Source organism: Amia ocellicauda, unplaced genomic scaffold (assembly GCF_036373705.1).
Source record: "Amia ocellicauda isolate fAmiCal2 unplaced genomic scaffold, fAmiCal2.hap1 HAP1_SCAFFOLD_55, whole genome shotgun sequence".
Lineage (NCBI taxonomy): Eukaryota > Metazoa > Chordata > Actinopteri > Amiiformes > Amiidae > Amia > Amia ocellicauda.
Window position 1 is genome coordinate 14,831 of NW_027102985.1, and position 67,135 is coordinate 81,965.

Consider the following 67,135-nt stretch of genomic DNA (forward strand, 5'->3'; position numbering starts at 1 on the left):
TATATACATACATCTACACGGAAAATAAATAATAGAATTATGAATCACAATAAGATGTAATGAAGTACAGAAAATGAAAATGTAAAAAAATGTGATCTGTAATACATACAAATAAAGAAAATAGGTTTACTATTTCCAGATTCCTTTTTTGAAATACAATGACATGCATAACAAACAAGTATTTACATTATATTTACAGCCGGTGCTCGTGTGTCACTGTGTCCCTCAGGCTGTGGTAGGCGCTGACATATTGGGCAGCCAGGGTGGCTGTGTGTCCCTCCCCCAGGAGGACTGGCGTTTTTCTTTTTTCTCAGTTTTGTCACAGGTTGGGTGGGCATCCATTATGTTGTTACAGAATTTGTCCCTTATTTTGGGCTAAAGCTTTCCGTGGAGGGGAACGTGGATCAGTTTGTACCATTTTTGGGAGAATCTGCCTTGTTGGGGCGGAGCTGTGACCAGGTGAACAGCAGATCGGGCATAGGTGGGCATGTGGGCAGAGGAGTTGGAAGGCCGGTCAAGCAAATAAGCTTGCTAAGGTACGCAGCAGCAGCAAGCATCCCCCACATCCAGCCAGCCAGCCAGTCTGGCTGGCAGTGACTGAGTGGTTGTCAGACGGCAAGCAACGGAATGTACGTGCTCTGTGATGTCATAGCAGTCAGCTGAGAGAGGCTCGTGATGTCATCGCTGAGCTGGCTGGCTGGCTGGCTCTGTGTGTGTGTGTGTATGTCTGTGTGTGTGTGTGTGTGTGTCTGTTTGTCTGTTTTTCAGTCTGTCTGTCTCTCTCTCTCTCTCTCTCTCTCTCTCTCTCCCTCTCAATTCAATTCATTTGTATTGTCAAAGCAATTGGACATACATACATTCATACATACATATATATATATATACATACATACATGCATACATGCTAGAAAGTCATTACTATGTTATCTTAAAGGCTAACTAAGCAGAACATATATCATTATAGAACAGAGTCCATAGGTCTACACATGGTTTTTTTGGAACAGGCACGTAGGTCATTCCGTTTGACATTGTTTCCAAGGTTCTCATCGTAAATAACAAACAGAAATCAAACTAGCTTCTGGCCTGACCTTCTAGCTTGACTCTATCTTTCCGCCTTATATACTTGGTGAATAATTGAGGAAGTAGCACCAAGTGACCACATTAGGCTGCCTGAGGGTTTCTGGGGAGTGTAGTTGTCTAGGGTCGGTTTTCTTCCCTAGAGTGCAGACCTTGCAGCAGACCTGGCCTGACATGTCTGCCATGTATGACCCTGCCCCTTGGTTTGTCCCACATCCTCCCCCCCAGCTGCGACCCCATAGGTCGAGCGACAGCCGCAAAAAAGCATGCACCCGGGACAGCCCATCAACATTCCCCATGGCCTTCCCTGGCCTGTGCTGCAGGGTGAAATGAAAATGTTGGAGACTCAAAAACCACCTCATCACACGGGCATTCCTGTCTTTCGAACGATGCATCCAAGTGAGGGGGGCATGGTCAGTGATCAGGGTGAAGTGCCTGCCCAACCTATAGTATCGAAGACTGTCCAAAGCCCACTTCACTGCCAAACATTCTTCTTCAACTACCAAATAATTTATTTCATTGGATTCCAACTTTCTGCTAAGGAACAACACCGGGTGTTCGTGATCACCCATTCTTTGGGACAAAACCACTCCGATCCCCACCTCAGAGGCGTCCGTCTGGACTATAAATTCTTTCTGAAAGTCTGGTACCATTAAAACGGGGTTGCGGCAGAGCGCCTCCTGTAGGCTCCGGAAAGCCCGGTTTGCTGTATCACCCCATCTAACCATATTGGGTTCTGTAGCCTTAGTCATATCAGTCAGAGGGGCCGCTAAGGTAGCATAGTTGGGAATAAACCTCCGGTAATACCCAGTTAACCCTAAAAATGCCCTAACCTGCTTTTTATTGACAGGCCTAGGCCAAGAGTTTATGGCTTCAACCTTGGATATTTGGGGTTTCACCATACCCCTCCCTACTGTATAGCCCAAGTATTTGGCCTCTTCCAACCCCAAATTGCATTTGGTTGGATTAGCCATCAGGCCTGCTGCATGTATTGAATCCAATACCGCTTGGAGCTGAGACAAATGTGATTCCCAATCTGGACTGTGAATGACCACATCATCTAAATATGCTGCCGCATACGTCCTGTGTGGTCTAAGTATGTGGTCCATCAACCTTTGAAAGGTGGCAGGAGCACCATGCAGGCCAAAGGGCATCACTGTGTAGTGAAACAGACCATCTGGGGTTGCAAAGGCTGTTTTTTCTTTGGCACCCGGGGTCAAGGGAATCTGCCAGTAGCCCTTGGCTAAGTCAATAGTTGAAATATAGTGAGCATTCCCAATATTCTCTAACAATTCATCTACTCAGGGCATTGGGTATGCATCAAACTTTGAAATTTCATTAACCTTTCTAAAATCATTACAGAATCTCCAGGAGCCATCAGGTTTGGAAACCATGACTATAGGGCTGGACCACTCACTGTGGGATTCTTCAATAACCCCTGCCTCCAGCATTTCCTTAACCTCATTTCTAATAGTGTTCCTGCGAGCTTCTGGTACCCTGTAAGGCCTCATATTTACCTTCTTTCCTGGGAGAGACACAATGTTGTGAGAGACTAAATGGGTACGCCCCGGTATGCCTGAGAAAACTTCCCTATTACGTATTATCAAGTCGTTCACCTCCTTCAACTGGTCAGGTGACAAGGCAGCTGCAATATTCACCTTCGGTGTCCCTAGTGGCTGAGGGGGGTAAGTCAACATCAACACTTCCCTGTCCTTCCAGGCTTTTATTAAGTTGACATGATATATTTGTTCTGGGGGTCGGCGGCCGGGTTGCTGAACCTTATAGTTCACTTCCCGTATTCGCTCTATAATCTCATAAGGTCCCATCCACGTAGCCAGAAATTTACATTCTACAGTGGGAACCAACACCAACACCCTATCACCAGGCTGGAACACCCTCAGTGTAGCCTGACGATTATAGGCGAATTGTTGGTGTTCCTGTGCCTGCCTTAGGTGCTCTCTCACAATGGGAGTGACTGTGGCTATTCTCTCTTGCATAGCATTGATGTGCTCGACTACACTCCGGAAAGGAGTGGACTCGTGTTCCCACGTTTCACGGGCTATGTCTAATATCCCCCTGGGGTGCCTCCCATATAACAGTTCAAAAGGCGAAAAGCCCAGGGAAGCCTGTGGGACTTCCCTAATGGCAGACATCAAGTAGGGCAGCATGAATTCCCAATTTTTCCCATCCTTATCGATTACCTTTCTTAGCATGGACTTCAGGGTCCTATTAAATCTCTCAACCAACCCATCTGTTTGTGGGTGGTAGACTGATGTTCTCAACTGCTTAACCTGCAACAATTTACACAGATCGGTCATAACCTTAGACATAAAGGGTGTGCCCTGATCTGTTAATATCTCCCTCGGTATCCCCACCCTACTACACATCAACATTAGCTCTTTTGCAATACCTTTTGAAGCCATGGTCCGCAGTGGAATGGCTTCTGGGTACCTGGTGGCATAATCCAAAATAACCAGTATATACTGATGCCCTCTGGCTGATTTCGGGAGAGGTCCCACCACATCCATAGCTATCCTAGCAAAGGGGGTCTCTATGATGGGCAAAGGGACCAGTGGGCTTCTGAAGGCTGGTTTAGGAGCATGTAGTTGACATTCAGGACATGAGCTACAATGTTCTGTCACGTCTGCATGTACGCCTGGCCAGTAAAACCTCCTCAGGAGTCTATCCTTGGTTTTGTCCATCCCCAGATGTCCCCCCAGGATATGCCCATGTGCCAGATTGAGAACTGTTCGTCTGAATGGGGTGGGAACTAGCAATTGCTCCACAATGTCCACCCCTATCTTATTTACACGGTACAATAGGTCATTTTTTACCATAAAATAAGGATAAGCTGTTGGCGGGTCTGCAGTAGTCATAGGGGTCCCATTTACTACCTTCACATTTTCTTTAGCATAGTGTAGAGTGAGATCTCGCACCTGTGCGCTGCCAAAATCAGTGGGGAGTCCCTCTAACACTGACACTTCTACATTGTCAGCTTCAGGGGTCTCTATGAATGGATTCTCACCCACCCTGCTAGTGCTGGGTTCCTCACCCTCCATAGGGTCATCTACGTCACTACATTCCACCCCTATGTTTTCAGTTTAATTTTCCCCAACCAAAACCTTCACTGTCGACTCAACTGGAACCAGGTCTACTTTTAGCTCTAGTTGTGGGATCGAGGCAACTTCTGGCTTACAGTTTTCAGTGTGCATTTCCAATTTACTATGTTTTCTATCTAGTTTTCCAAAATTAGGAAAATATCGTCCCAGTATCACATCATATGGCATGTTGGGAACCACACCGACTTCGTAATCTAGTTTCCCGGCCTCTGTCTGTATGTTTACAAGGGCTGTGGGATAGGGTCGTGTGTAACCATGTGTGCATGTGATACTGAGCTCCTGATGTCTATCCAGCTTGTTGGTCGCTACTAATTTTTCTGTGACCAGTGTAACCATACTGCCAGAGTCGAGTAGAGCAGCCACTTCTTTCTCATCGACTATCACTGTACACATGTGTTTTGGATTAGGTACTCCGCCTATGAAAACATCCGTCCCAACAGGGCAGGCATAAAATACCGGTTTCTCTTTCCCCATATCACACACATTACATTGCATTGGTTCCTCTCTACCTGGGCAGTGGGCCGCAATATGTCCTACTTTGTCACAATTGTAGCAGACAATTGGTTGTGATGGTGACCCCCTATAACCCTTAGTCTCGGCTTTAGGCCCCACCTTTGCCCCCCCCAGTCTTGCTCTTTTCTTCCAACCCAGCGCGTCATGTTTCCCAGAGTACTTTGGAACCATCTTACCCGGTCCGCTGGTTCGTCATGGCCTGGGGAACGAGTTTTTAACCTCCGGTACATGCTCTGCTGCTCCGGCTGTATAGAACCGCTCTACAATGGCCACCAAGGTGTCAGCGGACAGCACCTCATTCTGGCCAACCCAGCGTCGAACGTCCTTGGGCAAACAGCGTTGGTAGTTGTCAAGGACTATGGCCTCCACCACCTCGGCTGATGAATGGACCTCTGGCTGTAGCCATTTCCTGGCCAGATGGATCAGATCAAACATCTGCGTTCGGATTGGTTGTCCTGGTTGGTAGGCCCACTGCTGAAACCGATGTGCCCTCACTGCGGTGGTCACGCCCAATCGGGTCATTATCTCCGCTTTCAATTTATCATAGTCCTGGGCGTCCTTCAGCTCCAGATCAAAGTACGCTTTCTGTGCATCCCCTGCCAGATAAGGTGCCACAAGCCCTGCCCAGGAATCTTTTGGCCATCCCTCTCTCTGCTGTCCTCTCAAAGGTCATAAGGAAGGCCTCAACATCGTCCTGTTTTGTCATTTTCTGCAGAAAGTGATTGGTGCGGGGAGTGGAATGGGTTGCAGCCCCCTGTGGCCCAATCCTGGTTGCAAGTGCTTCAACACTCTCTTTCAGCTCTTTAGTCACCTTTTCCTGCTCTTCTCTAAACATTTTATTTGTATCATGCTGGACCTGCAGTGCTTCCTGATGCATCCGCATAGCATCCTGGTGAGCCACCTGCTGCACCCTGGTCGCTTCCTGTTGGGCTATTACAGCCTGTAGTTTTTTTTTTTTTGGATAAAAAAATTCACTCAGCCAGTCTGGGTTTCATGAGGTGCTGCCCGCATTCTACACCAAATGTGACAAAACGCCTTGGCTGTACACATGTGCGGGTCTTCTCTGTGATCTTCTTAGGAGTAAAAACCAGTCATGACCCAGGGAGGAGGTTGCAAATACAGGGCTGTGCCTGTATGTTTACTTCAAACAAAACAAATCTGAAAACAAAACCTAACTCACACTGGAGTTGTAACTAATCTTACATAATCATTCTATTTTAAACAAAGTCTGGAATAAATAAGTCTTGGCTTTCTCCTTATGAGCTACCTCTGTTTTCCAGATAACTCACCCTATTGTCTCTCACTTCTCTCTCTCTCAGGCCCGCCTTATATACCTGGTGAATAATTGAGGAAGTAACACCAAGTGACCACATTAGGTGCTAGAATGGCTGCCTGAGGGTTTCTGGGGAGTGTAGTTGCCTAGGGTCGGTATTCTACCCTAGAGTACACACCTTGCAGCAGACCTGGCCTGACATATCTGCCATGTATGACCCTGCCCCTTGGTTTGTCACAATACATACATACATACATATACACGGAAAATAAATAATAGAATTATGAATCACAATAAGATGTAATGAAGTACAGAAAAAGAAAATGTAATAAAATGTGATCTTTAATACATACAAATAAAGAAAATAGGTATACCATTTCCAGATTCCTTTTTTGAAATACAATGACATGCATTACAAACGAGTATTTACATTATATTTACAGCCGGTGCTCGTGTGTCACTGTGTCCCTCAGGCTGTGGTTGGCGCTGACATATTGGGCAGAATGTGTCCCTTATTTTGGGCTAAAGCTTTCTGTGGAGGGGAACGTGGATCAGTTTGTACCATTTTTGGGAGGATCTGCCTTGTTGGGGCGGAGCTGTGATCCAGGTGAACAGCAGATCGGGCATAGGTGGGCATGTGGGCAGAGGAGTAGGAAGGCCGGTCAAGCAAATAAGCTTGCTAAGGTACACAGCAGCAGCAAGCAGCCCCCCCATCCAGCCAGCCAGCCAGTCTGGCTGGCAGTGACTGAGTGGTTGACAGACGGCAAGCAACGGAATGTTCATGCTCTGTGATGTCATAGCAGTCAGCTGAGAGAGGCTTGTGATGTCATCGCTGAGCTGGCTGGCTGGCTGGCTGGCTGGCTGTGTGTGTGTCTGTGTGTGTGTGTGTGTGTCTGTTTGTGTTTGTCAGTCTGTCTGTCTGTCTGTCTCTCTCTCTCTCTCTCTCTCTCTCTCTCTCTCTCCCTCTCAATTCAATTCATTTGTATTGTCAAAGCAATTGGACATACATACATACATACATACATGCTAGAAAATCATTACTATGTTATCTTAAAGGCTAACTAAGCAGAACATATTTCATTATAGAACAGAGTTCATAGATCTACACATGGTTTTAAGGAACAGGCACGTAGGTCATACCGTTTGACATTGTCTCCAAGGTTCTCATTGTAAATAACAAACAGAAATCAAACTACCTTATGGCCTCCTGACCTTCTAGCTTGACCTTATCTTTCTTAAGTATACAAGAGAGAAAAACAGGTTTGAGAAAATAATTTCTAACTTTCCTTCCATACAATAATACATACATACATACATACGGAAAATAAATAATAGAATTATGAATCTCAATATAATGTAATGAAGTACAGAAAAAGAAAATGTAATAAAATGTGATCTTTAATACATTCAAATAAAGAAAATAGGTTTACTATTTCCAGATTCCTTTTTGAAATACAATGACATGCATTACAAACGAGTATTTACATTATATTTACAGCCGGTGCTCGTGTGTCACTGTGTCCCTCAGGCTGTGGTAGGCGCTGACATATTGGGCAGCCAGGGTGGCTGTGTGTCCCTCCACCAGGAGGACTGAGCGTTTTTCTTTTTTCTCAGTTTTGTCACAGGTTGGGTGGGCATTCGTTATGTTGTTACAGAATGTGTCCCTTATTTTGGGCTAAAGCTTTCCGTGGAGGGGAACGTGGATCAGTTTGTACCATTTTTGGGAGGATCTGCCTTGTTGGGGCGGAGCTGTGATCCAGGTGAACAGCAGATCGGGCTTAGGTGGGCATTTGGGCATAGGAGTAGGAAGGCCGGTCAGGCAAATTAGCTTGCTAAGATACGCAGCAGCAGCAAGCAGCCCCCCCATCCAGCCAGCCAGCCAGTCTGGCTGGCAGTGACTGAGTGGTTGACAGACGGCAAGCAACGGAATGTACGTGCTCTGTGATGTCATAGCTGTCAGCTGAGAGAGGCTCGTGATGTCATGGCTGAGCTGGCTGGCTGTCTGGCTGGCAGGCTCTGTGTGTGTGTGTGTGTGTGTGTGTGTGTGTGTGCGTGTGTCTGTCTGTCTGTCAATTCATTTCAATTCAATTCAAAGGTGCTTTATTGGCATGATCTATCACAATATTGCCAAAGCAGATACAAATGTTCTATCAATCAAGACAAAACATTGCAATACAAGATTCAGTGGAACAAATATAGTACACATTGAAATAAAATTAAGTAGGATATAAACCATATTTGTTGTTTGTATCAAAATTTGTGTCATGACATCAGAAAAATCACTGTTTTTATTTTGTTTTGCAAATGGAGTGCCACAGGCTGGTGTCTACACACTGTCTCGCAGGCTGTGGCAGGTGGATACATATTGCGCTGCTAAGAAGGCAGTGCGCTCCTCCTCTCCCAGCAGGACGGGGAGTTTGCAGCAATCGGGGTTCATGCTGAACTCAGGGATATGCATTTTTAATATTTTAAAGTATGTCTCCCTGATTTTTGTGTATTTAGGGCAGGACAGCAGGAAATGCGCCTGTGTTTCGACCTCCCCTAGGTCACACTGGCTGCACAGCCGCTCTTCTCTGGCAACCCAGAATTTTCTGTAGCGGCCTTTTTCAATGGCGAGGCTGTGGTCACTGAGCCTGTATTTAGTTAGATTTTGTCTCTCTTTTATATTTTGGATTTTTAAGTATTCAGCCAATGTAATGTTTCTATTCAGGGCCCGGTAGCATTCCAATTTGTTTTGTAATTCTAATTCGTGTCTCTAATCTTTTGTGTATTTGCTTTTCAGGTACATGTCAATTTTCCCAATTGTTGTTGTTTTGGTCATTGTGTGTTCGGGCTCTGTGAGCCTCAGAGCCGTGGGGGCGTTTCTGTGTACGTGTAAGATGTTTTTATTAAATTCTAGGTGGAATATTTCCATGGGGCTTTTGTCCCAATTGTTGTTATTGAGGTTCATGAGGGGACCCCACACTTCGCTCCCATATAGCAGGATTGGTTGGATGATGGAGTTTAATATTTTAATCCAAATAGTTATTGGTATTGTTGTTTTCCCAAATTGTGTCTTTATGGCATAAAATGCCCAGCGTGCCTTGTCTTTTAATGCGTTTATAGCCAGGCTGAAGCTCCCTGACGCACTGATGGTCAGGCCAAGGTAGTTGTATCTGGTGCAGTGCTCTAATCCAGTGCTGCCCAGAGTGAAGCGGTACCTGTTTCCCTGAGATGGGGCTTTTTTCTGGAAAACCATAACTCTGGTCTTGTCCAGATTGACTGCCAGGGCCCATTTCTGACAGTACTGCTCTAGCAGCGCCAGGTTCTGCTGAAGCCCCTGCTCTGTGGGCGACAGCAGCACCAGGTCGTCTGCATAGAGCAGGAACTTGATCTCTGTGTCATGGAGAGTTAGGCTGCGGGCGTCAGACTGCTCCAACACTGTGGCCAACTCGATGATGTAGATGTTGAACAGTGTTGGACTCAGACTGCAGCCCTGTCTCACTCCCCGCCCCTGAGTGAAGAACTCTGTTCTTGAGTTGCCAATTTGAACTCCGCATTTGTTTTCAGAATACATTGATTTAATGATGTCATAAACTTTACCCCCTACACCACTCTGTAGAAGTTTATAAAATAATCCCTTGTGCCAGATTGAGTCAAATGCCTTTCTAAAGTCTACAAAACAGGCAAATATTTGTCCTTTATTGTTTTGGGTATATTTATTTATGAGGGTGTGTAGAGTGTAAATATGATCGGTTGTGCTGTGTTTTGGTAGGAAGCCAATCTGACTCTTATTCAGGACACTGTGCTTGGTAAGGAAGGCCAGTATCTGGGCGTTGATGATACTGCAGAACACCTTCCCCAGGTTACTGCTCACACAGCTGCCCCAGTAGTTATTGGGGTCTAATTTGTCTCCACTTTTAAAAATCGGGGTGATCAATCCTTGATTCCCGACCTCAGGGAAACACCCGGCTCTCAGCACCAGGTTAAAGAGTTTGAGCAGAGCCTCCTGCAGCTGCGGGCTGCTGTGCTTCAGCATCTCAGGGCTGATGCTGTCGGGGCCGCTGGCTTTCCTGGGTTTGAGGATTTTGAGTTGATGTTTTAGTTCCTGTATTGTAAATGGGTTATCTAAGGGATTTTGGTTATTCTTAATGATTTCTTCCAATTTATTTAGGTTTTTTAATATTTTAACCTGTTCTGGCTTTGGATTGTTTTCAACATTTTGGTAAAGTTTTTCAAAGTGTGTTTTCCAGATTTCTCCATTTTGAATTGGTATTTCATTTTTTGTTTTTGGGGTATTTATTCTGCCCATATAGTGGTCTTTTTTCTTACTGAGGAGTTGCTTGTAGTGCCGCAGGGCCTGGCAGTAGGCGAGCCTCCTGGTTGTCGGGCTCTCTGTGTTTAGTGTTGGAGAGATGTCTCAGGTGTTTCCTAGAAGTTTCACACTCCTGGTCACACCACTGTTCTTTTTTTCTTTTAGACGATTTCATATTTTGGTTTTTAATTGTTTTAATGTTTGATTTTAAAGCCAGTCTCTCAAATATTTCATTCAGTGTTTTGGTGGCTGAGTTTATTCCGTTTTGGTTTATTTGATAGTGTGAGGATTGATATCTGTCTAACATGTTTTCAATCTCATCACTATTCAGGGCTCTTGTGTAGTTCTCTGTGCTGGGCTCTGACCATCTCTAACTGGGTGGCAGGGAGACCAGTTTTGTGGGAAGTTTGGCTCTGACTTGTGGCTGCGCTGATCTTTTTAGGTAAAGTGTTATTTGGCTGTGGTCTGATAGTGGAGATTGTTGTCTGACTATAAACGCATTGTTGGCTTGTGGGTCCAGGTCAGTTATGGCGTAGTCCACCACACTGCTGCCCAGAGCCGAGCAGTATGTGAATCTCCCCAGAGAGTACCCCCTGGTCCTGCCATTGATGATATATAGACCCAGGCTTTTACATAGGCGCACTACCTGCTTCCTGCTCTTGTTTACCACGCTGTCGTGGCTGTGTCAGTGTGGAGGTGTGTGTGTGGCACAGCGGGGAGTCTCCGAACAGGTGTGTGTTCCCCTCTGTATTGATGTAGTCCATCTCTCTGCCAGTCCTGGCATTGAGATCGCCACACAGCAGTACAGAGCCCAGGGTCTGGAAGTGGCAGATTTCGTTTTGAAGCTCATGAAAGCCTTCCTCATTATAGTAGGGGGAGTCTGCGGGTGGCATATAAATTGCACATAGGTATATATCTGTGTTATTTTGTAGGGTGTCTTTTCTGATTTTCATCCACAGGTGTGTGTCTCCTCTCTGTACTGGGCATAGGGCTGCTCGGAGCTCCTCCCTGTACCACACGATAATCCCCCACGAGGCCCTGCCACACCTGACTTTGGGTTTTTTATAGGAGGGCACAATCAGCTCCCTGTATCCATTGTATCCATCCAGTGTATAGACATATCTGCACAGCACCAAGTCTCTACAAGAATGAAAACATCTGAACTATTTACAGTGTTGATCAGTTCAGGGCCTGTGCTCTTCATTCCAAAAGTTGAGGAGCGTAAACCCTGCATATTCCAACTGCTTATTTTAAAGGACATGTTAATATATTTTATTATACTTGTCTCTTCTACATAAGAAAGTTTAATTTGTGGTCTACAACTGATATTATATTACTATTAATAATTATATATGGATATACATAATAATCACTCAAAGATTTTATCTTTGCATCAAAATATCAGAATAATTAAATCACATTTTTTCTTACTCTCCATCTCCACAACCATATATATGTGTGTTGAGGCTCAGTTAACTCAGCAGTGTGGTACAGATGACACTGAGGAGTTGCCTTATCTGGGCCAGCTGGGCAGCATCGGGCCTCCAGGCTCTGGAAGCCGCTGCTGCGTGGCTGTGTGGCTGTGCTGGTCCCCGGCTGTCCGCTCTGCTGTGCTGGACGGGCCCTCTGGGGATGGGGGGGTGGGGAATGGGGCCGCGGGGTCTCAGGGGCTGGGGCTGGGGTGGAGCCGGTGGCTGGGGATGTGGCCGGGGGCTGGGGGGTTTGCTCCTGGTCTCGAGGTGGGGGTGTGTGGGGTTTCGGCCCAGGGTTGTGTCCTTGAGGACCTTTGAGATGATCCTCACACCCGTCTTGTTGAGGTGGACGTGGTCATACAGGTGATGTGGCTGGATGTCTCAGTGGTGTGCCAGGTGGACGTTGGGGAGGAGGGCACATCTTCGGGACACTTCTGCGTTGATGGCCTGGATGATGTGCAGGGGCACGTCTGTGCGGGGCAGCAGTGTGGAGATGGAAATTTTGGCAGTTGGGAATTCCTCTGTGGCTTTCGTTGCTACCTGTCTCAGGGCTGAGGCCACATCGCCCCTGCGGGCACTCAGGTCGTTAGTGCCGGTGTGGATGAGGATGTGTTTGACTTGGCAAAGCCTCCTCTTGGAGAGCAGCTCCAGGGCTCTCTGTGCTGTGGAGCACCAAAGCTTTTTCACTTTTCGCCCAGGGAAGAGGCGCCTCTCAACCAGGAACTTCCCATTGGATTCGCTCAGAATGACCACCTCTGCATTGACCTGCCACTCCGGGTTTGTGTCGGGAGTGGTGGGGGCAGCGGGTGTGTTTTGGGGGAGTGGCGTTTCAGGGGGTTGTGTATTAGTGGCAGGTCTGGTGATAGTGGGTGTGTCAGGAGTGGTGGGGAGTGTGGGTGGATCAGTGGGTGCGTCAGGGGTTGGAGGTGTTGTGGGGTCAGTGCAGTGCAGTCTCTGTGCTCCAGTGATGTGTAGCTCCTCTCTTAGCTCCTCCAGCTGGCTCTGCAGGCTCCTCAGCTAGCTGTGCTGGGGTGTCCAGGTCAGCTCCTCCCTCGCTCTGCGCAGCTCCGTCCTCAGGGTTTGGCTCTGCTCCTCCAGGTCTCTCACTGCTGCTCTCAGCTCATGGATCTCAGCCTTGTGCTGCATCTTTAGTCTGTGCATCTCATCCCGGAGCTGATCACACAAGGAGGTCTGGGCCAGGGTGCTCAAGGTCTGCTCCCTGAACTCCGCAAACTCCAGCTCCAGCACTGATAGGCATTCCTTTAGTGTTTTAATGTTGCTGGAGAGTTTTGGGGAGACAGGGGGGCAGTCTGTGGGAGATGGGGCACTGTCTGGCTCCGTGTGGCTGGGGGCAGACTGCAGGGTGGCCGGCTCTGGCTCTTGTTTCTCTACCTCAGTCTGCTGCTTTGAGGTGTGGAAGCCGAGAGCTAATTGGTCCAGGCTGCTCTCGCTGCCCTGCACCATGATGGTCCCGTTGTGGTATACATTAAAAGTGAGCATCACACTGTCTGTGTCTTTCTCTACCAGCACTGAGATCTGCCTGCCTCTGCTAATGCCCCTCTTGTTGTTATTGGGGTATGTCTGGCACAGGGTTTTGTGAAAGGCGGTGTAGAACAGTAGATTGTTCTTGACCCTGTTTTCTCCTTTACCGGTGTAGTCTAGGATGAGGGTCTCAGGAGATGCTCTCATCACAGCTTGTTTGTAGTCCTTCTTAGCCTGTGCAGAGCGAATGTCTTCAGGGTATCGGATTTCAAAAGGCAGCTCTGCAGTCAGACTGCTGTTCGATAGATTTCTATCAGTCTCAGTGGCAGTTGGGCTCTCTCCTACTGTCACTCTATTCAAATCGGAGCTCTGCATTTTCATTGGCTGAGTCAACTACTGAGAATGCTTATTTATTTTATTAATACATATTTTTTTGTTTAATTATTTGTCTCTTACCTCCAATTCTTGTCTTCAGCTTTTCTTTTCTGACTTTTCTTCCTGAACTGTCTCTCTGCTTTCTTCTTTTTGTGTTTCTCTTAAAATTATTATTTTTTGAATACTTTTTCTTCTGAATTTCTATTCCATGTCTTCTGTGTATGTTTATAGTGCTATATATTCATTTGTAAATCACAAATTAAATCCGCTTATGTATAAAAACAAATGTTTTTTAGGAGCTCATATTCCTCTCTTTCTCTCTCTCTCTCTCTCTCTCTCTCTCTCTCTCTCTCTCTCTCTCTCTCTCTCAATTCATTTCATTTGTATTGTCAAAGCAACTGGACATACATACACATACATACATATACACTCACCTAAAGGATTATTAGGAACACCTGTTCGATTTCTCATTAATGCAATTATCTAATCAACCAATCACATGGCAGTTGCTTCAATGCATTTAGGGGTGTGGCCCTGGTCAAGACAATCTCCTGAACTCCAAACTGAATGTCTGAATGGGAATGAAAGGTGATTTAAGCAATTTTGAGCGTGGCATGGTTGTTGGTGCCAGACGGGCCGGTCTGAGTATTTCACAATCTGCTCAGTTACTGGGATTTTCACGCACAACCATTTCTAGGGTTTACAAAGAATGGTGTGAAAAGGGAAAAACATCCAGTATGCGGCAGTTCTGTGGGCGAAAATGCCTTGTTGATGCTAGAGGTCAGAGGAGAATGGGCCGACTGATTCAAGCTGATAGAAGAGCAACTTTGACTGAAATAACCACTCGTTACAAACGAGGTATGCAGCAAAGCATTTGTGAAGCCACAACACGTACAACCTTGAGGCGGATGGGCTACAACAGCAGAAGACCCCACCGGGTACCACTCATCTCCACTACAAATAGGAAAAAGAGGTGAGACATTCAGATGGTAGAGTCAGAATTTGGCGTAAACAGAATGAGAACATGGATCCATCATGTCTTGTTACCACTGTGCAGGCTGGTGGTGGTGGTGTAATGGTGTGGGGGATGTCTTCTTGGCACACTTTAGGCCCCTTAGTACCAATTGGGCATCGTTTAAATGCTACGGCCTACCTGAGCATTGTTTCTGACCATGTCCATCCCTTTTTGACCACCATGTACCCATCCTCTGATGGCTACTTCCAGCAGGATAATGCACCATGTCACAAAGGTCGAATCATTTCAAATTGGTTTCTTGAACATGACAATGAGTTCACTGTACTAAACTGGCCCCCACAGTCACCAGATCTCAACCCAATGGAGCATCTTTGGGATGTGGTGGAACGGGAGCTTCGTGCCCTGGATGTGCATCCCACAAATCTCCATCAACTGCAAGATGCTATCCTATCAATATGGGCCAACATTTCTAAAGAATGCTTTCAGCACCTTGTTGAAGCAATGCCACGTAGAATTAAAGCAGTTCTGAAGGCGAAAGGGGGTCAAACACAGTATTAGTATGGTGTTCCTAATAATCCTTTAGGTGAGTTCATCGTAGCTCTTAATACTCTCTTTCTGTCTGGAGGAGATATAATTGAAGTATTGTACACGTACCCGGCTACTTTCAACACCCATTGCTGCACTGATATTTTTCCCTCCATTTTTCTTTATCCATTTTTTTTTGCTGGAAGTTCCGTCAATACCCTCCAGCCTTTAAGAGACATCATGCAGCCAGGCCTCTTGGCTTGAGGCCACACCGTCCTGAACGCGCCCGATCTCGTCAGATCTCGGAAGCAAAACGGGGCAGGTCCTGGTCAGTACTTGGATGGGAGACCTCCTAGAAATACCAGGTGCTGCTAGCTTTTTCGTCTCCTGGGTAACTTCATCGTAGCTCTTAATACTCTCTTTCAGTCTGCAGGAGATATAATTGAAGAATTGTACACGTACCCGGCTACTTTCAACACCCTTTCCAGCACTGATATTTTTCCCTCCATTTTTCTATTTTTTTATTTTTTTTTTTCTGGAAATTCGTCAATACCCGCCAGCCTTTAAGAGACATCATGCAGCCAGGCATCTCGGCTTGCGGCCACACCATCCTGAACGTGCCCGATCTCGTCAGATCTCGGAAGCTAAACGGGGCAGGACCTGGTCAGTACATGAATGTGAGACCCCCTGGAAATACCTGGTGCTGCAAGCTTTTACGTCTCCTGGGTAACTTTATCGTAGCTCTTAATACTCTCTATCTGTCTGGAGGAGATATAATTGAAGTATTGTACACGTACCCAGCTACTGTCAACACCATTTGCTGCACTGATATTTTTCCATCCATTTTTCTTTTTTTTTTTTTTTTTTGCTGGAAGTTCCGTCAATACCCGCCAACCTTTAAGAGACAACATGCAGCCAGGCCTCTCGGCTTGCGGCCACACCGTCCTGAATGCGCCTGATCTCGTCAGATCTCGGAAGCTAAACGGGGCAGGGCCTGGTCAGTACATGAAAGTGAGACCTCCTGGAAATACCTAGTGCTGCAAGCTTTTACGTCTCCTGGGTAACTTTATCGTAGCTCTTAATACTCTCTCTTTGTCTGGAGGAGATATAATTGAAGTATTGTACACGTATCCAGCTACTGTCAACACCCTTTGCTGCACTGATATTTTTCCATCCATTTTTCTTTTTTCTTTTTTTCTTTTTTTTTTTTGCTGGAAGTTCCGTCAATACCCGCCAACCTTTAAGAGACATCATGCAGCCAGGCCTTTCGGCTTGTGGCCACACCGTCCTGAATGCGCCCGATCTCGTCAGATCTCGGAAGCTAAACGGGGCAGGGCCTGGTCAGTACTTGGATGGGAGACCTCCTAGAAATACCAGGTGCTGCAAGCTTTTTACGTCTCCTGGGTAACTTCATCGTAGCTCTTAATACTCTCTTTCTGTCTCCAGGAGATATAATTGAAGAATTGTACACGTACCCGGCTACTTTCAACACCCTTTGCTGCACTGGTATATTTCCCTCTATTTTTCTTTTTTTTTTTGCTGGCAGTTCCGTCAATACCCGCCAGCCTTTAAGAGACATCATGCAGCCAGGCATCTCGGCTTGCGGCCACACCATCCTGAACGCGCCCGATCTTGTCAGATCTCGGAAGCTAAACGGGGCAGGGCCTGGTCAGTACTTGGATGGGAGACCTCCTAGAAATGCCAGGTGCTGCAAGCTTTTTACGTCTCCTGGGTAACTTCATCGTAGCTCTTAATACTCTCTTTCTGTCTCCAGGAGATATAATTGAAGAATTGTACACGTATCCAGCTACTGTCAACACCTTTTGCTGCACTGATATTTTTCCATCCATTTTTCTTTTTTCTTTTTTTGTTTTTTTTTTTTTGCTGGAAGTTCCGTCAATACCCGCCAACCTTTAAGAGACATCATGCAGCCAGGCGTCTCGGCTTGCGGCCACACCATCCTGAACTCGCCCGATCTCGTCAGATCTTGGAAGCTAAACGGGGCAGGACCTGGTCGGTACATGAATGTGAGACCTCCTGGAAATACCTGGTGCTGCAAGCTTTTACGTCTCCTGGGTAACTTTATCGTAGCTCTTAATACTCTCTATCTGTCTGGAGGAGATATAATTGAAGTATTGTACACGTACCCAGCTACTGTCAACACCCTTTGCTGCACTGATATTTTTCCATCCATTTTTTTTTTTTTTTTTTTTTTTTGCTGGAAGTTCCGTCAATACCCGCCAACCTTTAAGAGACATCATGCAGCCAGGGCTTTCTGCTTGTGGACACACCGTCCTGAATGCGCCCGATCTCGTCAGATCTCGGAAGCTAAACGGTGCAGGGCCTGGTCAGTACTTGGATGGGAGACCTCCTAGAAATACCAGGTGCTGCAAGCTTTTTACGTCTCCTGGGTAACTTCATCGTAGCTCTTAATACTCTCTTTCTGTCTCCAGGAGATATAATTGAAGAATTGTACACGTACCCGGCTACTTTCAACACCCTTTGCTGCACTGGTATATTTCCCTCTATTTTTCTTTTTTTTTTTTGCTGGCAGTTCCATCAATACCCGCCAGTCTTTAAGAGACATCATGCAGCCAGACATCTCGGCTTGCGGCCACACCGTCCTGAACGCGCCCGATCCTGTCAGATCTCGGAAGCTAAACGGGGCAGGACCTGGTCAGTACTTAAATGTGAGACCTCCTGGAAATACCAGGTGCTGCCAGCTTTTTACGTCTCCTGGGGAACTTCATCGTAGCTCTTAATACTCTCTATCTGTCCGGAGGAGATATAATTGAAGTATTGTACACGTACCCAGCTACTGTCAACACCCTTTGCTGCACTGATATTTTTCCATCCATTTTTCTTTTTTTTTTTTTTTTTTTTTTTTTTTTTGCTGGACGTTCCGTCAATACCCGCCAGCCTTTAAGAGACATCATGCAGCCAGGACTTTCGGCTTGCGGCCACACCATCCTGAACTCGCCCGATCTCGTCAGGTCTTGGAAGCTAAACGGGGCAGGACCTGGTCAGTACATGAATGTGAGACCTCCTGGAAATACCTGGTGCTGCAAGCTTTCACGTCTCCTGGGTAACTTTATCGTAGCTCTTAATACTCTCTATCTGTCTGGAGGAGATATAATTGAAGTATTGTACACGTACCCAGCTACTGTCAACACCCTTTGCTGCACTGATATTTTTCCATCCATTTTTCTTTTTTTTTTTTTTTGCTGGAAGTTCCGTCAATACCCGCCAACCTTTAAGAGACATCATGCAGCCAGGCCTCTCGGCTTGCGGCCACACCGTCCTGATTGCGCCCGATCTCGTCAGATCTCGGAAGCTAAACGGCGCAGGGCCTGGTCAGTACTTGGATGGGAGACCTCCTAGAAATACCAGGTGCTGCAAGCCTTTTACGTCTCCTGGGTAACTTCATCGTAGCTCTTAATACTCTCTATCTGTCTCCAGGAGATATAATTGAAGAATTGTACACGTACCCGGCTACTTTCAACACCCTTTCCTGCACTGATATTTTTCCCTCCATTTTTCTATTTTTTTTTTTTTTTTTTTTGCTGGAAGTTCCGTCAATACCCGCCAACCTTTAAGAGACATCATGCAGCCAGGCCTCTCGGCTTGCGGCCACACCGTCCTGAATGCGCCCGATCTCGTCAGATCTCGGAAGCTAAACGGCGCAGGGCCTGGTCAGTACTTGGATGGGAGACCTCCTAGAAATACCAGGTGCTGCAAGCCTTTTACGTCTCCTGGGTAACTTCATCGTAGCTCTTAATACTCTCTTTCTGTCTCCAGGAGATATAATTGAAGAATTGTACACGTACCCGGCTACTTTCAACACCCTTTCCTGCACTGATATTTTTCCCTCCATTTTTCTATTTTTTTTTTTTTTTTTTTTGCTGGAAATTCCGTCAATACCCGCCAGCCTTTAAGAGACATCATGCAGCCAGACATCTCGGCTTGCGGCCACACCGTCCTGAACGCGCCCGATCTCGTCAGATCTCGGAAGCTAAACGGGGCAGGACCTGGTCAGTACTTGAATGTGAGACCTCCTGGAAATACCTGGTGCTGCAAGCTTTTACGTCTCCTGGGTAACTTTATCGTAGCTCTTAATACTCTCTATCTGTCTGGAGGAGATATAATTGAAGAATTGTACATGTACCCGGCTACTTTCAACACCCTGTCCTGCACTGATATTTTTCCCTCCATTTTTCTATTTATTTATTTTTTATTTTTTGCTGGAAGTTCCGTCAATACCCGCCAGCCTTTAAGAGACATCATGCAGCCCGGCCTCTTGGCTTGCGGCCACACCGTCCTGAACACGCCCGATCTCGTCAGATCTCGGAAGCTAAACGGGGCAGGGCCTCGTCAGTACTTGGATGGGAGACCTCCTGGAAATACCTGGTGCTGCAAGCTTTTTACGTCTCCTGGGAAACTTCATCGTAGCTCTTAATACTCTCTATCTGTCTGGAGGAGATATAATTGAAGTATTGTACACGTACCCGGCTACTTTCAACAGCCTTTGCTGCACTGATATTTTTCCCTCCATTTTCCTTTTTTTTTTTTTGCTGGAAGTTCCGTCAATACCCGCCAGCCTTTAAGAGACATCATGCAGCCAGGCCTCTTGGCTTGCGGCCACACCGTCCTAAACGCGCCCGATCTCATCAGATTTCGGAAGCTAACGGGGCAGGGCTTGGTCAGTACTTGGATGGGTGACCACCTGGAAATACCAGGTGCTGCAAGCTTTTTACGTCTCCTGGGTAACTTCATCATAGCTCTTAATACTCTCTTTCAGTCTGTAGGAGATATTATTGAAGAATTGTACACGTACCCGGCTACTTTCAAAACCCGTTGCTGCACTGATATTTTTCCCTCCATTTTTCTTTTTTCTTTTTTTTTTTGCTGGAAGTTCCGTCAATACCCGCCAGCCTTAAAGAGACATCATGCAGCCGGGCCTCTCGGCTTTCGGCCACACCGTCCTGAACGCGCATGATATCGTCAGATCTCGGAAGCTAAACGGGGCAGGACCTGGTCTGTACTTGAATGTGAGACCTCCTGGAAATAACAGGTGCTGCAAGCTTTTACGTCTCCTGGGTAACTTTATCGTAGCTCTTAATACTCTCTTTCAGTCTGCAGGAGATATAATTGAAGAATTGTACACGTACCCGGCTACTTTCAACAGCCTTTGCTGCACTGATATTTTTCCTCCATTTTCCATTTTTTTTTTTTGCTGGAAGTTCCGTCAATACCCGCCAGCCTTTAAGAGACATCATGCAGCCAGGCCTCTTGGCTTGCGGCCACACCGTCCTGAACGCGCCCGATCTCATCAGATCTCGGAAGCTAACGGGGCAGGGCCTGGTCAGTACTTGGATGGGTGACCTCCTGGAAATACCAGGTGCTGCAAGCTTTTTACGTCTCCTGGGTAACTTCATCATAGCTCTTAATACTCTCTTTCAGTCTGCAGGAGATATAATTGAAGAATTGTACACGTACCCGGCTACTTTCAAAACCCTTTCCTGCACTGATATATTTCCCTCCATTTTTCTATTTTTTTTTTTATTTTTTTTTATTTTTTTGCTGGACGTTCCGTCAATACCCGCCAGCCTTTAAGAGACATCATGCTACCAGGCCTCTCGGTTTGCGGACACACAGTCCTGAACGCGCCCGATCTCGGAAGATCTCAAAAACTAAATGGGGCAGGACCTGGTCAGTACTTGGATGGGAGATCTTCTGGAAATACCAGGTGCTGCCAGCTTTTTACGTCTCCTGGGGAACTTCATCGTAGCTCTTAATAATCTCTTTCTGTCTGGAGAATATATAATTGAAGAATTGTACACGTACCCGGCTACTTTCAACACCCTTTGCTGCACTGGTATATTTCCCTCTATTTTTCTTTTTTTTTTTGGCTGGCAGTTCCGTCAATACCCGCCAGCCTTTAAGAGACATCATGCAGCCAGGCATCTCGGCTTGCGGCCACACCATCCTGAACGCGCCCGATCTCGTCAGATCTCGGAAGCTAAACGGGGCAGGACCTGGTCGGTACATGAATGTGAGACCTCCTGGAAATACCTGGTGCTGCAAGCTTTCACGTCTCCTGGGTAACTTTATCGTAGCTCTTAATACTCTCTTTCTGTCTCCAGGAGATATAATTGAAGAATTGTACACGTACCCGGCTACTTTCAACACCCTTTCCTGCACTGATATTTTTCCCTCCATTTTTCTATTTTTTTTTTTTTTTTTTTTGCTGGAAATTCCGTCAATACCCGCCAGCCTTTAAGAGACATCATGCAGCCAGACATCTCGGCTTGCGGCCACACCGTCCTGAACGCGCCCGATCTCGTCAGATCTCGGAAGCTAAACGGGGCAGGACCTGGTCAGTACTTGAATGTGAGACCTCCTGGAAATACCTGGTGCTGCAAGCTTTTACGTCTCCTGGGTAACTTTATCGTAGCTCTTAATACTCTCTATCTGTCTGGAGGAGATATAATTGAAGAATTGTACATGTACCCGGCTACTTTCAACACCCTGTCCTGCTCTGATATTTTTCCCTCCATTTTTCTATTTATTTCTTTTTTATTTTTTGCTGGAAGTTCCGTCAATACCCGCCAGCCTTTAAGAGACATCATGCAGCCAGGCCTCTTGGCTTGCGGCCACACCGTCCTGAACACGCCCGATCTCGTCAGATCTCGGAAGCTAAACGGGGCAGGGCCTCGTCAGTACTTGGATGGGAGACCTCCTGGAAATACCTGGTGCTGCAAGCTTTTTACGTCTCCTGGGAAACTTCATCGTAGCTCTTAATACTCTCTATCTGTCTGGAGGAGATATAATTGAAGTATTGTACACGTACCCGGCTACTTTCAACAGCCTTTGCTGCACTGATATTTTTCCCTCCATTTTCCATTTTTTTTTTTTGCTGGAAGTTCCGTCAATACCCGCCAGCCTTTAAGAGACATCATGCAGCCAGGCCTCTTGGCTTGCGGCCACACCGTCCTGAACGCGCCCGATCTCATCAGATCTCGGAAGCTAACGGGGCAGGGCCTGGTCAGTACTTGGATGGGTGACCTCCTGGAAATACCAGGTGCTGGAAGCTTTTTACATCTCCTGGGTAACTTCATCATAGCGCTTAATACTCTCTTTCAGTCTGTAGGAGATATTATTGAAGAATTGTACACGTACCCGGCTACTTTCAAAACCCTTTGCTGCACTGATATTTTTCCCTCCATTTTTCTTTTTTCTTTTTTTTTTTGCTGGAAGTTCCGTCAATACCCGCCTGCCTTAAAGAGACATCATGCAGCCGGGCCTCTCGGCTTTCGGCCACACCGTCCTGAATGCGCATGATATCGTCAGATCTCGGAAGCTAAACGGGGCAGGACCTGGTCAGTACTTGAATGTGAGACCTCCTGGAAATAACAGGTGCTGCAAGCTTTTACGTCTCCTGGGTAACTTTATCGTAGCTCTTAATACTCTCTTTCAGTCTGCAGGAGATATAATTGAAGAATTGTACATGTACCCGGCTACTTTCAACACCCTTTCCTGCACTGATATATTTCCCTCCATTTTTCTATTTTTTTTTTATTTTTTTTTGCTGGAAGTTCCGTCAATACCCGCCAACCTTTAAGAGACATCATGCAGCCAGGCCTTTCGGCTTGTGGCCACACCGTCCTGAATGCGCCCGATCTCGTCAGATCTCGGAAGCTAAACGGGGCAGGGCCTGTTCAGTACTTGGATGGGAAACCTCCTAGAAATACCAGGTGCTGCAAGCTTTTTACGTCTCCTGGGTAACTTCATCGTAGCTCTTAAGACTCTCTTTCTGTCTCCAGGAGATATAATTGAAGAATTGTACACGTACCCGGCTACTTTCAACACCCTTTGCTGCACTGGTATATTTCCCTCTATTTTTCTTTTTTTTTTTGCTGGCAGTTCCGTCAATACCCGCCAGCCTTTAAGAGACATCATGCAGCCAGGCATCTCGGCTTGCGGCCACACCATCCTGAATGCGCCCGATCTCGTCAGATCTCGGAAGCTAAACGGGGCAGGACCTGGTCAGTACATGAATGAGAGACCTCCTGGAAATACCTAGTGCTGCAAGCTTTTACGTCTCCTGGGTAACTTTATCGTAGCTCTTAATACTCTCTCTCTGTCTGGAGGAGATATAATTGAAGTATTGTACACGTATCCAGCTACTGTCAACACCCTTTGCTGCACTGATATTTTTCCATCCATTTTTCTTTTTTTTTTTTTTTTTTTGCTGGAAGTTCCGTCAATACCCGCCAACCTTTAAGAGACATCATGCAGCCAGGCCTCTCGGCTTGCGGCCACAGCGTCCTGAATGCGCCAGATCTCGTCAGATCTCGGAAGCTAAACGGGGCAGGGCCTGGTCAGTACTTGGATGGGAGACCTCCGAGAAATACCAGGTGCTGCAAGCCTTTTACGTCTCCTGGGTAACTTCATCGTAGCTCTTAATACTCTCTTTCTGTCTGGAGGAGATAAAATTGAAGAATTGTACACGTACTAGGCTACTTTCAACACCCTTTGCTGCACTGATATTTTTCCCTCCATTTTTCTTTTAATTTTATTTTTTTGCTGGAAGTTCCGTCAATATCCGCCAGCCTTTAAGAGACATCATGCAGCCAGGCCTCTTGGCTTGTAGTCACACCGTCCTGAACGCGCCCGATCATATCAGATTTCGGAAGCTAAACGGGGCAGGGCCTGCTCAGTACTTGAATGGGAGACCTCCTGGAAATACCAGGTGCTGCAAGCTTTTTACGTCTCCTGGGTAACTTCATCGTAGCTCTTAATTCTCTCTTTCTGTCTCCAGGAGATATAATTGAAGAATTGTACACGTACCCGGCTACTTTCAACACCCTTTGCTGCACTGGTATATTTCCCTCTATTTTTCTTTTTTTTTTTTGCTGGCAGTTCCGTCAACACCCGCCAGCCTTTAAGAGACATCATGCAGCCAGGCATCTCGGCTTGCGGCCACACCATCCTGAACGCGCCCGATCTCGTCAGATCTCGGAAGCTAAACGGGGCAGGACCTGGTCAGTACATGAATGTGAGACCTCCTGGAAATACCTCGTGCTGCAAGCTTTTACGTCTCCTGGGTAACTTTATCGTAGCTCTTAATACTCTCTATCTGTCTGGAGGAGTTATAATTGAAGTATTGTACACGTACCCAGCTACTGTCAACACCCTTTGCTGCACTGATATTTTTCCATCCATTTTTTTTTTTTTTTTTGCTGGAAGTTCCGTCAATACCCGCCAACCTTTAAGAGACATCATGCAGCCAGGCCTCTTGGCTTGCGGCCACACCGTCCTGAATGCGCCCGATCTCGTCAGATCTCGGAAGCTAAACGGGGCAGGGCCTGGTCAGTACTTGGATGGGAGACCTCCTTGAAATACCAGGTGCTGCAAGCCTTTTACGTCTCCTGGGTAACTTCATCGTAGCTCTTAATACTCTCTTTCTGTCTCCAGGAGATATAATTGAAGAATTGTACACGTACTAGGCTACTTTCAACACCCTTTGCTGCACTGATATTTTTCCCTCCATTTTTCTTTTTATTTTATTTTTTTGCTGGAAGTTCCGTCAATATCCGCCAGCCTTTAAGAGACATCATGCAGCCAGGCCTCTTGGCTTGTAGTCACACTGTCCTGAACGCGCCCGATCATATCAGATTTCGGAAGCTAAACGGGGCAGGGCCTGGTCAGTACTTGGATGTGTGACCTCCTGGAAATACCAGGTGCTGCAAGCTTTTTACGTCTCCTGGGTAACTTCATCGTAGCTCTTAATACTCTCTTTCTTTCTCCAGGAGATATAATTGAAGAATTGTACACGTACCCGGCTACTTTCAACACCCTGTGCTGCACTGGTATATTTCCCTCTATTTTTCTTTTTTTTTTTTGATGGCAGTTCCGTCAATACCCGCCAGCCTTTAAGAGACATCATGCAGCCAGGCATCTCGGCTTGCGGCCACACCATCCTGAACTCGCCCGATCTCGTCAGATCTTGGAAGCTAAACGGGGCAGGACCTGGTCAGTACATGAATGTGAGACCTCCTGGAAATACCTGGTGCTGCAAGCTTTTACGTCTCCTGGGTAACTTTATCGTAGCTCTTAATACTCTCTATCTGTCTGGAGGAGATATAATTGAAGTATTGTACACGTACCCAGCTACTGTCAACATCCTTTGCTGCACTGATATTTTTCCATCCATTTTTCTTTTTTTTTTTTTTTTTTTGCTGGAAATTCCGTCATTACTTGCCAGCCTTTAAGAGACGTCCTGCAGCCAGGTCTCTTGGCTTGCGGCCACACCGTCCTGAACGCGCCTGATCTCATCATATCTCGGAAGCAAAACGGGGCAGGGTCTGGTCAGTACTTGGTTGGGTGACCTCCTGGAAATACCAGGTGCTGCAAGCTTTTTACGTCTCCTGGGTAACTTCATCGTAGCTCTTAATACTCTCTTTCAGTCTGGAGGAGATATTATTGAAGAATTGTACACGTACCCGGCTACTTTCAACAGCCTTTGCTGCACTGATATTTTTCCCTCCATTTTTCTTTTTTTTTTTTTTTTTTTGCTGGAAGTTCCGTCAATACCCACCAGCCTAAACAGACATCATGCAGCCGGGCCTCTCGGCTTTCGGCCACACTGTCCTGAACGCGCACGATATCGTCAGATCTCTGAAGCTAAACGGGGCAGGGCCTGGTCAGTACTTAGATGGGAGACCTCCTGGAAATACCTGGTGCTGCAAGCTTTTTACGTCTCCTGTGAAACTTCATCGTAGCTCTTAATACTCTCTATCTGTCTGGAGGAGATATAATTGAAGTATTGTACACGTACCCGGCTACTTTCAACACCCTTTCCTGCACTGATATTTTTCCCTCCATTTTCCTTTTATTTTTGTTTTTTTTTTGCTGGAAGTTCCGTCAATACCCGCCAGCCTTTAAGAGACATCATGCAGCCAGGCGTCTCGGCTTGCGGCCACACCATCCTGAACGCGCCCGATCTCGTCAGATCTCGGAAGGTAAAAGGGGCAGGGCCTGGTCAGTGCTTGGATGGGTGACCTCCTGGAAATACCTGGTGCTGCAAGCTTTTTTGTCTCCTGGGTAACTTCATCGTAGCTCTTAGTACTCTCTTTCTGTCTGGAGGAGATATAATTGAAGTATTGTACACGTACACGGCTACTTTCAACAGCCTTTGCTGCACTGATATTTTTCCCTCCATTTTTCTTTTTTTTTTTTGCTGGAAGTTCGTCAATATCCGCCAACCTTTAAGAGACATCATGCAGCCAGGCCTCTTGGCTTGCGGCCACACCGTCCTGAACGCCCCCGATCTCGTCAGATCTCGGAAGGTAAAAGGGGCAGGGCCTGGTCAGTACTTGGATGGGTGACCTCCTGGAAATACCTGGTGCTGCAAGCTTTTTTGTCTCCTGGGTAACTTCATCGTAGCTCTTAGTACTCTCTTTCTGTCTGGAGGAGATATAATTGAAGTATTGTACACGTACACGGCTACTTTCAACAGCCTTTGCTGCACTGATATTTTTCCATCCATTTTTCTTTTTTTTTTTTTTTTTTTTTTTGCTGGAAGTTCCATCAATACCCGCCAACCTTTAAGAGACATCATGCAGCCAGGCCTCTCGGCTTGTGGCCACACCGTCCTGAATGCGCCCGATCTCGTAAGATCTCGGAAGCTAAACGGGGCAGGGCCTGGTCAGTACTTGGATGGCTGACCTCCTAGAAATATCAGGTGCTGCAAGCTTTTTACGTCTCCTGGGTAACTTCATCGTAGCTCTTAATACTCTCTTTCTGTCTGCAGGAGATATAATTGAAGAATTGTACACGTACCTGGCTACTTTCAACACCCTTTGCTGCACTGGTATTTCTCCCTCCATTTCTCTTTTTTTTTTTGCTGGATGTTCCGTCAAAACCCGCCAACCATTAAGAGACATCATGCAGCCCGGCCTCTTGGCTTGCAGCCACACCGTCCTGAACGCCCCCGATCTCGTCAGATCTCGGAAGGTAAAAGGGGCACGGCCTGGTCAGTACTTGGATGGGTGACCTCCTGGAAATACCTGGTGCTGCAAGCTTTTTTGTCTCCTGGGTAACTTCATCGTAGCTCTTAGTACTCTCTTTCTGTCTGGAGGAGATATAATTGAAGTATTGTACACGTACACGGCTACTTTCAACAGCCTTTGCTGCACTGATATTTTTCCATCCATTTTTCTTTTTTTTTTTTTTGCTGGAAGTTCCGTCAATACCCGCCAGCCATTAAGAGACATCATGCAGCCAGGCCTCTCGGCTTGCGGCCACACCGTCCTGAACGCGCCCGATCTCGTCAGATATCGGAATTTAAACGGGGCAGGGCCTGGTCAGTACTTTTATGGGTGACCTTCTGGAAATACGAGGTGCTGCAAACTTTTTACGTCTCCTGGGTAACTTCATCGTAGCTCTTAATTCTCTCTTTCAATCTGGAGGAGATATAATTGAAGAATTGTACACGTACCCGGCTACTTTCATCAGCCTTTGCTGCACTGGTATTTTTCCCTCTATTTTTCTTTTTTTTTTTTGCTGGCAGTTCCGTCAATACCCGCCAGCCTTTAAGAGACATCATGCAGCCAGGCGTCTCGGCTTGCGGCCACACCATCCTGAACGCGCCCGATCTCGTCAGATCTCGGAAGCTAAACGGGGCAGGACCTGGTCAGTACTTGAATGTGAGACCTCCTGGAAATACCTGGTGCTGCAAGCTTTTACGTCTCCTGGGTAACTTCATCGTAGCTCTTAATACTCTCTTTCTGTCTGGAGGAGATATAATTCAAGTATTGTACACGTACCCGGCTACTTTCAACACCCTTTGCTGCACTGGTATTTCTCCCTCCATTTCTCTTTTTTTTATTGCTGGCAGTTCCGTCAATACCCGCCAGCCTTTAAGAGACATCATGCAGCCAGGCATCTCGGCTTGCGGCCACACCGTCCTGAACGCGCCCGGTCTCGTCAGATCTCAGAATTTAAACGGGGCAGGGCCTGGTCAGTACTTTTATGGGTGACCTTCTGGAAATACGAGGTGCTGCAAACTTTTAACGTCTCCTGGGTAACTTCATCGTAGCTCTTAATTCTCTCTTTCTGTCTGGAGGAGATATAATTGAAGAGTTGTACACGTACCCGGCTACTTTCAAAACCCATTACTGCACTGATATTTTTCCCTCCATTTTTCTTTTTCTTTTTTTTTTTTTTTTTTTTTTTGCTGGAAGTTCCGTCAATACCCGCCAGCCTATAAGAGACATCATGCAGCCAGGCCTCTTGGCTTGCGGCCACATTGTCCTGAACGCGCCCGATCTCGTCAGATCTCGGAAGCTAAACGGGGCAGGGCCTGATCAGTACTTGGATGGGAGACCTCCAGGAAATACCTGGTGCTGCAAGCTTTTAACGTCTCCTGTGAAACTTCATCGTAGCTCTTAATACTCTCTATCTGTCTGGAAGACATATAATTGAAGTATTGTACACGTACCCAGCTACTGTCAACACCCTTTGCTGCACTGATATTTTTCCATCCATTTTTCTTTTTTTTTTTTTGCTGGAAGTTCCGTCAATACCCGCCAACCTTTAAGAGACATCATGCAGCCAGGCCTCTCGGCTTGTGGCCACACCGTCCTGAATGCGCCCGATCTCGTCAGATCTCGGAAGCTAAACGGGGCAGGGCCTGGTCAGTACTTGGATGGGAGACCTCCTAGAAATACCAGGTGCTGCAAGCTTTTTACGTCACCTGGGTAACTTCATCGTAGCTCTTAATACTCTCTTTCTGTCTGGAGGAGATATAATTCAAGTATTGTACACGTACCCGGCTACTTTCAACACCCTTTGCTGCACTTGTATTTCTCCCTCCATTTCTCTTTTTTTTTTTTGCTGGCAGTTCCGTCAATACCCGCCAGCCTTTAAGAGACATCATGCAGCCAGGATCTCGGCTTGCGGCCACACCATCCTGAACGCGCCCGATCTCGTCAGATCTCGGAAACTGAATGGGGCAGGGCCTGGTCAGTACTTGGATGGGAGACCTCCTGGAAATACCAGGTGCTGCAAGCTTTTTACGTCTGCTGGGTAAGTTTATCGTAGCTCTTAATACTCTCTTTCTGTCTGGAGGAGATATAATTGAAGTATTGTACACGTACCCGGTTACTTTCAACACCCATTGCTGCACTGATATTTTTCCCTCCATTTTTCTTTTTCTTTATTATTATTTCTGGAAGTTCCGTCAATACCCGCCAGCCTTTAACAGACATCATGCAGCCAGGCCTCTTGGCTTGCGGCCACATTGTCCTGAACGCGCCTGATCTCGTCAGATCTCGGAAGCTAAACGGGGCAGGACCTGATCAGTACTTGGATGGGAGATCGTCTGGAAATACCAGGTGCTGCCAGCTTTTTACATCTCCTGGGGAACTTCATCGTTGCTCTTAATACTCTCTTTCTGTCTGGAGAATATATAATTGAAGAATTGTACACGTACCCGGCTACTTTCAACACCCTTTGCTGCACTGGTATTTTTCCCTCTATTTTTCTTTGCTGGCAGTTCCGTCAATACCCGCCAGCCTTTAAGAGACATCATGCAGCCAGGCATCTCGGCTTGCGGCCACACCATCCTGAACGCGCCCGATCTCGTCAGATCTCGGAAGCTAAACGGGGCAGGACCTGGTCAGTACTTGATTGTGAGACCTCCTGGAAATACCTAGTGCTGCAAGCTTTTACGTCTCCTGGGTAACTTTATCGTTGCTCTTTATACTCTCTATCTGTCTGGAGGAGATATAATTGAAGTATTGTACACGTACCCGTCTACTTTCAACACCCTTTGCTGCACTGATATTTTTCCCTCCATTTTTCTTTTTCATTTTATTTTTTTTTTTTTTTTTGCTGGAAGTTCCGTCAATACCCGCCAGCCATTAAGAGACATCATGCAGACAGGCCTCTTGGCTTGCGAGCACACAGTCCTGAACGCGCCCGATCTCGGAAGATCTCGGAAACTAAACGGGGCAGGACCTGGTCAGTACTTGGATGGGAGATCTTCTGGAAATACCAGGTGCTGCCAGCTTTTTACGTCTCCTGGGGAACTTCATCGTAGCTCTTAATACTCTCTTTCTGTCTGGAGAATATATAATTGAGGAATTGTACACGTACCCGGCTACATTCAACAGCCTTTGCTGCACTGGTATTTTTCCCTCTATTTTTCTTTTATTTATTTGCTGGCAGTTCCGTCAATACCCGCCAGCCTTTAAGAGACATCATGCAGCCAGGCGTCTCGGCTTGCGGCCACACCATCCTGAACGCGCCCGATCTCGTCAGATCTCGGAAGCTAAACGGGGCAGGACCTGGTCAGTACTTGAATGTGAGACCTCCTGGAAATACCTGGTGCTGCAAGCTTTTACGTCTCCTGGGTAACTTTATCGTAGCTCTTAATACTCTCTCTCTGTCTGGAGGAGATATAATTGAAGTATTGTACACGTATCCAGCTACTGTCAACACCCTTTGCTGCACTGATATTTTTCCATCCATTTTTCTTTTTTCTTTTTTTTTTTTTTTTTTTTGCTGGAAGTTCCGTCAATACCCGCCAACCTTTAAGAGACATCATGCAGCCAGGCCTTTCGGCTTGTGGCCACACCGTCCTGAATGCGCCCGATCTCGTCAGATCTCGGAAGCTAAACGGGGCAGGGCCTGGTCAGTACTTGGATGGGAGACCTCCTAGAAATACCAGGTGCTGCAAGCTTTTTACGTCTCCTGGGTAACTTCATCGTAGCTCTTAATACTCTCTTTCTGTCTCCAGGAGATATAATTGAAGAATTGTACACGTACCCGGCTACTTTCAACACCCTTTGCTGCACTGGTATATTTCCCTCTATTTTTCTTTTTTTTTTTGCTGGCAGTTCCGTCAATACCCGCCAGCCTTTAAGAGACATCATGCAGCCAGGCATCTCGGCTTGCGGCCACACCGTCCTGAACGCGCCCGATCTCGTCAGATCTCGGAAGCTAAACGGGGCAGGGCCTGGTCAGTACTTGGATGGGAGACCTCCTAGAAATACCAGGTGCTGCAAGCTTTTTACGTCTCCTGGGTAACTTCATCGTAGCTCTTAATACTCTCTCTCTGTCTGGAGGAGATATAATTGAAGTATTGTACACGTATCCAGCTACTGTCAACACCCTTTGCTGCACTGATATTTTTCCATCCATTTTTCTTTTTTCTTTTTTTCTTTTTTTTTTTTGCTGGAAGTTCCGTCAATACCCGCCAACCTTTAAGAGACATCATGCAGCCAGGCCTTTCGGCTTGTGGCCACACCGTCCTGAATGCGCCCGATCTCGTCAGATCTCGGAAGCTAAACGGGGCAGGGCCTGGTCAGTACTTGGATGGGAGACCTCCTAGAAATACCAGGTGCTGCAAGCTTTTTACGTCTCCTGGGTAACTTCATCGTAGCTCTTAATACTCTCTTTCTGTCTCCAGGAGATATAATTGAAGAATTGTACACGTACCCGGCTACTTTCAACACCCTTTGCTGCACTGGTATATTTCCCTCTATTTTTCTTTTTTTTTTTGCTGGCAGTTCCGTCAATACCCGCCAGCCTTTAAGAGACATGATGCAGCCAGGCATCTTGGCTTGCGGCCACACCATCCTGAACGCGCCCGATCTCGTCAGATCTCCGAAGCTAAACGGGGCAGGGCCTGGTCAGTACTTGGATGGGAGACCTCCTAGAAATACCAGGTGCTGCAAGCTTTTTACGTCTCCTGGGTAACTTCATCGAAGCTCTTAATACTCTCTTTCTGTCTCCAGGAGATATAATTGAAGAATTGTACATGTACCCGGCTACTTTCAACACCCTTTGCTGCACTGGTATATTTCCCTCTATTTTTCTTTTTTTTTTTGCTGGCAGTTCCGTCAATACCCGCCAGCCTTTAAGAGACATCATGCAGCCAGGCATCTCGGCTTGCGGCCACACCATCCTGAACGCGCCCGATCTCGTCAGATCTCGGAAGCTAAACGGGGCAGGACCTGGTCAGTACATGAAAGTGAGACCTCCTGGAAATACCTAGTGCTGCAAGCTTTTACGTCTCCTGGGTAACTTTATCGTAGCTCTTAATACTCTCTCTCTGTCTGGAGGAGATATAATTGAAGTATTGTACACGTACCCAGCTACTGTCAACACCCTTTGCTGCACTGATATTTTTCCATCCATTTTTTTTTTTTTTTTTGCTGGAAGTTCCGTCAATACCCGCCAACCTTTAAGAGACATCATGCAGCCAGGAATCTCGGCTTGCGGCCACACCATCCTGAACTCGCCCGATCTCGTCAGATCTTGGAAGCTAAACAGGGCAGGACCTGGTCAGTACATGAATGCGAGACCTCCTGGAAATACCTGGTGCTGCAAGCTTTTACGTCTCCTGGGTAACTTTATCGTAGCTCTTAATACTCTCTATCTGTCTGGAGGAGATATAATTGAAGTATTGTACACGTACCCAGCTACTGTCAACACCCTTTGCTGCACTGATATTTTTCCATCCATTTTTCTTTTTTTTTTTTTTTTTTGCTGGAAGTTCCGTCAATACCCGCCAACCTTTAAGAGACATCATGCAGCCAGGCCTTTAGGCTTGTGGCCACACCGTCCTGAATGCGCCCAATCTCGTCAGATCTCGGAAGCTCAACGGGGCAGGGCCTGGTCAGTACTTGGATGGGAGACCTCCTAGAAATACCAGGTGCTGCAAGCTTTTTACGTCTCCTGGGTAACTTCATCGTAGCTCTTAATACTCTCTTTCTGTCTCCAGGAGATATAATTGAAGTATTGTACACGTATCCAGCTACTGTCAACACCCTTTGCTGCACTGATATTTTTCCATCCATTTTTCTTTTTTCTTTTTTTTTTTTTTTTTTTGCTGGAAGTTCCGTCAATACCCGCCAACCTTTAAGAGACATCATGCAGCCAGGCCTCTTGGCTTGCGGCCACACCATCCTGAATGCGCCCGATCTCGTCAGATCTTGGAAGCTAAACGGGGCAGGGCCTGGTCAGTACTTGGATGGGAGACCTCCTAGAAGTATCAGGTGCTGAAAGCTTTTTACATCTCCTGGGTAACTTCAGCATAGCTCTTAATACTCTCATTCAGTCTGGAGGAGATATAATTGAAGAATTGTACATGTACCCGGCTACTGTCAACACCCTTTGCTGCACTGATATTTTTCCCTCCATTTTTCTATTTATTTATTTTTTATTTTTTGCTGGAAGTTCCGTCAATACCCGCCAGCCTTTAAGAGACATCATGCAGCCCGGCCTCTTGTCTTGCGGCCACACCGTCCTGAACACGCCCGATCTCGTCAGATCTCGGAAGCTAAACGGGGCAGGGCCTCGTCAGTACTTGGATGGGAGACCTCCTGGAAATACCTGGTGCTGCAAGCTTTTTACGTCTCCTGGGAAACTTCATCGTAGCTCTTAATACTCTCTATCTGTCTGGAGGAGATATAATTGAAGTATTGTACACGTACCCGGCTACTTTCAACAGCCATTGCTGCACTGATATTTTTCCCTCCATTTTCCATTTTTTTTTTTTTGCTGGAAGTTCCGTCAATACCCGCCAGCCTTTAAGAGACATCATGCAGCCAGGCCTCTTGGCTTGCGGCCACACCGTCCTGAACGCGCCCGATCTCATCAGATCTCCGAAGCTAACGGTGCAGGGCCTGGTCAGTACTTGGATGGGTGACCTCCTGGAAATACCAGGTGCTGCAAGCTTTTTACGTCTCCTGTGTAACTTCATCATAGCTCTTAATACTCTCTTTCAGTCTGTAGGAGATATTATTGAAGAATTGTACACGTACCCGGCTACTTTCAACACCCTTTGCTGCACTGGTTATTTTCCCTCTACTTTTCTTTTTTTTTTTTGCTGGCAGTTCCGTCAATACCCGCCAGCCTTTAAGAGTCATCATGCAGCCAGGCATCTCGGCTTGCGGCCACACCATCCTGAACGCGCCCGATCTCGTCAGATCTCGGAAGCTAAACGGGGCAGGGCCTGGTCTGTACTTGAATGGGAGAACTCCTAGAAATACCAGGTGCTGCAAGCTTTTTACGTCTCCTGGGTAACTTCATCGTAGCTCTTAATACTCTCTTTCTGTTTCCAGGAGATATAATTGAAGAATTGTACACGTACCCGGCTACTTTCAACACCCTTTCCTGCACTGATATTTTTCCATCCATTTTTTTTTTTTTTTTTTTTTTTTTTGCTGGAAATTCCGTCAATACCCGCCAGCCTTTAAGAGACATCATGCAGCCAGACATCTCGGCTTGCGGCCACACCGTCCTGAACGCGCCCGATCTTGTCAGATCTTGGAAGCTAAACGGGGCAGGACCTGGTCAGTACTTAAATGTGAGACCTCCTGGAAATACCAGGTGCTGCCAGCTTTTTACGTCTCCTGGGGAACTTCATCGTAGCTCTTAATACTCTCTTTCTGTCTGGAGAAGATATAATTGAAGAATTGTACACGTACCCGGCTACTTTCAACACCCTTTGCTGCACTGGTATTTTTCCCTCTATTTTTCTTTTTTTTTTTCGCTGGCAGTTCCGTCAATACCCGCCAGCCTTTAAGAGACATCATGCAGCCAGGCCTCTTGGCTTGCGGTCACACCGTCCTGAACGCGCCTGATCTCGTCAGATCTCGGAAGGTAAAAGGGGCACGGCCTGGTCAGTACTTGGATGGGTGACCTCCTGGAAATACCTGGTGCTGCAAGCTTTTTTGTCTCCTGGGTAACTTCATCGTAGCTCTTAGTACTCTCTTTCTGTCTGGAGGAGATATAATTGAAGAATTGTACACGTACCCGGCTACTTTCAACACCCTTTGCTGCACTGGTATATTTCCCTCCATTATTCTTTTTTTTTTTTGCTGGCAGTTCCGTCAATACCCGCCAGCCTTTAAGAGACATCATGCAGCCAGGCATCTCGGCATGCGGCCACACCATCCTGAACGCGCCCGATCTCGTCAGATCTCGGAAGCTAAACGGGGCAGGACCTGGTCAGTACATGAATGTGAGACCTCCTGGAAATACCTCGTGCTGCAAGCTTTTACGTCTCCTGGGTAACTTTATCGTAGCTCTTAATACTCTCTATCTGTCTGGAGGAGACATAATTGAAGTATTGTACACGTACCCAGCTACTGTCAACATCCTTTCTTGCACTGATATTTTTCCATCCATTTTTCTTTTTTTTTTTTTTTTTTGTGCTGGAAGTTCCGTCAATACCCGCCAACCTTTAAGAGACATCATGCAGCCAGGCCTCTCGGCTTGTGGCCACACCGTCCTGAACGCGCCCGATCTCGTAAGATCTCGGAAGCTAAACGGGGCAGGACCTGGTCAGTACTAGGATGGGAGACCTCCTGGAAATACCTGGTGCAGCAAGCTTTTACGTCTCCTGGGTAACTTTATCGTAGCTCTTAATTCTCTCTTTCTGTCTGGAGGAGATATAATTGAAGAATTGTACACGTACCCGGCTACTTTCAACACCCTTTGCTGCACTGATATTTTTCCCTCCCTTTTTCTATTTTTTTTTTTTTTTTTTTGCTGGAAGTTCCGTCAATACTTGCCAGCCTTTAAGAGACATCATGCAGCCAGTCCTCTTGGCTTGCGGCCACACCGTCCTGAACGCGCCTGATCTCATCATATCTCGGAAGCTAAACGGGGCAGGGTCTGGTCAGTACTTGGTTGGGTGACCTCCTGGAAATACCAGGTGCTGCAAGCTTTTTACGTCTCCTGGGTAACTTCATCGTAGCTCTTAATACTCTCTTTCAGTCTGGAGGAGATATTATTGAAGAATTGTACACGTACCCGGCTACTTTCAACAGCCTTTGCTGCACTGATATTTTTCCCTCCATTTTTCTTTTTTTTTTTTGCTGGAAGTTCGTCAATATCCGCCAACCTTTAAGAGACATCATGCAGCCAGGCCTCTCGGCTTGTGGCCACACCGTCCTGAATGCGCCCGATCTCGTAAGATCTCGGAAGCTAAACGGGGTAGGGCCTGGTCAGTACTTGGATGGCTGACCTCCTAGAAATACCAGGTGCTGCAAGCTTTTTACGTCTCCTGGGTAACTTCATCGTAGCTCTTAATACTCTCTCTCTGTCTGGAGGAGACATAATTGAAGTATTGTACACGTACCCAGCTACTGTCAACACCCTTTGCTGCACTGATATTTTTCCATCCATTTTTCTTTTTTTTTTTTTTTTTTTTTTTTTTGCTGGAAGTTCCGTCAATACCCGCCAACCTTTAAGAGACATCATGCAGCCAGGCCTCTCGGCTTGTGGCCACACCGTCCTGAATGCGCCCGATCTCGTAAGATCTCGCAAGCTAAACGGGGCAGGGCCTGGTCAGTACTTGGATGGCTGACCTCCTAGAAATACCAGGTGCTGCAAGCTTTTTACGTCTCCTGGGTAACTTCATCGTAGCTCTTAATACTCTTTATCTGTCTGGAGGAGATATAATTGAAGTATTGTACACTTTGTCTTAGGGACAGTCTGGCTAGCAGTGACTGAGTGGTTGACAGACGACAAGCAACGGAATGTACGTGCTCTGTGATGTCATAGCAGTCAGCTGAGAGAGGCTCGTGATGTCATCGCTGAGCTGTCTGTCTGTCTGTCTGTCTCTCTCTCTCTCTCTCTCTCTCTCTCTCTCTCTCTCTCTCTCTCTTCCTCTCAATTCAATTCATTTGTATTGTCAAAGCAATTGGACATACATACATATATATATATATATATATATATATATATACATACATACATACATCCATACATGCTAGAAAGTCATTACTATGTTATCTTAAAGGCTAACTAAGCAGAACATATATCATTATAGAACAGAGTTCATAGGTCAACACATGGTTTTAGGGAACAGGCACGTAGGTCATACCGTTTGACAATGTCTCCAAGGTTCTCATCGTAAATAACAAACAGAAATCAAACTATCTTCTGGGCTGACCTTCTAGCTTGACCGTATCTTTCTTAAGTATACAAGAGAGAAAAACAGGTGTAAGAAAATAATTTCTAATTTTCCTTCTACACATATATACATACATACATACATATGTAGCGTTATGTTGGGTGTATTTGGATAAGAGCATTTGGGCTCTGAGCTGAAGCACTGATCTAAAGAAGACCTCTCCCCCCCCAAAGTTATCAGATTTCCTTAGCTCATCAGCTTGGAACTGGTTTGCATCAAAGTGACAGTTTTGGGGAGGATGGCACCGAGAAGAGGCCAAATAGTTTGGAATTCTGCTATGAGATGTCTGGAGAAAGGGGCCTGTAGGTGATAAAAACTCTTTGAAGTGGATGAGAGCCGAAATCCCGACATAGAGCTACGAACCCAGGCCAACCGGCATTTCCAAAAGATGGCATGGATTGACATCAGTCATAAATAAAGCCTCCCTCCAATAGGACACTGGGGGCTGAAACCGAAATCCAATCTCAAGAACTCAGGGACCAATCACCTACTGATCTGACAGACTATAAGGAACAGCGGACAGTCTTTCTCTCTCTCTCTCTCTCACCTGAACCAGAAACTCGCTGCCACAGCTCAACCTGTAGCTCTGTTGCCAGAACCGGAATCAGAAACCAACCAAGTCTTTGCCGGCAACAGAAGAGTTAAACTATGAGAAGGAGATTGAGCGAAGAATTATTTTAAAGGACTTTATTAAATAAATAACTTCACAGACCCACCTGATCAGTGGAGTTTTACAGCTGGACAATTGACTAAGTCGACTGAATACGAAAGTGTCAGTCACTTAAATAGCTATTTGAGTCTTAAGAAACTTGACCCTTGGAACAAACAGGGCCCTGCTTTCCTCAAAGACTTCGTCTTCAAGTAACTACGGTGGAACCATGCTTACAAAGAAGATTTTGTGCACAACCTTGGAGCCTTCAAACCAATGGAAAATCTGTTTGGAAAAGACTCTACATTCGCGAAACCCCAACTTCCAGGTGCATCGACTGAGTGGAAGTTCTTGGACAAAGCCGAACCGGACTGCCTTTGTTCCAAACCACACGGACCTCGTGCCGTGTGCTGTTATCTGAGCCCGAAGCCAGAGAGGCCTCTCTGCGATGAAGTTCACATAACTTTAACAGTTTGGAGTTTGTGATTCATGACATTTGAGAAATCAATTAGAAATGTTAATCTGTGATTCATAACTCTAGAATGTGTAATATCATTTAGTTTTCTTAAATATAAATGTGAGTTGCATTAAACTGTTTTGTTGATAATTTTAGAAATAAAATCTGTCAACGCCGAGAAATATCTTCTCATTCCTGTTTAACTGTTTAGTCTGAAATTGACACAAGTTAATAGACATTAGATTATTGGTGGCCCTGCCTATCCTTAATCATTGAATAATAATCAGTTAAGGGAAATTGTGGTAACAAATAGGATCTTTCTCGGCACCTAAACGTAAATGAGACTGATATATATATAACGAGAAGTTACCTGACATAAATACTAACCTGCGTAGTTATTTAATGTCTGACTAATAATACTAACGAGAGACTCACCTTCGTCTTACTAACCGGTATTGTAGTCAATGTGTTTATAACCTTTTTTGTTTAACGATTTGTTAAACGGAATGTACGTGCTCTGTGATGTCATAGCAGTAAGCTGAGAGAGGCTCGTCATGTCATCGCTGAGCTGGCTGGCTGGCTCTCTGTGTGTGTGTGTGTGTGTGTGTGTGTGTCTCTCTGTCTGTCTGTCTGTCTGTCTCTCTCTCTCTCTCTTACTCTCTCTCTCTCCCTCTCAATTCAATTCATTTGTATTGTCAAAGCAATTGGACATGCATACATACATACATACATATATATGGAAAATAAACAATATGTGTACATCTCTTTCTGCATTAGTGGTGCCCTCACAGATGTGCAAGTTACATGACAGACAGACAGACAGACACACACACACTTTCACACACAGACAGACAGACACAGACACACACAGAAACACACACACATACTTTGACAGACAGACAGACAGACACACGCATATTATGGGTCTTTGTTGGGTAGTGAAATGGGTAGCATCAGTCGCAGTGTGGGTAATGTCAGGGAGCCAATCATAGTCCCCGTTATTTGCATATCGTGGCGCAAAGCATTCTGGGAAAAGCAACTAAACACGTTTAGTCATGTATTTGTCCATAGTTTACACATGAGATGAAAGAGACAGTATGACGTATTGAGCACCTGGGATTCCTCATGTGTATGTGAGGGGCAGAGGAACCGGATCCCAAGTGTGCGTCCCAGGTGCTATAGGTTTCAAAGCATGCAGGGGAATAGGCACCCCACCCTGACACGTAAAGAAGACTGGATAGGGAGATATAAATAGCAATGGGGAGACTCTTGTACTTGGTGTGGCTCTATCCATATAGTGGGGCCAGCAGGTGCAGCAATAGAAGCTCAGCCTGGGGAGACTGGATTTAGCATTTCCTCTCCATTTTGATAACTATCCATAATCATTTCTGCAAAATACTTCTATGATACCTATGTATGTTTTTTACTTGTACTATATTATACTATCAAGTATCAGTGTACACATACAATGTGACCTGTTACATTAATACAGAGGCCACGGAAGGCCAGATCACTAATAGCCACTGTCCCCTGATATTACACTTTTTTACAATCACTTTGGCACTCATTTCAGAACCTTGATGTCATTTTTCAAAACTCTAGACACTAAACTCACACCCGATGATCAAAATGCACATTTTTCAAAACTCTAACACTTTTTTACAATTGCTTGGATACAATACACATCAACCTCAGATCATTTGTTCATTGAAATAAAATGACACAACTTACATCAAAGTATTACCATTTCAAAATGCAATTCACACATTACATCTGAGATCACTGTCTATTCACTGTCTATTCATTTCATTACAAAGATCTAACTATCGATACAGCTGCTCAAAATGATAAGTGACTGTTGCATTACTCTTAATGCATAATTTTATGGAAACTGACAAACAATATTCCATGTTTCGATCATGAAAGTTTCAGGATAATGAGATCCATTGACATCAATAAACGAGGAGCATGAACCAGTTGGACTACATTATCTATGGATGTAATATTTCATCATCATTCATCATCATGTAGCACTTTTCCATACCATGTTTGCAGTGTGGAAGGAAAGTTAGAAATTCTTTCTCTAATACCTGTTTTTCTCTCTTGTATACTTAAGAAAGATAAGGTCAAGCTAGAAGGTCAGGCCAGAAGGTAGTTTGATTTCTGTTTGTTATTTACGATGAGAATCTTGGAGACAATGTCAAACAGTATGATTGAAGTGCCTGCTCCCTAATCCATGTGTTGATCTATGAACTCTGTCCTATAATGATATAAATTCTGCTTAGCTAACTTTTAAGATAACATAGTAATGACTTTCTGATTATAACCAGCTCTTTGATTTTTGTGTATAAAAGCTCTGACTGTTAAAATGAAGGCAGAGCGACTTTGGGATCTACTTGAGTCACTGTTTCTCTCCACGCTGCGTGTATTAAAGGCATTGCAACTAACGCTCCAACCTGGTTGAAGATGATTGTTCTTCCACATCAGATTTGACATTACTGTATGTATGCAGGCCCTTGTAATTGCTTTTCCAATACTGCCAACTGGTTATTGATGATTGATTTCACATTGTGGTACGAGTATCGAGTGAAATGAGTGCTATCCACCCCAGCAACACAGTGATAACATGGAGCCGGCAAGTCATCCAGGTCACAATAGAGGTCAAGCAGTGGGAGGAGGAAGACGTGGTGGTCAAAGGAATGGAAGGGGACATGCACCCCTTCTGAGAGGTGGTCGTGGGCCTCGTCATAGAGGAGGGCTTAGGCCTCACCAGAGAGGCAGCCATGGGCCTCATTTGAGAGGTGTTGGGGGAACGTGGTAGAGGACAAGGCCACGGACCAGACAGCGGCAGCAACAGCAAATAGTGTCCAGTGAAATCCGAGAAATAGTTGTAGAGCATGTTGTAAATCATGGCATGACCATGACTGAGGCAGCTACAATGATTCAATCAAACCTCAGAATCAACTCAGGATCAACTGTGGCCTCAATCATCAGAAATTTCCGTACTGAGAAGCGGCAAGTCTTCAGCATGCACTAAACATTAGGCTACTCTCAATTGTCAAATGACTGTATACTGCATACCAATGTGTAGCACAGAGTATAGTGTGCCTTTTGAAAGAAATGCAGACAGAGTGAAGCAGCTGATGACTGAGTATGTTCAGGTATGTTCAGTTTCAAGATGCCTCTTGTGAAAAATGGTTGTGAGAACCTGAACCTGAACACAGGGCTGATGGAAATTCAGAAGTACAGTAATCAATCCTTTGTTTTACACTAAGCCAGGTGAGGAACACTGCAGTTGACATTTTACTGTAGTTTTGTTCTTTTTTGTAGCTAATTATTGTTGCATGGCTTCAAAGAAACCTATGGTGTGATTTGATTGTATTGCATCAATACATTTCAGATTTTGTTCAATGATTCCACTGTGTCTGTAGTATTCTCTCTACTAGTCCTTTTACAGTGATGTATTTATGTGTAGTACCATAATGAAACATGTATCACATATTTTGTACTACAATATTTAATGATTGTACGAACAACTACACAGTGAAACTATCGGTATCTTCTGTGTGGGTGATCTAAATAAATGTTACTATGGTATTTCATGATAAATGAATTATTTGAACCAACAAGTCTGCAAGTGCAAGGTTTCTTTAAAGATATGAATGCACAATGCAATGTTTTGAACATTGGACAGCCTGTGTTACAAGTGATGACCGTTTTGAGTTTTGTGTCTAGAGTTTTGAAAAATGACATCAAGGTTCTGAAATTAGTGACAAAGTGATTGTAAAAAACTGTATATTCATCCTATTTAATGTGCTCTTTTAAAATGTACTTTTCTTTTTTATGTTGCCATTTCTGTTCTACCAATGTTTCAGTTGTTAGCCAAAGATTGACAGAGTACATCTCATACACACAGGCCAGACAGCAAGGATTTCTTTTTGAAATTCAATTACAAATGCTGCATGAACTCATCAATACGATTAGAGCTCCTGAAATCAATATAACTAACTCACTCTACAGCATCTCATTAGCAGTGAAAAGAAACCAAGAAAGTTGGGACAGTCGACTGTTTACCACTATGTAACATCACCTTTTCTTTTAATAACACTTATTAAGCACTTGGGCACTGAAGACACCACTTGGTTAAGTTTAGCAAGTGGGATTTCCCCCCATTCATCCATTATGCATTTCCTCAGCTGCGCAACTGCACAGGGCCTTCGTTGTCTTAATTTGCACTTCATAGTGCGCCACACATTCTCAATTCGGAGACAGGTCAGGACTGCAGGCAGGCCATGCTAGCACCCGCACTCTCTGCCTACGCAACCATGCGCTTGTAATCTGGGCAGAATGTGGTTTGGCGTTATCCTGCTGAAAAATGCAGGGATGTCCCTGGAAAAGACGATGTCTGGATGGCAGCATATGTTGCTCCAAAATGTGTACATCTCTTTCTGCAAAAATGGTGCCCTCACAGATGTGCGAGTTACATGACAGACAGACACTCATACACACTGTCACACCCACACACACACACACACTTTCACAGACAGACACACGCACACACACTCACTTTCACACAGAGACAGACACACAAACACAGAGACAGACACACACACACTCACTTTCACACAGAGACACACAAACACATACACTTTCACACAGACACACACACACATACATACATACATACATACATACATATATAAGGAAAAGAAACAATACATTTAAAAATCACAAAAAGATGTAATAAAGTACAGAAAATCTAAATGTAATAAAATGTGATCTTTAATACACACAAATATGTATGGCTGGTCGGATGCGTCTTGGACTCGGGTTCCTCTTCATTACGTATAATGCTTTTGCCTTTTGCTATAGCTTTCCGTGGAGGGGATCGTGGGTGAGTTTGTACCATTCTTGGGAGGCTCTGCCTTGTTGGGGCGGAGCTGTGATCCAGGTGAACAGCAGATCGGACATAGGTGGGCATGTGGGCGGAGGAGGAAGGCCGGTCAAGCAAATAAGCTTGCTAAGGTACGCAGCAGCAGCAAGCAGCCCCACCATCCAGTCAGCCAGCCAGTCTGGCTGGCAGTGACTGAGTGGTTGACAGACGGCAAGCAACGGAATGTACGTGCTCTGTGATGTCATAGGAGTCACCTGAGAGAGATGTTTGTGATGTCATCGCTGAGCTGGCTGGCTCTGTGTGTCTTGCTGGCTGTGTGTGTGTGTGTGAGAGAGAGAGAGACTTTTTGACTTTTATCAGACTTCATTGCCTGTTTGCAACACGCAATAATTCATACAAAAGAAAATAAATAAATAAATAAAAAATAGTGTTCCCCTTTGTTTGTCTCCCCCCAACACGCATTAACTCCGCCACTGATCTGTACACTTTTAAAGAAAGCAACCCAATACACACAACAAAACAACCATCAAATACTAAACCCTATAAATGAATTACATAATAAAAACCAACTCCCCATCATACAATTCACAAAGGGCATCATTAATACACCAGACCTGTTCAAAACTCTCCAAATCATTCATCAGCCTGTAATAGTTAAACTCTAGTCTGACTCTGCACTTGACCAGCATGGCAAACACTCTCACTGCATCCTCACTGCCCTCCCCACACACTCTGTTCTTCCTAGTCTTATAGACGGCCATTTTAGCCTGGCCCAGCAAGAAGTTTACCAGCTGGTCCACATGTTTGGTCTTTCTGGTGTATCGCGCCCCTAAAATAAAAACCTTTGTGTTAAAAATCAGGTTAAGATCAGTAAAAAGACGAGTTAAAAGACTAAAAATGGGTGACAACCGAGAGCAAGTGCTGAAACAGTGAAACACGGTCTCTCTCTGAGCACAGAATGGGCAGGCGTCGGACACAGCAGGGTTAAGAACAGTAATAAAAGAATTGACAGCAATAATGGTGTGTAACACCCTCCACTGCAGATTGCCAGCTCTCTTATTGAGGGGGGCTTGTACAGGCTTCTCCAGGCGGGCGCAGTGTCTTCCCCCAGCCCCAGCCTGTAAAGTAATTTTAGGAATCACAAAGAAACAGTTGAAAGTGCTAAATAAGTATTTTGATGCACCATATTAATTTAGGAAATTTACATGTTGTTTTTCATCAGCTTCTGTATCTGATGGCTCCACATCACTGGCTGGATTGACAGCAACGACACTCTAAAAAAAGAAGTGTTAAGTTTGAGCATTCAGGACTTGTTTTGAAGATCCTGAATATCACTGGTCCACAATTTATCTGTGAAACTATGGGTTAATCTCCATATACAAAATACTTTTCACACACACTTTAAATTTACAACTAAATTTACATGTTGATGTCTTTCGTCAGCTTCTGTATTTGATGGCTCAATATAACTGGTTGCATTAACAGCAACGGCACACTACAAGAAAATAACATTATATTTAAACATTCAGGACTGGTTTAGCATCACCTCGAATATCCCTAGCCCTTGAGGTCGATTGTTATTGTGGTCTTCAAGACCAGTGCTTCTCAACCTTAGTCCTGGAGGAGGCCCACTGTCTGCTGATTTTCATTACAACAACATTGTAGGTTATATCAGTGACTGTGGTCCTAAAGTACCCCTATGCCTGCTGTTTTTTTTCCAGTTGAGCTCTTAATTACCTAATTGGCTTAACTGAAGCCATTTAACCCTTTTCCCAGGTCTTTGGTTGTTGATGAGTTACAAAGAGCTGGATTGTGGCCCGCCATGACTGGAAGTGAAGAACACTCACTCTAGGCCTTTAACTTAATGTTCATATGTAGGGGCCTATCCATCTGATTTGTTTTTGCACATTTATTAACAGAAAAATTGATGGTACGTGAAATCATCTGAGCTGAAAAATATAATGTTCCACCAATAATAAAATAAATGTATTAATTAAAATTATAGAGATAATAGAATGTTCACAGATTATTAGTTCAGAAAATAAAATATTTTTTTATATCTTAAATAGAATTAACACTCAAATCAGTTGTAGGGTAAACAAGGTCTATTTTTTGGATTGATTTTATAATTATACATGTATGGCTGCATGAAGCTTACCTGAGAATCTGATATTTTAGTAACTTTGTTGCTTCTTGTTGGGTAGTCCACGTTTGCCGCCGTTCTTTTTCTGTAAATGTAAATCAAAAGGCAATAATTACATACTGTAATTAAAATACAAAAAGTATAAACATTGTATTATTATTTTTGTATCCTGTTTCTCCATCTCGATGCTGTTCTTTTTGGAATTGCATATCTAGGTTTACTTAAATACTGTTTATAAGATTGTAAACTCATCATCCAAATTTCTTCATTTGCCAAACTTTATGTAGTGCGCTTGCAGTTTCAGAAGAAGAAAAAAAACTGTAACAGATGGGATATGTAGTACTTTATACTCGAGTGGTCTATGCGATTACACCCTGTTGGTGTTATTAAGAACGCCAAGTACCAGAATGCAGAGCGGGACTGTTTTTTGTGCCGTGACTTGTCGGGGGAAAAACGCGCAGAAAAAACGGACGAGAAGGTGAAGGTAGTATGGCGGTGATGCACGCGTTGGTGAAGTGGGAAAGCGGGGTCGACAAAGACTCTTACAGCGTGATTCCCACTGCTTGCTTTCGCAATTTTGATTTATTCAGCATTGCTGATGATGACGAAGAGACGACTCGAAACTTCAGAGCAGAGTGGAGAGACATGAACAAACCTCCAAAAGGTGGATGGCCTGTCCATGAAGCGCAGATCATTATGACTGGTAACAATGTTTATTTAAAAAAAAAAAAACATTAAAGTCTTTACATGCTATTTGATATATACAATCACAGTATATTTGAAATGAATGTTTAAGTTATTAATGTGTTGTACGTCTAACATACTCTTATAACATGGTAGGTGGTGGTGAGGGCGCTAAAAACTCGTCATACTTGACTGGCATTTGTAAGAACGATTTATTGTGTGTTGTGCTTTACAATAAAATCCCCCAAATCACAAAATAAATTAAACCAGATATAATTTAACTTCAGTTTTGATTCAGTGTTGGCTGTTCATCTTAATTTGTATGGTCAAAGCACAGTATTTTTATGACAAATAAATATAATCCCCAAATATCTGTGGACATAATGCAGGGTTTTATTTATTTTATTTTTATTTTAGGAAAAGAAGGCGAACTAAGAAGAAAACTTAATGACCTAACAAAAATGCCCTGTCCTAAAATGAAGAGAGTACCTAAACCAAACAAAAAACTTCAAATTTCAGATGATAGTGACCTTGATGAACCACAGTTACCGGTGAGATAATTACTGCAAATATTAAATAAATGTATTGCAGGATTGTTTTTTTTTTAATCATTTTCATATATATATATATATATATATATATATATATATATATATATATATATTCATTTTAAACTCTTTTCCTCTCTGAATACAGCACAAAATAAGAAAGAAAACCGATGGAGCATCAAGAATTAGATCCCGTCATATTCTACAGACATTTAAAGAGTCCAGTGAAGTTGAGCTACAGCAAAACGTTAAGCAGCTCGAAAAGGAAAACACAAGACTTAAAAATGAAAACCAATGTCTTCGAAACCGTATGGTTGATGGTAAGTTTTTTTATTTATAGCAAATAATTCCTTACCTTGATAAATGTTATTCTTCAGTAATTTAGATTCCAGAGTAATGTATTATAGTTGATCATACTGAAGTAATCTAGAACCACAATACAGACTCTTAATGTGCACTGTCTAATAGTTTAATAATACTGATTATTAAATAAAGTTTTTCAACATAACTTCATAATCCTACATTAATGACTATATGCATTACATTAGACCTGGAAATTCTTGTATTTTATCTTTTTTATTTTTTTCGTAGCTAATGTTAATGACCCACAAAAAGGTCAGTTTGCCAATAACATAGAGCAAGTCTCTCAAGTATAATTGCAGGCATTGATGGTTTTGTTTTCACTTTGCATTAAATATATTACTAGAAATGATTATCATTTAATACTAAGGTTTTTTTCTCCAGAGATTCCAGACCTTTTGGACAATCTGAAAAAAATTGTAACAAAAGCCACATTTATCAGCAATGAAGACAAAAGTGTGTCACCATCAAGTGGTTCTGACAGCCCCACAGCAAATTGTTCTGAATCTGACAAAGAATCACCAAAACAGGTATAACACTCTTGGTCTACAATATTACAAAGACAAGGTAAAAATATATATATTGAAAACAAATATTGGTTGTAAACAATCTAATGATGCTACATTATCAGTTATATTCATAGTTATAGTTGATAATAAGAATGTAATTGAATTATGGGTGTCACAGATTCACTGACTTTATTATGTCTGTAAATTAATAAACTTAGAATTGAGACATACTGTGGTCTTTAATAACACATTTCTGTAACAAAATCACAGCCTTACTGATAATGTATTCCACTTAACATAATATAAGAATAGTTTGGGGATAAACTTGTTTTTTATTTACCATTGTCTTTTAGGTGGAAATATTCCCAGGCACTGGAGTTTACATTGACAAACTGTCCTGGATCCTTGCAGAGAGGTGCAGCACGAATACGTCATATGCAAGAACCCTGACGGTTGCTGTCTTTGACTTTCCAACATTACTAAAGAGCAATCTTCGTGGTGGTGGCAGCAAGAGAGATCCAACTTCGGAGACATTAAGATCCTCATTGATGTTATTGAGGATCATATACAGCTGCCTTCGGAAGGACACGACGTGTTTCAGTTGCGGGGCTTTGCAGCCCAGCGGGACCCTCTTAATGCCGGACATCAGCTGCCCGAGCCGGTGCGGATGAACGGAGGGACGTTAGACAGCGTTACCTTCCGGGCAGGAGCAGCGAGCGGCAACACCGGGGTGAAAGTGTCGTCTAACACTGTGCCATTAGCCACTAGCTGATTGAGCAGATCAGTGGTTTTTAAGAAGATAACAATGGCAGCAGACTTGATATTTTCACACCCTGCTACCTCCCCAACCGCTAACACACACTGCTCTAGGGGGCAGAACTGCACCGGAGCGATCTTGACTCCATGGCGTCGGGTCAGTTTTTCAAAAGACGCATTCAGGGGGTCCGACCCCCCGACCCGGGAAGAACTACCGGTACTCCCCCCTCCCCTCCCCTGTTCCCCCACAATAAGAAAAGCACTGAAAACAGAAGACAAAATAAACAAACTGAAAAAAGTAAAGCAACAAAAAAACGCAGCCAAAGGACAGAGCTCTCAGCAGCACTCCCGCTCACTGCAGACCCCTCCCACACACTCCCAGCTGAGAGAGAGAGAGAGAGAGAGTTAGTGTCTGTCTGTCTCTCTCTCTCTGTAGATGCATCATAGGGAACATATGTAACAATCTCTCTTTTTGTTTACCAAAAATGAGAATGAACGTATTTCAAGTGGGTGTTGCCTTGGTTGGAAACGTTTTAAGATTATTTATGAAGTGTAAAGTGGATTTGTCTCAGTTCTCCGTAGTTTTCAATGTATGTGCCATTCAGTAGCGTTCATGTTACAGATGTGCCCTATGCAGTGGTAGGGTCAATAAAATGTCAGTAAAACTTTATTTTAGCAATTATGGAGGGGAAGAACTGCAAATAGCGGGTCCCCACTAATTATCTAACTTACCAACAACGTTTAAAATTAGGTCTTGCGAAGCTGCCAAATAATGCTGTATAATCGTATGTGTCTTCATACACCGGCTGCTATAGTCTGATAGCTTTGATTATATATATATATTTTCTCGTGAACCACAAATGCTATTTGCTTGATTTTTACAGAGTATGTTATAAATACCATTGTTATGAAGCCTGACAAATTGTATGCTGTAATTATGAATATTTTCAAATCATTTGTTTGTTTTTCCTAACATGTTACAAATGTTCCCTATGTGAAAGATGCATTATATCTTAATAACGTCTAAACAATTAAAGATATACAGATTATTATTTTCGGTAAAGTTATAACACATTGCTATTAACTATGTGTGTCAGTAAAAGTTTAAAAAATCCTAATAATTTTTTATTGATCCTGCAAAATAGGTGTTTAGGGAACATTTGTAACATTAGGGTTACGATTTGCCATAGACGCGGAATGAGTTTGATTGTGATGTTAAATGGGGTTTAAAGACGCAGTCGCCTCGGTGCTGATTACTATTGCTGTGTTTCTCCACTTCTACTCCATGCTTGGGAACGCCCACATCCAGTGACGTCAAAACCGGTGGAAAAGCGGGCCGGTTCAAAAAAGATCAGCTGGATCCCAGGCCGAGCAGCAGCTCCGGCTCCAGCACCGGCACCATGTCGCTGGAAAAGCGCTAAGTGAGCTCACAGTGAGCTCAGTGTAATGTCTGCTCTGGTGAGCTCACAGTGTGACCTAGTCGTGAGTTCACGTCTTCACTGGGTAGTCCTTGACAACTTAATTGACTCAATTCTTGGGCTTAATTGGTCAAAATGACCATTGGTTGAAGGTACTCAGGGACTGATGTGTAGAGAGACTTATTAAACCTGCAGGATTGTGGTTTTCCCAGAACAGAATTAACCAGTGTAGCGTTATGTTGGGTGTATTCTGATAAGAGCATTTTAGCTCTGAGCTGAAGCACTGATCTAAAGAAGACCTCTCCCCCCCAAATTTATCAGATTTCCTTAACTCATCAGCATGTGAACTGGTTTACATCAAAGTGACAGTCTTGGGAGGATGGCACCAAGAATGGGCCAAATAGCTTGGAATCCCTGCTGTGAGATGTCTGGGGAAGGGGGCCTGTAGGAAATAAAAACTCTTTGAAATGGACGAGAGCCGAAATCCCGACACAGAGCTACGAACCCGTGCCAACCGGCATTTCCAAAAGATGGCATGGATTGACATCAGTCATACATCAAGCCCCCCTCCAATAGGACACTGGGGGCTGAAGCCGAAATCCAATCTCACAAACTAAAGAACCAATCACCTATTGATCTGACAGGCGTATAAAGGGTAACGCACGGCATCTCTCTCTCTCTCTCACCTAAACCAGTAACTCGCTGCCACAGCTCAACTTGTATCTCTGTTGCCAGAACCGGAACCAGAAACCAACTAAGTCTTTACCAGCAACAGAAGGGTTAAACTGGGAGAAGGAGATTGAGCCGTACGAAGAATTATTTTAAAGGACTTTATTAAATAAAGAACTTTACAGACTGTGCTGCCCGCCTGTGCCCAGCCATCCAGCTGGACAATTGACTAAGTCGACTGAATATGAAAGTCATTTAAATAGCTATTTGAGTCTTAAGAAACTTGACCCTTGGAACGAACAGGGCCCTGCTTTCCTCAAAGACTTTGTCTTCAAGTAACTACGGTGGAACCCTGCTTACAAAGAAGATTTTGTGCACAACCTTGGAGCCTTCAAACCAGTGGAAAATCTGTTTGGAAAAGACTCTACATTCGCGAAACCCCAACTTCCAGGTGCATCGACTGAGTGGAAGTTCTTGGACAAAGCCGAACCGGATTGTCTTTGTTCCAAACCACACGGACCTCGTGCCGTGTGCTGTTATCTGAGCCCGAAGCCAGAGAGGCCTCTCTGCGACGAAGTTCACATAAGTTTAACAGTTTGGAGTTTGTGATTCATGACATTTGAGAAATCAATTAGAAATGTTAATCTGTGATTCATAACTCTAGAATGTGTAATATCATTTAGTTTTCTTAAATATAAATGTGTGTTGCATTCAACTGTTTTGTTGATAATTTTAGAAATAAAATCTGTCAACGCCGAGAAATATCTTCTCATTCCTGTTTAACTGTTTAGTCTGAAATTGACACAAGTTAATAGACACCAGATTATAGGTGGCCCTGCCTATCCTTAATCATTGAATAATAATCAGTTAAGGGAAATTGTGGTAACAAGTAATGATAGGATCTTTCTCTCCACCTAAACGTTAATGAGACTGATATATATATAACGAGAAGTTACCTGACATAAATACTAACCTGCATAGTTATTGAATGTCTGACTAACAATACTAATGAGAGACTCACCTTCGTCTTACTAACCGGTATTGTAGTCAATGTGTTTATAACCTTTTTTGTTTAATGATTTGTGTGTTATCATATGCGATCCCATGGTCTTTGATTTGGTCACGGAAGTGATTTGTCTTTGATTTGTTGATCTAGAGTTGAATTTTAATTAGTTTTTCCCTTTTGTATAATTAGTGTAGTGCTACATTTAGTCTTTGTTTTTGAATAAATTTGACAATTTATATCTTTGGAATTGGTGTCTGCGTCCAATTATTACAGAAATTGAGTTCTACAAGATTCCAGGATTCGTGATAAGGTGATACTATAAATTCACTTCTTTAATTGAATTTTATAAGTGTACCTTACGCTACACCTTTGACCACCACGTCTTCCTCCTCCCACTGCTTGACCTCTATTGTGACCTGGATCACCTGCCGGCTCCATGTTATCGCTGTGTTGTTGAGGTGGATAGCACGCATTTCACTCGATACTCGTACCACAATGTGAAATCAATCATCAATAACCAGTTGGCAGTATTGGAAAAGCAATTACAAGGGCCTGCATACATACAGTAATGTCAAATCTGATGTGGAAGAACAATTCCTTTATCCCTCTGTTCTCCACCAGGGTTGTGCTGTTCGCCTCGATTGGCAAGTTTGCAGTGTGAGGAGTGGATCCATGTCGTCGTTCCTAGGCACTTCACAGCTGTGTGGGTGGTCAGGAGCACCTGGTAGGGCCCTGTCCACCTGGGCTGTTGGGAGGACTTTCTCTTGTGTGCTTTGATATACACAGTCACCTTGCTGGAAGGGGTGGTAAACCTGCTGGGATGGTTCAGTCTGGGCGGCTTTCATCTGTGAATGGACAGCTTCGAAAGCACGTGTTAGTCCCATACAAAAAGACAACAGAGCATCATCCATCAAGTGGATGTCCATTTCCCTTACAGACAATGGAGGAGTGATGGAGAGTCTCATAAGTCATCCCATAATAATCTCACACAGAGAAAGACCTGTTTTTCTCAATTTGCTGACGATTTCATTGTCATTAGGACTATAGGAAGGGGATCTGGACGTTTGAGTCCTGTTTGTTTGCATATATTAGACAGCTTATTCTTTAATATCCCATTTTGTTTCTCCACTGCTCCAGCTGACTGAGCCTGATGGGGCAGTGAAAATGTTGTTTACCTCGCAGGGCTTTGCATAGTTCCTGCACTATTGTCCCAGTGAAGTGAGTGTTCCTATCACTGGAAATTTCCCTGGAATGCGAAATCTACATATAACATCCCTTAACTGTATTTTTGCTACTTTTACTACTTCAGCCTTCCTACGGGATAGGCTTCAACCCATTTAGAACACCTATATATTATTACAAGTATATATTCATATCCACAACATTTAAGCTTTTGAACACAATCTATTTGCATATTGCAGGATTATGAGCTTGACAAATGTGGCAAGTTCTACAATATTGCTAAGCTGTTACTATAAAACCTGGGGCAAACCAATTTAAAAGACTGATGCACACATCCCCCCTTTGCCCGTGTGGCCAACACCATGCGCCACATGGGCAAACCAGGGAAAGAGTGCCTGTGAGGCAACCAATGCATTAGCAAATGTTTGAGCTCTCTTATGGAAGGTGCAGTGGCCAGTTGCAATTTCCTGGAGCTTTTACAGTGCATCTCAAATTAAATTTCATCCAGCCCCAGGTCATAAAAGTCAAACCCTAGTTACGACATACATAACACATACATTTTGTTGCTTCAAAGAGAATACAAAAGTCAGCAAAACATTCTTTTTTACAAATTCAGTTTGTAAACTGTATTGTACATATATTTGTTGCGTTTTGATTTATAAACATTATACATTGTACAAATCTTAAGTGAAGGGCAATGGACTGATTCTGACTTCATGGCTGTCATTCTATTCATTTGAATAATGTGACATCTCCACTAATAGTACATTATAAATTAAACTATCAATAGAAGAATATGTGCTACTGCGGACGTCATCTGAGCAGTTTCACAATATATTGTAGATTCCTATAATCTGGAAAACCTTTAATTATAGTATTTTAACTTATTTCTCCACTGAGTCAAGCATCACTTCAGCGTAGTGGACCTCAGCATTGGTCTGTTCAAGTTGCTGTGAGGCTGTCTTTAAAGCCGCGCCCTCGGCCTACTGTGTCTCAACAAGAACACCAGCATCTTCTTCATATGGGTCAGACGTCGGTTCCTTCAGGACACGATTCATATTATGCATATCTGCCATGTGGAATAAATCAGTCTGAAGACACAATGTGTGGTTCACACAACATCAGAGATCGTCCTTATAAAAGGCATCTCTATCACATTAGTTGACATTCGCACAATCTATAAGGTTTCTAGTAAAGGGACAATTCAAAATAATAATAATCTTGATTCCAATTTATCTCATTTATCAAATTATTTCAGTACAGCACTCAGCTGTCGTCAGCAGCATCATATCTCCTGTGTTTATTGAATCAGCTTTACTTCCTAGTGTAGATACTCTTTTTGTGTGGAGTTGTCAAAGTTTCAAAACAATGTGCTTATCTTTGTCCTTTTATCTAACTTAAGTACCTGAGAACATTACAATAACTATTACAGCAGCTCCTTCAACACCATAGTTAATAGTAGTTGGGTAAATGATGGCAGTTATTAATCTTTGTTTCTCAATTCATTTTTTACCAATAAACCATAATTTGAAATTATTTCCATACTCCTATTATTCCTATTTTCATTATTATTAGTTTTATGCGGTTGTCATCTAGTATGTGATGTATTCGTCTGTATCAACATCAATATTATTATCATTATTAATACAAGCAGTGTAAATTACCATTCATTACACTCTTGCTCTGTTTGTAATAAGTTATGAACCCTTACACGTACTTACAGTCTCTGCCTTGTCTCTGACTTCTCTCTCTCTCTCTCTCTCTCTCTCTCTCTCTCTCTCTCTCTCTCTCATCTCAGGCTGCTTGTCTGCTCAGGCGAACAGGGGGAGCAGAGGAGCACATACGGCCCTTGCCCCCTGCCCCCCTCTTCCTAATTGATAGGGTATTTCTGTTTGTGAAAGGACTATTTCCAAACAGTTTTATAACTTGCCATGACTATGTTTCATTAAATTAGTTATGTTACACCTTTAGTTATACCTGTAGTAACTTCATTATTTTCCCTCATATTCCAGTCAATCACCATCAGAGTCTCTCGTGGCAGTACATTTGTCTCACACAGAACAAACTCTCCTTTCTCAACCGCTTTCAATTTTGGATAACATCGCACTGCATCCCAACAGCTGTTCTTTCTCCTATTCCTAATTTCTTACAAGAAAATGCAAGTTATATTTGATCGATTTGTATTATTACTATTTATATACATTTCACTACATTATTGTAGTTAATGAATGTATTTAATCTTTGGAAAATAAGCCTTTTCATTGATCTCAATAATGATGTCCAGGTACTTCAGGAAAGCACATTTTCAAAAAATGTGTCCAGTCAATGATTTCCCCAACTAAGAACCTGCGTGGGCACTAAGACTGTCCTCCTGCGCGGCTCATGTCTTTATTGTGTCACTTCCTCCTATTGAAGTCCAATCTACACCAGTACAGGTTCAGAAGAACTGTTCCCGAATCCAGATTGAACTGATCAATAGTTAATTTCTTACCTACACATTGTATTTAGGGATCTATTTCTAGGGATTTAAAAACTCTTCATTGTGGAACTCATAGCTTCCAAATGAGCACATCGTTAATTTCCTGGAGTATCTGGTTATCTATTTATCAATATGTAAGAAACCTTCACCGAATGTTTGTGGTTGCCTCGGATTCCTATTTCTAAATTTGACTCTAATTCCATTTCTAACATGTTACTTTTAACTTCTGTATTCGTAAGACCTATTTAAATAACTTAATTTTGTATTATTATTTCTGTTTGCAATAGCATTCTGTGTACAGTTAAATGCTGACTTTCTTGTAGGTCTGTTATTACAACATATTTAACTGGCGTTTTTTAGCTATCATTCTGTAACTATTTGTGACTTATGACTCTCTTAGTCATATTCTGGACTATACAGTACATGAAAAAGTCAAAATATGGACATTTACCTTGCGCAAACTGAAAACGTACAAACATACAAAGAGACACATATTAATTTATATCCATAGTAAATTCAGATACCATGGTTTTGGTTGGCATGTTATATTGACCTGCAGTGTCTCAAACTACCCTTATTTATTACTTATCTAGTAATTTTCCTTCAGTATCTTGAGGACTGTCATTTATACTGAAAAACATATATATATATTTTTAATTTGTCTTCGGGGCATTCAGATTGAATTATGCCTGTTGTCTTTTCTTTCTTTTCTCTAACAAATGTTTTAAGATAGCTAGCTTTGGTTTCTCATTTCTTAATGCTTTGTATTCCTATTTTGCAAAACCGTTTTTAGGTGCTCAAGTCTATCTGAATCAAAAGTCCCATCTTCTGGAAACCTTAATTTTCTGTCACCTATTGTCCAGTCAAACGCACCGCTTCACTCCATAGTTATCATACATGTACCTTACATGTGTACCTTTAAGTGGCGGGTCGCCCGTCTTACTAGAGCTGTTCCCACACAGTAACACGTTTTCCCATTTTCTATGTATCGTTTTGTACACAACAACCAAGGCGTGCAAGCCCGCAAAATAACAATAAACGACAGGGGAGAAAACATAGCAAAAAACAAGAAAACACAAATAATACTAAATCCTATATAGGAATAACAACAAACATGCTTTTCAATGTTTGCATTTATAGAACTTGTATATAACTTAATGACTTTTCTTCATTTACCATAAACACTATAAACTTCTATAAACTATAAACACGTTATTTTATATTATCACCGGCGTATCAGATATTGAACAATTAATTAGCGCTCCTTTTTTTTTTTTTTTCTAATAGTAGGTCAAACCTACGCTGCAGTTTACAAACACACTTAAGCCTGCGGGAACCCAGACAGGAAAACACAGTCCTGTTCCTTCACAAACAAGAAGACACAGTCAAGTCTATGGTAACCCTAAGAAACCATGCTCCTCGGTTATTGGTGTCAATGGATCTCATTATCCTGAAACTTTCATGATCGAAACATGGAATACTGTTTGTCAGTTTCCATAAAACTATGCATTAAGAGTAATGCAACAGTCACTTATCATTTTGAGCAGCTGTATCAATTGATAGTTAGATCTTTGTAATGAAATGAATAGACAGTGATCTCAGATGTAATGTGTGAATTGCATTTTGAAATGGTAATAATTTGATGTTAAGTTGTGTCATTTTAGTTCAATGAACAAATGATCTGAGGTTGATGTGTATTGTATCCAAGCAATTGTAAAAAAGTGTTAGAGTTTTGAAAAATGTGCATTTTGATCATCGGGTGTGAGTTTAGTGTCTAGAGTTTTGAAAAATGACATCAAGGTTCTGAAATGAGTGCCAAAGTGATTGTAAAAAAGTGTAATATCAGGGGACAGTGGCTATTAGTGATCTGGCCTTCCGTGGCCTCTGTATTAATGTAACAGGTCACATTGTATGTGTACACTGATACTTGATAGTATAATATAGTACAAGTAAAAAACATACATAGGTATCATAGAAGTATTTTGCAGAAATGATTATGGATAGTTATCAAAATGGAGAGGAAATGCTAAATCCAGTCTCCCCAGGCTGAGCTTCTATTGCTACACCTGCTAAGTGGCTGCTGGCCCCACTATATGGATAGAGCCACACCAAGTACAAGAGTCTCCCCATTGCTATTTATATCTCCCTATCCAGTCTTCTATAGGTGTCAGGGTGGGGTGCCTATTCCCCTGCATGCTTTGAAACCTATAGCACCTGGGACGCACACTTGGGATCCGGTTCCTCTGCCCCTCACATACACATGAGGAATCCCAGGTGCTCAATACGTCATACTGTCTCTTTCATCTCATGTGTAAACTATGGACAAATACATGACTAAACGTGTTTAGTTGCTTTTCCCAGAATGCTTTGCGCCACGATATGCAAATAACGGGGACTATGATTGGCTCCCTGACATTACCCACACTGCGACTGATGCTACCCATTTCACTACCCAACAAAGACCCATAATATGCATGTGTCTGTCTGTCTGTCTGTCAAAGTATGTGTGTCTGTGTCTGTTTGTGTGTGTTTGTGTGTCTGTCTCTGTGTGAAAATGTGCCTGTCTCTGTGTGAAAGTGAGTGTGTCTGTGTCTGTGTCTGTCTGTCTGTGAAAGTGAGTGTGTGAAAGTGTGTGTGAGTGTCTGTCTGTCTGTCTGTCTTTGAAAGTGTGTGTGAGTGTCTGTCTGTCATGTAACTTGCACATCTGTTAGGGCACCATATGCAGAGATGTACACATATTGTTCCTTTTCCATATACACTCACCTAAAGGATTATTAGGAACACCATACTAATACTGTGTTTGACCCCCTTTCGCCTTCAGAACTGCCTTAATTCTACGTGGCATTGATTCAACAAGGTGCTGAAAGCATTCTTTAGAAATGTTGGCCCATATTGATAGGATAGCATCTTGCAGTTGATGGAGATTTGTGGGATGCACATCCAGGGCACGAAGCTCCCGTTCCACCTGTAGCGTAAGGTACACTTATAAATTTCAATTAAAGAAGTGAATTTATAGTATCACCTTTTCACGAATCCTGGAATCTTGTAGAACTCAATTTCTGTAATAATTGGACGCAGACACCAATTCCAAAGATATAAATTGTCAAATTTATTCAAAACAAAGACTAAATGTAGCACTACACTAATTATACAAAAGGGAAAAACTAATTAAAATTCAACTCTAGATCAACAAATCAAAGACAAATCACTTCCGTGACCAAATCAAAGACCATGGGATCGCATATGATAACACAAATCGTTAAACAAAAGAGGTTATAAACACATTGACTACAATACCAGTTAGTAAGATGAAGGTGAGTCTCTTGTTAGTATTATTAGTCAGACATTAAATAACTACGCAGGTTAGTATTTATGTCAGGTAACTTCTCGTTATATATATATCAGTCTCATTAACGTTTAGGTACAGAGAAAGATCCTATCATTACTTGTTACCACAATTTCCCTTAACTGATTATTATTCAATGATTAAGGATAGGCAGGGCCACCAATAATCTAATGTCTATTAACTTGTGTCAATTTCAGACTAAACAGTTAAACAGGAATGAGAAGATATTTCTCGGCGTTGACAGATTTTATTTCTAAAATTATCAACAAAACAGTTTAATGCAACACACATTTATATTTAAGAAAACTAAATGATATTACACATTCTAGAGTTATGAATCACAGATTAACATTTCTAATTGATTTCTCAAATGTCATGAATCATGAACTCCAAACTGTTAAACTTATCTGAACTTCGTCGCAGAGATGCCTCTCTGCCTTCGGGCTCAGATAACAGCACACGGCACGAGGTCCGTGTGGTTTGGAACAAAGGCAGTCCGGTTCGGCTTTGTCCAAGAACTTCCACTCAGTCGATGCACCTGGAAGTTGGGGTTTCGCGAATGTAGAGTCGTTTCCAAACAGATTTTCCACTGGTTTGAAGGCTCCAAGGTTGTGCACAAAATCTTCTTTGTAAGCAGGTTTCCACCGTAGTTACTTGAAGACAAAGTCTTTGAGGAAAGCAGGGCCCTGTTTGTTCCAAGGGTCAAGTTTCTTAAAACTCAAATAGCTATTTAAATGACTGACACTTTCGTATTCAGTCGACTTAGTCATTTGTCCAGCTGTAAAACTCCACTGATCAGGTGGGCACAGGCGGGCAGCGCAGTCTGTAAAGTTCTTTATTTAATAAAGTCCTTTAAAAGAATTCTTTGTACGGCTCAATCTCCTTCTCCCAGTTTAACTCTTCTGTTGCCGGCAAAGACTTGGTTGGTTTCTGGTTCCGGTTCGGGCAACAGAGCTACAGGTTGAGCTGTGGCAGCGAGTTACTGGTTCAGGTGAGAGAGAGAGAGAAAGAAAGGCCGTGTTTGTCCTTTATAGTCTGTCAGATCAATAGGTGATTGGTTCCTGAGTTCTTGAGATTGGATTTCGGTTTCAGCCCCCAGTGTCCTATTGGAGGGGGGCTTGATTTATGACTGATGTCAATCCATGCCATCTTTTGGAAATGCCGGTTGGCCTGGGTTCGTAGCTCTATGTCGGGATTTCGGCTCTCATCCACTTCAAAGAGTTTTTATCACCTACAGGCCCCTTTCTCCAGACATCTCATAGCAGAATAACAAACTATTTGGCCTCTTCTCGGTGCCATCCTCCCCAAAACTGTCACTTTGATGCAAACCAGTTCCAAGCTGATGAGCTAAGGAAATCTGATAACTTTGGGGGGGAGAGGTCTTCTTTAGATCCGTGCTTCAGCTCAGAGCCCAAATACTCTTATCCAAATACACCCAACATAACGCTACATACCCCCTTTCTTGAATGGGACTGAGGTCGACTAGGACGTTATCCCCTTCAAGACAAAATAAGACGTTAAGCATTTATCTCAAAGTTATGTAACAGAATTCAACAGTGGACTTCACCATTCATGACCCCGAGAAATCAAAGAAAACAAACTAATAGTTCATTATTTAAGCAGAATGTATTCCAATCAAATTGACAATCCTATACTAGCACATATACAGGTTACATATTATAACACTAGTACATTAAAACAAAAAAACAATTGGTATTACTCAGTATTGAGTATGGTTACTGACGGTAACCAATAGGTGGAAGTTGATTAACAGAGGGAGGTGACTGGGAATTCAGGTGTTATTCAGGCACCTGACCTTCACTATGTCTATAATAGTTGGTAGGGACCTGGGTTCGAATGGTTGGCTTACATGGTAAGCCGGTGCCCCCTTTAGGGACATGCACAAAAAATGGTCTCATTGGGAAGTTGTACCTTGGTGGCTGTATCATATCTGTCATTCAATTCCACCGGCTTTGGTGATTCAACCTGAGCCCACAACCTGTTCAATAGATTCTGACCAATGATCAACTTCTCTGTTTCAAATTTGGAAATATAAACTGGATGAACCAACTTAATCTTCCCAAAGGTGAACTCTAACAATGCCTTTTGAGTGAGCTGTGCCTTAGTCTCTGTGTAACTTGTAATGTTCACACTACAAGCTTCCACTTTCAGTCGTTGGTCTGAGGTTTCCATAATTTGTTTCAGGTTGCCCATTGTGGTGGCAGACATTAAACAAATTTCAGCCCCAGTGTCCAACAAGGCTCCTCACTCCCACACATTCTCAATGGTCACTTCTATGTAAACTTGCTTGGCTCTGCCTCTCTGTGTCAGATCACCCAGTAACATCACCAAAGGTTCAGCTTGCCTGCAGGCAACTTCCCCCACTGGGAGGTCCCAGTGGGCTGATGTGTCAGAGAAACCCCCCTGCTGTTCCTCACATCCAATCAAAAACACAGAGGCGGGGACAGGGGGTGGTTCCAGAGCTAGTCATTCCTTAGGTGGCGAGTCCGGCCCTTTACCCTGGCTACTAACTTCCAGTTTGGGAAGAGGGGGCAAAGGGAGCAGAGCTAAGCGTAGCAGTAGCTCAGAAACTGCAACATTGCTCAGAGACTGAGTTAACCCACCTAGGCTAGGAGCAGATTTCTTTTTTTTATTGTAAGCCTGGGTGTCTTGGATTCCATCCTTGGGAGGTTCTTTCCTTCTTTGAATCTCTGTCCCCTCTAACTCCAGTGGAGAAATAGGGCTCTCAGAGCGCCTTGCCAGTACTTGGGTGCTTGAATCTTTACGATCAGAAGTGCTATTGTACTTGCTTTCACAAGCTTTCTGTGCCATTTTTTCGAATTTCAGCTATGTTCATATACATTGCGTCTGCATGTAATATGATCATTTCCTTAATCGCTGGGAACAAATTAGCAACAAACAACCCTTTAAAGCTCACCTCTTCCTCGGCCCCGGGTCGATCTTGACCCGCAAAATAGGTTTTCCTAAGCTTTTCATAGTAATCACGGGGGCACTCATGCTTACCCTGTTTGATCTGCTGTGCGGCAGTCACTGCTGCCACTGGATCAATGAACCTGGAATAGTCCCTAACTAATGCTCTGCACAAGCGTTGAAACCTATCGCAGACCATGGACCCTTGCCTCTCCATCCAAGAATGGACTTGGCGAGAGGTAGTTTTGCGGATTAGGAGAACCTTTTCCTTCTCCGTAGCCTCAGGATAGAAACTCAAAGCATACTTAATGTCCTTAATATACGCTTCCACATTTCCTTCCTTGTCTGCTGGGTTAAAGGTTTCACAATCTTTAGCCAGTTCTCTCAACTGGCGCATGTTAACCTTTCGGTCTGGACTCTCGGGAGAGGAAGTTCGTCTGTGCGACGAGCTTCTTACCCTGGGTGGAGAAAGACTACAGGGAGGGGTACGATCAGGACGAGGCAACCCGGGGCCTAAATGTGGAGACGGTGTGCGACTCCGTGCATTGGCCGGTTCCGGCTGTTCCTTTATGCTGTCAGGTGTCAGCTTTGCAGCCCACCAAGAGGCAGCTTTCAGGGCCCCTATTTGTTGCTTGAGACGCTCATTTTCAACTTCAGTTGATTTGAGTTCTCCCCTAAGCACCTGATTTACTCTCCTCATTTCTTCACTGTCCCTTTTTAAATGTATGACCTCGCCTTCGAGTATCTCCATTTTTACAGTGCCCAAATCTTTCTCCCTGACTGTTTTGCAAAGACGCATTTCCAAAACATCCCGGTCCTTCAAAACTATCCTTTCATTTTCAACCGCTTTACATCTGTCATTTTGCAGACCTTTTACTTGGATCAGAGTTGTTTCCAATTCAACTTGACATTGTCTCAAATCATTTCCTAATTGCTCTCTCTGTTCAATTAAGTCCTCTTTTTCAGCATTCAACACAATGACTTGTTTTCCACAAGTATCTAGCTTTCCTTCAAATTCTAAAACCATTCCATGCCGTTTGGCTCTTTCTTCTTTCGCTTTAGCATACTTTTCTCCTAGCTTTTTCAGTTTTTCAAACTTGCTTATGATCCAGTTCACTACCCTTGAGCTCGCAAGTGCTAAGCTAGCCATAACTTTCATCACCTCTATCGACTCTTTTTCGAGTTGCGTCGTAGTGTCGTTTGCCAACTGAGTTCGACGCGACTCTACTTCAAAGTCCAAACTGCCTAGGCGTCCAAGGAATTCAGGAATCTCTGTTCCTGGTACCTTAACAATCAATGCTTCACATGGGGACATTTGGGTAATCATTGTTTTGGCTATTCAGTAACAACCCAACAGAACAGTACTCGATTAATCACCTAATGACTCTAATGCCAACGCATAGGATATCAACAATTTATCACAAGTAACTAAAACAGACTTAATCTTTTGTGACTTTGGATTTATGACTGATGTCAATCCATGCCATCTTTTGGAAATGCCGGTTGGCCTGGGTTCGTAGCTCTATGTCGGGATTTCGGCTCTCATCCACTTCAAAGAGTTTTTATCACCCACAGGCCCCTTTCTCCAGACATCTCATAGCAGAATAACAAACTATTTGGCCTCTTCTCGGTGCCATCCTCCCCAAAACTGTCACTTTGATGCAAACCAGTTCCAAGCTGATGAGCTAAGGAAATCTGATAACTTTGGGGGGGAGAGGTCTTCTTTAGATCCGTGCTTCAGCTCAGAGCCCAAATACTCTTATCCAAATACACCCAACATAACGTTACACACCACATCCCAAAGATGCTCTATTGGGTTGAGATCTGGTGACTGTGGGGGCCAGTTTAGTACAGTGAACTCATTGTCATGTTCAAGAAACCAATTTGAAATGATTCGACCTTTGTGACATGGTGCATTATCCTGCTGGAAGTAGCCATCAGAGGATGGGTACATGGTGGTCATAAAGGGATGGACATGGTCAGAAACAACGGGCCGTGGCATTTAAACGATGGCCAATTGGCACTAAGGGGCCTAAAGTGTGCCAAGAAAACATCCCCCACACCATTACACCACCACCACCAGCCTGCACAGTGGTAACAAGGCATGATGGATCCATGTTCTCATTCTGTTTACGCCAAATTCTGACTCTGAAATCGAGACTCATCAGACCAGGCAACATTTTTCCAGTCTTCAACTGTCCAATTTTGGTGAGCTTGTGCAAATTGTAGCCTCTTTTTCCTATTTGTAGTGGAGATGAGTGGTACCCAGTGGGGTCTTCTGCTGTTGTAGCCCATCCGCCTCAAGGTTGTACGTGTTGTGGCATCACAAATGCCTTGCTGCATACCTCGGTTGTAGCGAGTGATTATTTCAGTCAAAGTTGCTCTTCTATCAGCTTGAATCGAGTCGGCCCATTCTCCTCTGAGCTCTAGCATCAACAAGGCATTTTCGCCCACAGGACAGCCGCATACTGGATGTTTTTCCCTTTTCACACCATTCTTTGTAAACCCTAGAAATGGTTGTGCGTGAAAATCCCAGTAATTGAGCAGATTGTGAAATACTCAGACCGGCCCGTCTGGCACCAACAACCATGCCACGCTCAAAATTGCTTAAATCACCTTTCATTCCCATTCAGACATTCAGTTTGGAGTTCAGGAGATTGTCTTGACCAGGACCACACCCCTAAATGCATTGAAGCAACTGCCATGTGATTGGTTGGTTAGATAATTGCATTAATGAGAAATTGAACAGGTGTTCCTAATAATCCTTTAGGTGAGTGTATATGTATGTATGTATGTATGCATGTCCAATTGCTTTGACAATTCAAATGCACTGAATTGAGAGAGAGAGAGAGTTGTAGTCCAGACCACTGCAAAATTCCTGCTGAAGTGATCTGGATCACCACACAATGGCCCAAGGACCACTGCAAACTTGGATTTCAATGTATTTGTGTAATCTGTGTTGCAATAGCACCTACCATGTTCCTTTGTGGTGATCTGGTTAATTCTGATCTGGGAAAACCACAATCCTGCAGGTTTAATAAGTCTCTCTACACATCAGTCCCTGAGTACCTTCAACCAATGGTCATTTTGACCAATTAAGCCCAAGATTTGAGTCAATTAAGTTGTCAAGGACTACCCAGTGAAGACGTGAACTCACGACTAGGTCACACTGTGAGCTCACCAGAGCAGACATTACACTGAGCTCACTGTGAGCTCACTTAGCGCTTTTCCAGCGACATGGTGACGGTGCTGGAGCCGGAGCCGCTGCCCTTAGCCGGTGGCTAACCCACCTCTATGTTACAAATGTTCCCTAAACACTTATTTTGCAAGATCAATAAAAATCCTTTAGGAAATTTAAACTTTTACTGACACACATAGTTAATAGCAATGTATTATAACTTTACCAAAAATAATAATCTGTATATCTTTAATTGTTTAGACGTCATTAAGATATAATGCATCTTTCACATAGGGAACATTTGTAACATGTTAGGAAAAACAAACAAATGATTTGAAAATATTCATAATTACAGCATACAATTTGTCAGGCTTCATAAGAATGGTATTTATAACATACTCTGTAAAAATCAAGCAAATAGCATTTGTGGTTCACGAGAAAATATATATATATAATCAAAGCTATCAGACTATAGCAGCCGGTGTATGAAGACACATACGATTATACAGCATTATTTGGCAGCTTCGCAAGACCTAATTTTAAACGTTGTTGGTAAGTTAGATAATTAGTGGGGACCCGCTATTTGCAGTTCTTCCCCTCCATAATTGCTAAAATAAAGTTTTACTGACATTTTATTGACCCTACCACTGCATAGGGCACATCTGTAACATGAACGCTACTGAATGGCACATACATTGAAAACTACGGAGAACTGAGACAAATCCACTTTACACTTCATAAATAATCTTAAAACGTTTCCAACCAAGGCAACACCCACTTGAAATACGTTCATTCTCATTTTTGGTAAACAAAAAGAGAGATTGTTACATATGTTCCCTATGATGCATCTACAGAGAGAGAGAGACAGACAGACACTAACTCTCTCTCTCTCTCAGCTGGGAGTGTGTGGGAGGGGTCTGCAGTGAGCGGGAGTGCTGCTGAGAGCTCTGTCCTTTGGCTGCGTTTTTTTGTTGCTTTACTTTTTTCAGTTTGTTTATTTTGTCTTCTGTTTTCAGTGCTTTTCTTATTGTGGGGGAACAGGGGAGGGGAGGGGGGAGTACCGGTAGTTCTTCCCGGGTCGGGGGGTCGGACCCCCTGAATGCGTCTTTTGAAAAACTGACCCGACGCCATGGAGTCAAGATCGCTCCGGTGCAGTTCTGCCCCCTAGAGCAGTGTGTGTTAGCGGTTGGGGAGGTAGCAGGGTGTGAAAATATCAAGTCTGCTGCCATTGTTATCTTCTTAAAAACCACTGATCTGCTCAATCAGCTAGTGGCTAATGGCACAGTGTTAGACGACACTTTCACCCCGGTGTTGCCGCTCGCTGCTCCTGCCCGGAAGGTAACGCTGTCTAACGTCCCTCCGTTCATCCGCACCGGCTCGGGCAGCTGATGTCCGGCATTAAGAGGGTCCCGCTGGGCTGCAAAGCCCCGCAACTGAAACACGTCGTGTCCTTCCGAAGGCAGCTGTATATGATCCTCAATAACATCAATGAGGATCTTAATGTCATTTTTAAATTTAAGATCGACAATACCGACTACGTCGTGTTCGCTACTTCGGAGTCCATGAAGTGTTTCAGGTGTGGGAGCGAGGGGCATGTCGTGAGGAACTGTCCCGAGCAGGACAGGGAGCGGGAGGAGGAGCGGGGCGACGCGGGGAGGAATAGAGACACCGGCCCGCAGCCACAGATGCAGCGGGCAGACAGAGATCGAGCCCCGGCGGAGGAGACAGTCGCCGGTCGGACCGATGGTACCACTGATGCCGTGACGGGGGAAGAGCTGCCCGGAGGCGATGACGCACAGCTGGGGGACGGGGTCGAGGCAGCGGGGGATAGTGACGACCGAGACGCCGGGGGGAGATGGTGTTGAGGCGGTGCACGGGGCGCTGGTTAGTGACGAGGAACAACCTCAGCAGCCAGCAGACGGGCGGACAGACACACAGGGTGTAGCCGAGGAGGAGGCAGGGCCAGGCTCGGCGGTACAAGCCGAGGCGCCGGGTGGAAAAAACGCACTAAGAAGGTGCTGGGAGGGAGCACGGACGGTGTTGGTAAATAGTGGCAGTAAAAGAAGTGGTGGCACAGTAGTGAAGCTGGGGTAGCGAGCGGCTTGGTGGGGAAAGGTCCGGCTACACGCTGGAGCATCGCGGCAGCCACCGGGGACGCCTCGGGCTCAGAGTGACAGTGAGGGCGGCTTCACGGATTCCTCTCTCGCCTCCTCGTCCTCGGTGAGTCAGAGCTGCAGTGAAGGATATCAGGAGGTTTTTAGAGAAAACGAAGGGAAAGAGGTCTGTTGTAGTGGAGCAGTTTTTCCCAGATCGTGCACGCCTGCTGGCCTCTATTAAGTTTTTACAGAAACCCTGACCTATCAATTTGTACAACACTCACTGAAAACCATGGTTGGGGTCAATTCCTGTTTTTCAATTCCAATTCCTCCTACAAATCAATTCAAAATTGCAATTACTTTTTGCATTCACAGAATATTCTTTATTGGAATTGAATTGAAAAGGGAATTAAAAATTGAATTGGAATTGACCCCAACCCTGTTGAAAACAAAACAAAAAATACAGATCTGGTTCTTCAAATCTTCACTCTGGTTTCATTCTGTGTCGTAGTTCATTTATCTTGCTGTTAATTGCACCACCAATTACACTCTTTGGGGTACTGGGCAATTTTTTCAAGGTAGCCCCTAAAAAACATGTATCACATAGATTTAATGACTTGCACATAGATATATAAAAATCTTTTAATAAACATACCACATATCTTTGAGAAGGGTTCATTAGTTACATATTGCCACAGTAAATCAACATTTTTGTGTGTGGGTGTAT

The 67,135-nt window shown here is 43.9% G+C and overlaps 17 non-coding genes and 45 pseudogenes across 17 annotated transcripts; all 62 read left to right on the forward strand.

Moving 5' to 3' along the window:
- Positions 1-15,364: 15,364 nt before the first annotated feature.
- On the forward strand, positions 15,365-15,483 carry LOC136738081 (uncharacterized; annotated as a pseudogene).
- Positions 15,484-15,699: 216 nt separating this feature from the next.
- LOC136738071 (uncharacterized) lies at positions 15,700-15,818 on the forward strand (annotated as a pseudogene).
- Positions 15,819-16,033: 215 nt separating this feature from the next.
- On the forward strand, positions 16,034-16,152 carry LOC136738129 (uncharacterized; annotated as a pseudogene).
- Positions 16,153-16,376: 224 nt separating this feature from the next.
- On the forward strand, positions 16,377-16,495 carry LOC136737986 (5S ribosomal RNA). The gene has a single exon (XR_010812543.1). It is a non-coding gene; the product is annotated as a 5S ribosomal RNA (ribosomal RNA).
- A 209-nt stretch (positions 16,496-16,704) lies between these two features.
- Positions 16,705-16,823, forward strand: LOC136737899 (5S ribosomal RNA). The gene has a single exon (XR_010812519.1). It is a non-coding gene; the product is annotated as a 5S ribosomal RNA (ribosomal RNA).
- Positions 16,824-17,049: 226 nt separating this feature from the next.
- LOC136738152 (uncharacterized) lies at positions 17,050-17,168 on the forward strand (annotated as a pseudogene).
- A 215-nt stretch (positions 17,169-17,383) lies between these two features.
- On the forward strand, positions 17,384-17,502 carry LOC136738002 (uncharacterized; annotated as a pseudogene).
- A 210-nt stretch (positions 17,503-17,712) lies between these two features.
- LOC136738072 (uncharacterized) lies at positions 17,713-17,831 on the forward strand (annotated as a pseudogene).
- Positions 17,832-18,058: 227 nt separating this feature from the next.
- On the forward strand, positions 18,059-18,177 carry LOC136738151 (uncharacterized; annotated as a pseudogene).
- Positions 18,178-18,389: 212 nt separating this feature from the next.
- On the forward strand, positions 18,390-18,508 carry LOC136737896 (5S ribosomal RNA). The gene has a single exon (XR_010812516.1). It is a non-coding gene; the product is annotated as a 5S ribosomal RNA (ribosomal RNA).
- A 220-nt stretch (positions 18,509-18,728) lies between these two features.
- Positions 18,729-18,847, forward strand: LOC136738289 (5S ribosomal RNA). The gene has a single exon (XR_010812591.1). It is a non-coding gene; the product is annotated as a 5S ribosomal RNA (ribosomal RNA).
- Positions 18,848-19,067: 220 nt separating this feature from the next.
- Positions 19,068-19,186, forward strand: LOC136737959 (uncharacterized; annotated as a pseudogene).
- Positions 19,187-19,406: 220 nt separating this feature from the next.
- Positions 19,407-19,525, forward strand: LOC136737889 (5S ribosomal RNA). The gene has a single exon (XR_010812509.1). It is a non-coding gene; the product is annotated as a 5S ribosomal RNA (ribosomal RNA).
- Positions 19,526-19,736: 211 nt separating this feature from the next.
- Positions 19,737-19,854, forward strand: LOC136738024 (uncharacterized; annotated as a pseudogene).
- A 544-nt stretch (positions 19,855-20,398) lies between these two features.
- On the forward strand, positions 20,399-20,516 carry LOC136738147 (5S ribosomal RNA). Its single transcript, XR_010812560.1, has one exon. It is a non-coding gene; the product is annotated as a 5S ribosomal RNA (ribosomal RNA).
- A 558-nt stretch (positions 20,517-21,074) lies between these two features.
- LOC136738073 (uncharacterized) lies at positions 21,075-21,193 on the forward strand (annotated as a pseudogene).
- A 219-nt stretch (positions 21,194-21,412) lies between these two features.
- On the forward strand, positions 21,413-21,531 carry LOC136737960 (uncharacterized; annotated as a pseudogene).
- Positions 21,532-21,751: 220 nt separating this feature from the next.
- LOC136737890 (5S ribosomal RNA) lies at positions 21,752-21,870 on the forward strand. The gene has a single exon (XR_010812510.1). It is a non-coding gene; the product is annotated as a 5S ribosomal RNA (ribosomal RNA).
- A 211-nt stretch (positions 21,871-22,081) lies between these two features.
- Positions 22,082-22,199, forward strand: LOC136737979 (uncharacterized; annotated as a pseudogene).
- Positions 22,200-22,415: 216 nt separating this feature from the next.
- LOC136738269 (uncharacterized) lies at positions 22,416-22,534 on the forward strand (annotated as a pseudogene).
- A 219-nt stretch (positions 22,535-22,753) lies between these two features.
- LOC136737913 (5S ribosomal RNA) lies at positions 22,754-22,872 on the forward strand. The gene has a single exon (XR_010812532.1). It is a non-coding gene; the product is annotated as a 5S ribosomal RNA (ribosomal RNA).
- A 209-nt stretch (positions 22,873-23,081) lies between these two features.
- Positions 23,082-23,200, forward strand: LOC136738077 (uncharacterized; annotated as a pseudogene).
- Positions 23,201-23,416: 216 nt separating this feature from the next.
- LOC136738034 (uncharacterized) lies at positions 23,417-23,535 on the forward strand (annotated as a pseudogene).
- A 216-nt stretch (positions 23,536-23,751) lies between these two features.
- Positions 23,752-23,870, forward strand: LOC136738067 (uncharacterized; annotated as a pseudogene).
- Positions 23,871-24,080: 210 nt separating this feature from the next.
- Positions 24,081-24,199, forward strand: LOC136738095 (uncharacterized; annotated as a pseudogene).
- A 208-nt stretch (positions 24,200-24,407) lies between these two features.
- On the forward strand, positions 24,408-24,526 carry LOC136737895 (5S ribosomal RNA). The gene has a single exon (XR_010812515.1). It is a non-coding gene; the product is annotated as a 5S ribosomal RNA (ribosomal RNA).
- Positions 24,527-24,742: 216 nt separating this feature from the next.
- On the forward strand, positions 24,743-24,861 carry LOC136738085 (uncharacterized; annotated as a pseudogene).
- Positions 24,862-25,071: 210 nt separating this feature from the next.
- Positions 25,072-25,190, forward strand: LOC136738111 (uncharacterized; annotated as a pseudogene).
- Positions 25,191-25,406: 216 nt separating this feature from the next.
- LOC136738054 (uncharacterized) lies at positions 25,407-25,525 on the forward strand (annotated as a pseudogene).
- A 216-nt stretch (positions 25,526-25,741) lies between these two features.
- Positions 25,742-25,860, forward strand: LOC136738198 (uncharacterized; annotated as a pseudogene).
- A 219-nt stretch (positions 25,861-26,079) lies between these two features.
- On the forward strand, positions 26,080-26,198 carry LOC136737966 (uncharacterized; annotated as a pseudogene).
- A 208-nt stretch (positions 26,199-26,406) lies between these two features.
- Positions 26,407-26,525, forward strand: LOC136737880 (5S ribosomal RNA). Its single transcript, XR_010812500.1, has one exon. It is a non-coding gene; the product is annotated as a 5S ribosomal RNA (ribosomal RNA).
- A 220-nt stretch (positions 26,526-26,745) lies between these two features.
- Positions 26,746-26,864, forward strand: LOC136737968 (uncharacterized; annotated as a pseudogene).
- Positions 26,865-27,073: 209 nt separating this feature from the next.
- LOC136738029 (uncharacterized) lies at positions 27,074-27,192 on the forward strand (annotated as a pseudogene).
- Positions 27,193-27,403: 211 nt separating this feature from the next.
- Positions 27,404-27,522, forward strand: LOC136738116 (uncharacterized; annotated as a pseudogene).
- Positions 27,523-27,732: 210 nt separating this feature from the next.
- Positions 27,733-27,851, forward strand: LOC136737947 (uncharacterized; annotated as a pseudogene).
- Positions 27,852-28,059: 208 nt separating this feature from the next.
- Positions 28,060-28,178, forward strand: LOC136738175 (uncharacterized; annotated as a pseudogene).
- Positions 28,179-28,405: 227 nt separating this feature from the next.
- On the forward strand, positions 28,406-28,524 carry LOC136737923 (uncharacterized; annotated as a pseudogene).
- A 211-nt stretch (positions 28,525-28,735) lies between these two features.
- LOC136737998 (5S ribosomal RNA) lies at positions 28,736-28,854 on the forward strand. The gene has a single exon (XR_010812545.1). It is a non-coding gene; the product is annotated as a 5S ribosomal RNA (ribosomal RNA).
- A 209-nt stretch (positions 28,855-29,063) lies between these two features.
- LOC136737987 (uncharacterized) lies at positions 29,064-29,182 on the forward strand (annotated as a pseudogene).
- Positions 29,183-29,398: 216 nt separating this feature from the next.
- LOC136738100 (uncharacterized) lies at positions 29,399-29,517 on the forward strand (annotated as a pseudogene).
- A 201-nt stretch (positions 29,518-29,718) lies between these two features.
- LOC136738062 (uncharacterized) lies at positions 29,719-29,837 on the forward strand (annotated as a pseudogene).
- Positions 29,838-30,392: 555 nt separating this feature from the next.
- On the forward strand, positions 30,393-30,511 carry LOC136737948 (uncharacterized; annotated as a pseudogene).
- A 224-nt stretch (positions 30,512-30,735) lies between these two features.
- LOC136738009 (5S ribosomal RNA) lies at positions 30,736-30,854 on the forward strand. Its single transcript, XR_010812546.1, has one exon. It is a non-coding gene; the product is annotated as a 5S ribosomal RNA (ribosomal RNA).
- A 209-nt stretch (positions 30,855-31,063) lies between these two features.
- On the forward strand, positions 31,064-31,182 carry LOC136737930 (5S ribosomal RNA). Its single transcript, XR_010812538.1, has one exon. It is a non-coding gene; the product is annotated as a 5S ribosomal RNA (ribosomal RNA).
- Positions 31,183-31,407: 225 nt separating this feature from the next.
- LOC136738020 (5S ribosomal RNA) lies at positions 31,408-31,526 on the forward strand. Its single transcript, XR_010812547.1, has one exon. It is a non-coding gene; the product is annotated as a 5S ribosomal RNA (ribosomal RNA).
- Positions 31,527-31,735: 209 nt separating this feature from the next.
- Positions 31,736-31,854, forward strand: LOC136737891 (5S ribosomal RNA). The gene has a single exon (XR_010812511.1). It is a non-coding gene; the product is annotated as a 5S ribosomal RNA (ribosomal RNA).
- Positions 31,855-32,063: 209 nt separating this feature from the next.
- LOC136738126 (uncharacterized) lies at positions 32,064-32,182 on the forward strand (annotated as a pseudogene).
- Positions 32,183-32,390: 208 nt separating this feature from the next.
- On the forward strand, positions 32,391-32,509 carry LOC136738092 (uncharacterized; annotated as a pseudogene).
- A 215-nt stretch (positions 32,510-32,724) lies between these two features.
- LOC136738032 (uncharacterized) lies at positions 32,725-32,843 on the forward strand (annotated as a pseudogene).
- A 224-nt stretch (positions 32,844-33,067) lies between these two features.
- On the forward strand, positions 33,068-33,186 carry LOC136738046 (uncharacterized; annotated as a pseudogene).
- A 221-nt stretch (positions 33,187-33,407) lies between these two features.
- On the forward strand, positions 33,408-33,526 carry LOC136737958 (uncharacterized; annotated as a pseudogene).
- A 212-nt stretch (positions 33,527-33,738) lies between these two features.
- LOC136738030 (uncharacterized) lies at positions 33,739-33,856 on the forward strand (annotated as a pseudogene).
- Positions 33,857-34,066: 210 nt separating this feature from the next.
- On the forward strand, positions 34,067-34,185 carry LOC136737988 (uncharacterized; annotated as a pseudogene).
- A 218-nt stretch (positions 34,186-34,403) lies between these two features.
- On the forward strand, positions 34,404-34,522 carry LOC136738137 (uncharacterized; annotated as a pseudogene).
- Positions 34,523-34,732: 210 nt separating this feature from the next.
- Positions 34,733-34,851, forward strand: LOC136738065 (uncharacterized; annotated as a pseudogene).
- Positions 34,852-35,060: 209 nt separating this feature from the next.
- LOC136738150 (uncharacterized) lies at positions 35,061-35,179 on the forward strand (annotated as a pseudogene).
- Positions 35,180-35,396: 217 nt separating this feature from the next.
- Positions 35,397-35,515, forward strand: LOC136737944 (uncharacterized; annotated as a pseudogene).
- Positions 35,516-35,733: 218 nt separating this feature from the next.
- LOC136738003 (uncharacterized) lies at positions 35,734-35,852 on the forward strand (annotated as a pseudogene).
- A 209-nt stretch (positions 35,853-36,061) lies between these two features.
- Positions 36,062-36,180, forward strand: LOC136737901 (5S ribosomal RNA). The gene has a single exon (XR_010812520.1). It is a non-coding gene; the product is annotated as a 5S ribosomal RNA (ribosomal RNA).
- Positions 36,181-36,404: 224 nt separating this feature from the next.
- LOC136738035 (uncharacterized) lies at positions 36,405-36,523 on the forward strand (annotated as a pseudogene).
- Positions 36,524-43,031: 6,508 nt separating this feature from the next.
- Positions 43,032-43,146, forward strand: LOC136738279 (U5 spliceosomal RNA). The gene has a single exon (XR_010812583.1). It is a non-coding gene; the product is annotated as a U5 spliceosomal RNA (small nuclear RNA).
- Positions 43,147-67,135: the final 23,989 nt, after the last annotated feature.